This window comes from Sturnira hondurensis, unplaced genomic scaffold (assembly GCF_014824575.4).
Source record: "Sturnira hondurensis isolate 20B ecotype Veracruz unplaced genomic scaffold, ASM1482457v3 Scaffold0006496, whole genome shotgun sequence".
NCBI classification, from domain to species: Eukaryota; Metazoa; Chordata; class Mammalia; order Chiroptera; family Phyllostomidae; genus Sturnira; species Sturnira hondurensis.
Window position 1 is genome coordinate 11,997,067 of NW_028079127.1, and position 60,948 is coordinate 12,058,014.

The 60,948-nt window shown below is 38.1% G+C and overlaps 1 protein-coding gene across 5 annotated transcripts; it reads right to left on the bottom strand.

Moving 5' to 3' along the window:
• Positions 1-21,734: 21,734 nt before the first annotated feature.
• Positions 21,735-57,108, bottom strand: CPSF6 (cleavage and polyadenylation specific factor 6). Of its 5 annotated transcripts, none has more exons than XM_037049474.1 (11): positions 56,965-57,107; positions 47,040-47,249; positions 44,950-45,053; positions 41,942-42,087; positions 40,883-41,056; positions 40,642-40,752; positions 39,631-40,135; positions 36,864-36,979; positions 36,058-36,211; positions 33,198-33,387; positions 21,735-26,554 (listed from the first exon to the last, which is right to left on the bottom strand). In XM_037049474.1, the coding sequence occupies exons 1-10, from the start codon at positions 57,022-57,024 to the stop codon at positions 33,201-33,203; spliced, it is 1,767 nt and encodes a 588-aa protein (XP_036905369.1). In that variant the 5' UTR covers positions 57,025-57,107; the 3' UTR covers positions 21,735-26,554; positions 33,198-33,200. The 5 variants fall into 5 exon arrangements, with proteins under 5 accessions (XP_036905369.1, XP_036905367.1, XP_036905371.1 ...); XM_037049472.1 differs by having other exon boundaries at positions 33,198-33,390; XM_037049473.1 differs by lacking the exon at positions 21,735-26,554 and adding an exon at positions 32,851-33,117 and having other exon boundaries at positions 33,198-33,390; positions 56,965-57,108.
• Between the last annotated feature and the right edge of the window lie 3,840 nt (positions 57,109-60,948).

The following is a 60,948-nucleotide window of genomic DNA, read 5'->3' on the forward strand; positions in this document are numbered from 1 at the left end:
GGGCCACTCTGCCTGGGCTATAAAGCAATTTGAGATGGCTGTTACTTGGGCTGGGCTTGGAGATTCCCAGGCAAAGCCAAGCTGTTAATCTAGGGTGGCCCAGGCCTGGGGCCACTTAGCAAGAGGTTCAGGTGCAGAGGGCTCACTGAAGCCAGCTATTGCTTGTTTTATTTGATTTAGGAAGTTGTGAAGCATGAGCCAAGACCAGCCATTCTATGGAAAAATCACAGTTAACAGTTGAGGTGGACCCATTAAGTTGGGTTGAACAGAGTCTCAGGGGATCTCCAGGGCAGGTCACTGTCATCCAGGTTGATGAAGTCTCAGATACGGCACCCACTCGCCAGCTCTGTGGCTTCTGGGTGGAAGGCTGAGAAAAGGGACAACGGCCTCTGCCTGTCTTTCTGTCTGTCTGGGAGAATGCTCTCCCCTAGCTCCCACCCTGATGTCAGACACTTCAGTTTCCCCATCTGCCACTGGTGCCTTTCGAGCTGCTACCTTGGTGCTGAAGCTGAGAGGGAGTGAGTCTGAGTAAGTTAATGTGTGCATCCTTTAATGGGAACTGGTTGGCACTCCAAAAGTTTCTTCCACCCACTCAACCCCTGCAGGGGTTTTGCAGCCAGAAGTCATGGGGACTTACCTTCCTGGCACTGGAACCCTGAGTTGGGGGGCCTGCTGTGGAGCTGGGACTCCTTGCTCCTCATATACCGCTCCTGAATTTCTTCTGCCACATGTAGATGTGGGACCAGCCCATTCCGTGTCTCTGCCCGTCCTACTATTCTGGATGGATGTGGCTTCTTTAAATCTGTAGTCAGACTTCCATTCAACTTAGTTTCTGACAGTTTGAGTGATGGCTGTTCTATATTTTAGTCGTAATTTTTATGTGGTTGTGTAAAGAGTTAGGCCGTGTTTACCTATGCTTCCATCTTGACCAGATTACATTTAAAATTGCATTTTTCCATTACCATTTAGCCCTCTGTACCCCCACAAACACCCCACTGTTTCCATGTCCATGAGTCCTCTTCCCTTTTTGCTCAATCCCACCATCCCCTAACCTACTCCCCCCACTAGCTGTCATCTGCTCACCATCTCTGAGTCTGTCTGTTTTGCATGTTAGTTCAGTTTGTTCATTTGATTCCACATGTGAGTGAAATTATATGGTATTTGTCTTCCTCTGACTGTCTTGGTTGTAAAAAAGAAAATTTTATGCTTTGAGACAGAATACATGGACCTGGAGAACATTATAAAGTGACTTCTTTAAGAAGGAAACCCCCTTCTTAGAAAAAAGAAAAAAAACAAATATGTTAACAAAGTGGCAATAAACATGTACCTAGCAAGAATCACTTTAAATGTAAGTAGATTAAATGCTTCAATCAAAAGACATAGAGCAGCTGAATGGGTAAGAAACCACAACCCATATATATGCTATCTACAAGAGCCTCACTGTTGGGAGCTGCCCTGCCTGGTTTCAGGAGCTGTAACCCCCCATGGCTAAGGCTGAGTAAGCGACCTTCAGACCATAAGCCACTAAGGAAACAAAGCTTATCTCCCTGGCAGGAGCTTCGCTTCTGCTCCTTTTACTTCATCCATAACTGGTCCCCAATGCTAAATAAGTTAGCCAATGACAGGTAAGATTCCCTAAGGGAGAAACGACCTAAGACAGGCACAATCATGGGCAGGCCCCAGGGAAGGACTTGGGGGGCTACAGGAAAAGGGGGTGATGGACCCTCATCCCTTGGCTTTGACAAAGCCTGAGTCCTTGTTCTGTCTGCAAGAAGTCTCCTTATCTCTTGGCTGCCTTACTTCCCCTGCCTGACTTAAGCCTGAAACAATGATAGAGGACAGTGCAGCCCTGTGCTGGAAAAGGAGAGCTCCCTGGGTGATCAGGTCTAAGAAAGAATACATAAACTCCTGTGAAACCTGCTTTCCTAAGAATGCTCTCAACTAAATGATAAAGGTCTGAGCAGGAAACGAGTTTGTTTCCCAAAATTTTGTAGCCCTTTAGCTAACAGACCCTGACTCAGAATAAGCCCTTGTAGTTCTTTGTATTCTATCTATTGTTTCATCCTTACTGCCTGACAATAATTAATGAACTTTACCTGTATTCCTGTGCTAATTGAACCCAATAAACCCTGTCAAGGCAAGGGTCAATGTACTCTCTCCCCTTGAGAGAGTGGCCAGGCTGCTCCAAGGTGCTCCCCCTTGAGGGAGTAGCCGTGCTGTGCCCTTTTCCTCCACAGGACTCAGTAGTCCACGTGAATTTGTCTCATGTCTCATCCACAACGTCATGGACACTGCAGGCCACTGTCTGCATCACCTCACTTCAGAACAAAATGCACGCACAGACCGAGAACACAGAAGAGGGTATGCCATGGAAGTGGAAACAAACAAGAAGAGCTGGGGTAGCAGCACTTACTTACATCAGACAAAACACACTTCCAAGGAGAGATTATCTTAGGTAAACCTCACCTAACCAGAGGTATCCTCTAAAAGAAGACATAGAGGCTGACTGTGGAAGAAGTCAGAGACTCTGCTGCTGGCCCCACAGCAACAATGTCCAACATGAACCACCTATGCACAGGGCCATGTGTCAGGCAATGGCAGCTGTTCTCTAGCGGCTGAGCCTTAGACCTACAATCACAAACAACTAATCAGCATGAGGATTCATTTAACTTTGAAACTGCCATTATTTTTCATGTCAAAGATCAGAAGTTTCTGACAGCACAATCTACATATGCAATGCATTCTAAATAATATGGTTTGGTGATCTGTATTAGTTATTTATTGCTGCATTACAAATTACAACATACTTAGTAGCTTAACTTAGTACCCATTTATTATCTTACTGTTTCTGCAGGTCAGAAGTCAAAGCACAGCCCAGATGGGTCCTCTGCTCAGGGTCTCACAGGCTGATATCAAGGTATTGAGGGGTGTGAGTTCCTCATTTGGAGGTCAGGGATCTCTTCCATTTCCCATGAATTTGTATAAGATTATCCCAACTCCTTTTTTACCCTCCCCCAAGAACTTTCATTTTTCATTGCTTTTAGAAAGAGAGGAGGGGGTGGGAGGGGAGAGAGGGGAAACATTGATGCAAGAGAAATATCTATGGGTTGCCTCTCATATGTGCCTGGACAAGAGATCTCATGCACGCAAACCTCAACCCAGGCATGCATCCTGACTGGGAACCAAGCCCACAACTCTTTGGTTACTGGGCTACACTGGCCAGGGCTATGCCAACGATTCAACATTTTGTTTTTATTAGGTATTAACTTAAAGAACTACTTTAGATAGAAATGTGAATAGAAAGGTCTTCGTGTGCATATAATAAGATATTGTAATATCTTATTTATTAGTCTACATGAGATAAGTAGCATTCATTATAAGAGATGCCTTAAGATGTATTATTGAATCATATTGGATATTTAATATACTGGAAAAATTCAAACTGAAAATTAAAAGATTAAATTTCCCCAACCATCGTCATGGTTCGATGCCTAACACTACATCACAATGCCCATACCATTCGCCTCACCTCACCTCGCCATGTAGGCATTTCATAATCCCACATCATCACTGGAGGGCGAGTACAGTTTAAGAGTTTGAGAGATAACACATTCCCATAATTCTTATTACAGGATATTGTTATAATTGCTCTGTTTTACTATTATTGTTGTTAACCTCTTACTATGCCTAATTTATAAATCAAACTTTTCCATAGATACATATGTGGTATATATAGGTTTGGCGCTATCTGAGGTTTCAGGCATTCCCTGGGGGTCTTGGGACAAATCCCTCATAAATAAGGAGGGATGACTATAATTGCTTCATTGTCTGTTGGTTTTATAATTCATGTCAGGTGTTTGGCAGGCCCAGTGCCTGGGGCAAGAGTACAGATGTGAGCTCTGACCAGGTCTAAATTTAAAAGTATAAATTAAGCTTTAAAACTATTAAATAGACTTCCGGCCAAGATGGAGGCGTAGGTGAAAACATTGTGCCTCCTCGCACAACTAAGTTTAAAGACAACAAAGTTTTAGTAACAAAAATACAGCCAAAACACAGAAAATTGAACTGTACGGAAGTCCGACAACAATGAACCATTCACCCAGACTGGTAAGAGGGGCAGAGTCAGTGGCGGAGTAGGGTTGGTCAGACCAACCCAGGTGTGCAGGCCGCATTTGGCGGATCCCAGGTGTGGGGTGGCAATGGATGGACCCAGTGAGGGTGCAAGGTGGCTGGTTGACCACGGTCACACATTTGCGCACAGATAAACCAAGTAAAGGAGTGAACAGTGAGACAGACTGCTCAGGCTAGGGCCCCAGCGACGGGAATTAGAGCCTGAAAGCACCAATTGGAAAGACTTTAGGGGTCGAGGTGCCGGGAGAGGCTCCCAGGCTCACAGAGAGTTCGTTGGAGAGAACAACAGGGTCCTGCAGGGTGCACAAGATCACACACCTGGGAACCAGCACCAGAAGGGCCCAATTTGCTTGTGGGAGGCGGCAGAGGGTACAGTAATCTGAGAGCAGAAAAAACACCATTGCCCCTCTCTGACCCCACCCCCGCATACAGCATCACAACCCAGCAACCTGGGTTGCCCTACCCTGGTGAATACCTAAGGCTCCGCCCCTCATACATCACAGGTGCAAACAGACCAAAACATGACTCGAGAACAGCTCGTGACCAAGAGATAGCCAACCTATCAGATGCACAGTTCAAAACACTGGTGATCAGGATGCTCACAGAACTGGTCGGTTTTAGTCACAAATTAGAGGAACAAATGAAGGCTAAACTAATTGAAACGAAGGAAAATGCACAGGAAACCAATAGTGATGGAAAGGAAACTGGGACTCAAATCAAGGGAGTGGACCAGAAAGAAGAAAATAATGACCAAACAGAAAAGTATGAAGAAACAAGAATTCAAAAACATGAGGAGAGGCTTAGGAACCTCCAGGACATCTTTAAATGTCCCAACATCTGAATTATAGGGGTACCAGAAGGGGAAGAGGAACAGCCACGAATGACAAACTTATTTGAACAAATAATAAAGGAGAACTTCCCCAATCTGGCAAAGGAAGTAGACTTCCAGAAAGTTCAGGAAGCTCAGAGAGCTCCAAAGAAGTTGGACCCAAGAAGAAACACACCAAGGCACATCATAATTACATTAGCCAAGATTACAATGAAGGAGAGAATCCTAGAAGCAGCAAGAAATAAGGGGACGGTCACCTACAAAGGAGTTCCCATCAGACTGTCAGCGGTCTCATTTCTCAAAAGAGACCCCACAGGCAAGAAGGGGCTGGAAAGTATTCCAAGTCATGAAATCCAAAGACCCACAACCAAGATTGCTCTATCCAGCAAAGCTTTCATTTAGAATGGAAGGGCAGATAAAGTGCTTCTCAGATAAGGTCAATTGCAAGGAGTTCATCATCACCAAGCCCTTATTATATGAAATGTTAAAGGGACTTATCTAAGAAAAAGAGAAAAAATATGAACAGTGAAAGGACAGCAAACTCAGTTATTAACAAGCACACCTAAAACAAAAGCAAACTAAGAAGACAACTAGATCAGGAGTGAAACTATAGAAATGGAGGGTTAGCAACAGGGGAGTGGGAGGAGGAGAAGGAGGGAGAAGGTACAGAGAATAAGTAGCATAGACAGTAGGTAGAAAAAAGACAGGGGGAGGGCAAGAATAGTATGGGAAATATAGAATCTAAAGAACTTGTGACACATGGACATAAACTAAGGGAGGGCGGTGGGGGAGGGGGGTGCAGAGTGGAGGGGAATGAAGGGGGGCAATAGGACAACTGTAATGGCATAATCAATAAATTAAAAAAATTATTAAATAAAATATATTCTACCCTACCTTGACAAATATGGGAGGGGAAATGCCAAAAAACCCTCAGAATTATCATCTGGAGGGCGGGCCCCATGTAGCACAGGCTTCCCCAACCAGGTAAATGTTCTAGGAACTCATCTGTAACAGTGTGCCAGCTGGTGGTGTTGTGAGAGGTTGCATTCAGCTCCAGTGAATCCCCTTTGAAGACTCAATGTGTTGCCCATTTCATGATGGGTGATTTATGAGCCCACCTGCCCACACTGTGCTGAGTGTTCAGCAGTTTTTGACTAAAAGTGGCATGCTCCCTATACCCTACCTATTCACCTGATCTTGCCCCAAGCAGCTTTTTTGTTTCCCAGATGGAAAAAAAAGTCCTCAAAGGGAAACTTTTTGCTAATGTGAGAGAGATGAAACAAAAAATGGCAGAAGTACCAAAATGGTCAAGTTCCAAAACTGTTTTCAGCAGTGGAAAAAAGTCTCAATAGGTGTATTGAAAGTAATGGGGAGTACTTTGAAGGAGACTGAAGTTTAAACATGTAATAATACATAATTTTTTATAAATAAATTATGAGTTTTGGGGGTCCCCCCTCATATACCTTTAAAACAAAAATGTGTAGTTATATTATTGAAATTCAGTAAATATCAGATAATTATTATTGCATGTCTAGGTGTTCTCTTGATGGGCCAGCAGTTTGCATATAAATTAAGCACATATATTTCACTTTATATTACTTATTCCATGAATTTTACTTTTGGCCTCTATTTCAGCACAACCTCTAATAAGATTGGATTACTATCTTCACATAATTTGTTTTCCACTGACAGTAATTATCTACAGCATTACAAATTTAAACATGATTACATTAAAAGTAATCTTTTTTAAAATGCAGAAATCTTTTGTATTTGTGCTGAAAGAATTCGACAAGTTAATTAGTCTTCTTCTGTTTCCTAAAATTTGACACTGAAATCCTCCCTGCTCTATGAAGCAATGTAAGTAGCAGTGTGATCCACAAGCCTGCTGCAGTGTTTGGCAGTTCTTTTGTTTTGAGGATATTGATCAAAAAATTTGGAGAAACATTTCCCTCAGAGAACTGAATGGGGATATTCATACAGGAGAACTTCAGTTACCACTATTAATTGCATTGTGCTAATACTGAGCATCAGATCCAATGTGACAGAGCAAATTTATTGTTAATGAACTTGTGTGCTTGTGATACGTGGGTCCCTCCAAAGTGTGGGACCCAGAGCAGGGACCCCTTTTGTCTGGGACTAAGATCAATACTGGTATTTGATTATAATTTTTCACCTTCTCTATGAAATATTTTTCTGATTACTCTTTGTCTGATGACAAGCTTTACTGCTCTTGCTCACTTTTTTCCTCTAATGTCTTTGTATCAGTGTAATGCCAAATATTTCACACTATATATCCTTGCTTTTTTTTCCCACCCCTATGCTGGCTGTAAGAGCTGCTACCTATCCTTCTTCCCCCACAGTCCTCTGTACATTTGCAAGTTTTCAATACTATTTACCTATTTCGTCATTTGTGGATTTTGACATCCAGTTTTGCTGGACATAGTTTGCATGGTGTTGAGTTGAACTGTGTTCTCCCTCTCCTCCTCCTTCAAAGGCAGGTGGGAGTCCTAACTTCTAGTAGCTCAGAATATGACCTTGACATTGCAGATGCAAATAGTTAAGAAAGAATGATACCAGAGTAGGGTGAGTCCCAACCCAACATGACTGGTGTCCTTACAAACACAGAGCCACGGAAAGTCAGAGACACACAGGGAGGAGGCCATGGCATGGTGAAGGCAGGTACCTCGGTCGTGCTACTGCAAAACTGCTGACAAGGTACCAGAAGCTGGGAAGATGCAAGGATGACCCTATGGTCTTCACAGAGCAGGACCCTTCCTGCACCTCGGTTTCAAACTTCTTGGCCCCAGAATGGTGAATCAATAGATTTGTTTTTGTGGTACTGTTTATAGCAGCACTAGGAAACCAACACGCAGGGTGTGTGTCCACCGCCGCCCCCGCCACCTTCCCGACATTCTGGTTGGTTTCTAGGAAAAGATGGAAGGAACTTTGCATTTAAGCTGTTGCCAAGTTCACTGGTCACCATTTTCCACTTGTACAAAAGAATTGTCACTAGAACTGCCTACATGACTGCCCCCAAAAGAATAGGTTCTTATTCCATACGCTAATCACAAACGATCCTAAGTAATAACACGGGGTACTTACACATATAGAGGTGACTAAACTTCCCATAGTGTGGGACTGCAAAATGTAAAGCTTTTGAGTGATTGTTTATGTCCTTGCTAAGTGCTTGCTTTGTTACTGACAGAGGCTGTCTGTAGTTACATACCTAGTTCTGGTACAAATCCGTCGTGCCCTCCAAGTCCCATAGAAGAACACGAGTTTACATGAGAAAATGGGAAGCTCCATTGTCAGAGCTGTGGAAGCCTCAGTGAGGTCTCTATTCCAGACCTTTGTGTACTCCTGCTACTCCCTGACCAGTAGTAGTTCATTAGAGGGTAGATTGTAAAAATATGTACTTTTGGGGAGCTTCACCTTTGAACAAGGCAAATGTGAAAGATAGCCTTTAAAATGTGGCTTGGCCATTCTGAATAAATCAGGACACTTGGTTTGCACACTTCAGACTTCTGTTGATTAATAACATCCCCTTCCAGCTACTTTCCCATTTCCTTGCTCTTTGCAATACTCTTTTTAAGACTATCTCCTTTCCTCCCATTCCACCCCGAATTCATTCCAATCATCCCTTTCCCTCACTACGCAGTCACCAATGAATTCTGAATCATCAAATCAAATGGCCAATTCAGTCACCTTACTGAATCCCTGTGACATGTGGCACACACTTGGCTCCCCTTTTGTGAAACTTGGCTTCCGAGACACTCTCATTTTTACCCCTATGTCTCCTCCTCTCTCCCTCCCTTTTCTCTTTCTTGTCTGTTAACAGGCTACCCCATCTCCGTCTTGTGTCATTCTCTTTTCCCTATTTGTAGTCATAGGAGTTACACTACCATTTAGTCTGCTCACCTTTTCTCTTTATCCATCATCACTCTCCCAAGAATCTCACCTGGTCCCACTAGTTTAAATACTATTTAGACACTGATGCCTCCCACAGTGATTTCTCCAGCACTGAAATCGTCCCTGAATTCCAGATGTACCCAAGTGACAACTTAACATCTCCACCTGGGCTAGTTTGGAAGTAGTTTTCTCAAACTCAGCACACGTGACACAAAACTTTTAACTTCTACTCCTACCAAAAAATGTTTTCACCCCACTTGCTAGTTTTTATTCACCTCAGTAAAAGACAACATATTTTGTTTCTTAGGTCAAAGCTTTGTAAATATCCTTGACTTCTCTCATTTCACCTCTTGTCCAACAACAAATGAAGTTGGCTGATTCTTAAAAGTATACTCAAAATCTTACGTTTTCTCCACTGCTACTTAATAATTTAATTCAAGCCACTATGGCTTCTTACCTACACTAATGCAAAATCATCCCCATTGGTCTGCCCACTTCCATAATTGCTCCCTAACAACCTGACCTTCAGATAGCAAGCAATGATAAAATGTAGGATTGTATCACTCCTCTGCTATGCCATTCAACTTTTCCTGTCACACCACAAGTAAAAGCTAAAATCTTTACCAATGCCTATAAAGCCCTATGTACCCATGTCCCCACATTCCTCACTAAATCCATTTCTGACCATTGTCTTCCTTCATCCTACCAGCCTTTGCTGCTACACTTACCTTTTAGGGCATTTGCACTCAACTATTTCCTCTGCTAGAATGGTCTTCTTGATATCAATTCTTTAACTACCCTCAGATCTCCGCCTGCACTGTACATTATAAAGGCCTTCCCTGGTGAGCTTACGTAAAAATACCCTCCTTTATTTCACTTAGTAACTTTAACAGCAACTGGTATATGACTATTGTATTTCCTCACTGTAAGTTTCAAGAGAATGATGTCTGTCATATTCAGTGCTGTTTCTAGTACTTGCATCAGTGGCCAGCATATTTGTTGAATGAATGAATCCTATCTGATGCTAGAGAGGTTGGCTGTACGGTGTCCCTATCTGACCTCACATAAACCTGTTCCCAGACTTCCTGAATACTGCAGCACCACCTCTTTTTCGGCTAACCCTGGAAAGTACACGTGTAAAAGCAGGCAAATAGTGACACTTCTGAGCTACATCCTCAACAAAATTATCATCATAATATCCAACAAGAACTCATTCACAGATCAGGGTGCTTCCAAGCTGATGAAAATATACCCATTGCTTCATGGAAAAATTAACTTCTCATTTCTTCACTAATCACAAGATAAAGGAATTTTCTTTTAGTTTGGTCCTAGAACAGTGCCTGGCACCTAGCAGGTAACTCAGTTCCTGAAAAAACGAATACACAGACCCATGGGCAACGAGGGCCTTTCAAACACTGGAAGACACTACTCACTGCCACCCCAATACTAACTTCTCTCAGTGGCTTGGCCTGCCATCTGATGGTAGTTGCTCCCAACACAGTATTAGGACCCACTCTGCCCTCATCAGACTCTGGTTCTGGTGACCTCCATCTTAGCCAATTTCTTCAGGAAGCAGACTCCAACTGAGGACATCATTCCAAGATTTGGGGCCTGTGGCATAAATAGCTGTTTTCCAAGAGTATTTGAAATAAGGGGCATCACACTACCATGAAAAGGGCATAAATGGTTTGGCACAGGTAGATTACTGTCTTAAGTACAAAGGTGTTGGCATAAAACTCCTGAATGGTCTACCCAGTGAGGGATGGTGTTCAGTCTACATCTAAGCACTTTACTTGTAATGATCACTGCACCCCACCCAATGATGACTGACAAATTTCAGGATGTTTATCCTGTTACGGACCATTGCTGGTAACTGTACTCCTCCCTGTACCCACTCTAGTACCCTAGACCCTGTGCCCAGGGCACTTGGCTTCCTCTGCCCAGGACAGTGTAAAAGTACTTCTTTTTAACTTTTTTTTTTTTTAAATTTTAGATAGAGGTTGTGGAGGGAGAGAAACATCAATGTGAGAGGGAAGCATCAATTGGTTGCTTCTGTACACAACTCAACTGAGAACTGAACCCGAAACACAGGCATGTGCCCTGACTGGGAATCAAACCAGCAACCTTGCATTTTGCAAGCCAATGACCAACTGAGCCACACCAGCCAGGCTGAAACTACTTTGAGAGAAAGTAAGTGTCATGAGATCACTTCAGATCAATATCTTATGGTCTCCTTTAGTGTTAAATTTTTAAAATAAAATGTAACAGTGGTAGTTTTAAGATACACCTTTTAACTTTTAAATTACTTTTAGAGGGGAAGGGAGGGACAAAGGGAGAGAAACTTCAATGTGTGGTTGCCTCTCACATGCCAATTGAGGACCTGGCCCGCAACCCAGGTATGTGCCCTGACTAGGAATTCAACCAGCAGTCCCCAAGCCAGCACTCTATCCAGTCACACCAGCCAAGGCCAACATATGTTTTTTCAAGTTACACCATGTCCTTCTTCCATGTTGAGAATCTGATAAAATGGAAAACTTTACAACATTGCCTACTTACTATCTCCATGCCCTCTCTGGACTGTTACCTCCCACTTCATGTCAACTGTACTTAAAAAAAAAAGCTATACATAGTTAACTGTTTTAAAGCAGCATTTTATACTGTTTTGGGAGAAATAACAAGCATTCCTCTAACTCCCTCCTCCAGAACTATGACTTCTAACACTTTTCTATTATTTCCCTAATATAGGAATCTCTAGAAATGTGCCGTTTCCAGCAAATTCACAATTTTGCCTGTTTGGGAACTTTTCTAGAAATGGAATAAAACTTTATGAATACTTGCTTTTTTAGTTTTTCATTTATGTTGCTGTATGTGGCTAGAATTCTCATTATTTTCAGTCTATGCAGTATTTTATTGTACAAATATTCTATTTATGTACCCTTAAGGTTGGTGGATATCTGAGCCATTCCTTTTTTTATTGGCTTTTTGTTTTTGCTAATAGAAGTGTTGTCATAACGTTCTTGTAAATGCCTTCCAGGGCAGAGATGGGAGCTGCCCATGTGTTGTGTGTGTACAGGTACGTGCACATTTGCTTTACAAAGTAATGCTAAACTGCTTTCCAAAGTGATTTTATCAGTTTCATCCCTTTCAGCAGTATTTTTCATTGGACCATATCCAATATTTAGAATTAAACTACTCTTTTGGTCAACTATGTAGGTGTGAAACGGCAGTTCATATCTCTTGCCCCCTTTTCTAAGGCATCTCTGTCATTCTCTTGCAGATTGGAATCACATATTCTTGATACTAGTGCTTTATCAGTTTTAAGTATCATCCCCCAGTTTGGTTCTACTTTGCTCATTTGTTTAATCAGATTCCACTTGTAGGTGAGATTATGTAGTATTTGTCTTTCACTGCCTAGCTTACTTCACTTATATTCCCCAGATCCATGTCCCACAGGAGTTCATTATTTCTGCTGCATAATATTCCACCGTGTAAATCTACATTTTTTGATCCACTCACCTACTGATGGGCACTTAGGCTGTTTCCAGCACTTGGCTTGAACAAAGGATGTGTAAGTTTTTCTCAGTTGGTGTTTTAATTCTATTAATTTATCTGTAGTCTCTCATACCCTGTCATGTCCTCTGTAAATAACGACCACTGTTAAGTCCCACCATCACATTCTCTAGGCTGGCTGGCTCCTGTGACTTCAAGGTTGGCTATTCCTTTGTTCCTCAATCTAAATGTTCCCTCACCTACAAAATAAGAAACCCCAGTAGGACTGTTTTGGGTTTACACATGGGGAAATGGCAGCATGGTCTCTTAAATTCCTTTCTTTCAGACAGCACATTGTTTTATTTCTTTGCATGTTCAAGGAATTTTACACACTGCACTCATTTTGAGTATTCATTCAGTAGAAATTAGTTTATTTCCGGATGCCCAAAGGGCAGAAAGCATATTCTTTGGCTTGTATATCCTTCCTGAATCCTATACTTAATACAAGGTAGGCACTCAAATGCTTAAAAATATACGCTTTCACCTAGTATTAAAAACAACAAAGCAGTATTACGTAGATAGGTAAAATTAAGACCATTCTTTTATGCCTACGATGAGAATTCTGTTCAGAATGACATCAGAACACTATACACTCTTCTTCAAAGAAATGCTAAATATATTCTCTAATTAAAGTATCTGCATATATAAGTACAAAATGCGTAGGTACAGAATACCTTCTCTTCAACTGACTTTCGGTGTGCAATGAGAAAATTTAGAAACATTTTCAGTATAAGAATGGAAATTTAAAAGGTTTACTGATTTCACCAGAATAATCAAGAGCATTCATTCAATCTGACTGTACTGTTGGTTGACTTAACAGGGACATTGATTTAAAAAAGAATCTCTGGCAGATTAAGACTTCCGCCAAGATGGAGGCATAGGTGGAAACACTGTGCCTTCTCCCACAACCAAGTTTGAATACAACAAAGGTTTGGAGAACAAAGACACAGCCAAAAAAACAGAAAATTGAATTATACGGAAGTCCGACAACCACTAACCGTTCAACCAGGACGGTAAGAGGGGCGGAGACAGCAGTGGAGCAGGGTTGGGCAGGACAGATCCCCCGACCTAGGCGCACAAGTGGCCCGGACCCAGTCAGGGTGTGGGGCAGACTGACCGCGGTTGCACATTCTCACAGTGGGACCACACAGGCCCCAGGGGGCGAGAGCTGACGGCAGTGGCACACTCGCGTGCAGTGGGACGAAACACGCAGGCCCCGATGACGGTGGCAGCTGCCGCACCTGTGGGGGCTGCAGCGGGAGGTGGCAGACGGGACGCCATTGTTCCTCTTTGACCCTGCCACCACATGCAGCGTCACAACCCAGCGACTTAGTTGCCCTGCTCTGGTGAACACCCAGGGCTCCGATCCTGCTACAGAACAGGCACGAACAGCCCAAAAGATGGCGCAAGAAGAACTCAAAGTCCCAGAGCCGATAACTCTAAGCAACCGAGAAATCGCCAGCCTCTCAGAAGCACAATTCAAGACACTGTTTATCATGATGCTCACAGAACTGGTTGATTATAGTCACAAATTAGAGAAACATATGAAGGCTAAACTAATTGAAATGAAGGGAGATGTCCAGGATACCAATAGCGATGGAAAGGAAACTGGGACTCAAATCAATGGAATGGACCAGAAGGAAGAACAAAACATCCAACCAGAAAGGCATGAAGAAATGAGAATTCCAAAAAAATGAGGAGAGGCTTAGGAACCTCCAGGACATCTTTAAACGTTCCAACATCCGGATTATAGGAGTACCAGAAGGGGAAAAGAAACAGCCACGAGTGGAAAACTTATTTGAACAAATAATAAAGGAGAACTTCCCCAATCTGGCAAAGGAAATAGACTTCCAGGAAATCCAGGAAGCTCAGAGTCCCAGAGAAGTTGGACCCGAGAAGGAACACTCCAAGGCACATCATGATTACATTAGCCAAGACCAAAATGAAGGAGAGAATTCTAGAAGCAGCAAGAGATAAGGGGACAGTCACCTACAAAGGAGTTCCCATGACTGTCAGCAGATTTCTCAAAAGAGACCTTACAGGCAAGAAGGGGCTGGAAAGAAGTATTCCAAGTCATGAAATCCAAAGACCTACAGCCAAGATTGCTTTATCCAGCAAAACTTTCATTTAGAATGGAAGGACAGATGAAGTGCTTCTCAGATAAGGTTAAGTTCAAGGAGTTCATCATCACCAAGCCCTTATTATATGAAATGCTAAAGGGACTTATCTAAGAAAAAGATGAAAAATATGAACAGTGAAAGGACAGCAAACTCACAGTTATTAACAACCACACCTAAAACAAAAGCAAACCTAGAGGACAGCTAGATCAGGAGCAGAACCATAGAAATGAAGAACACATGGAGGGTTAGCAACAGGAGAGTGGGAGAAGGTACAGAAAATAGCATAGACAGTAGGTAGAAAATAGATAAGGAGGAGGGCAAGAATAGTGGTGAAAATATAGAATCTAAAGAACTTGAGACACGTGGTTATAAACTAAGGGGGGGAGAATGGTGGGGGAGGGAGTATGTGGGTGGAGGAGAATGAAGGGGGGAACAGAACAACTGTAATGGTATAATCAATAAAATATATCAAAAAAATAAAAATAAAAAATAAAAAAGAATCTCTGATATCCTTCTTGGTAACTGAAGCTTGGCTTGGAACTTTTAGTTCTTATGTTTGCCCTGTACTGGTGATATTCCTTTGGTCCTGAATGCACACAACTAAACTGTTCCCTCAGTTACAAAATGGAGTTCATAAATCATGGCCTACAATTTTCTTACATAAAGCCACCACTAGATGGCAACACGCTAACATTTAAATATATTTAAAAACATGTAAAACGTTTTTACATGTTTTTAAATATTGGGAACACCACAAAATATTTAAATATACCAGTTTTAACCTCCAAAATTGATGGACTTTTGAAAGCATTGTTTTTTAAATCCTCACCCAAGGATATGTCTATTGATTTTTTGAGAAAGAAGAGAGGCAGGGTTGGGGATGGGGCGGAAAAACATGGATTGCTTCCTGTATACCTGGCCAGAGCTACAAAGCATCCATTGTTGAAAAACACGAATGTGAGAAATAGGCATTTTCACATACAGCTGGAATGAAGGTAAATCAGAAGGCAACTTCCTGTGTCAAGAACCTTAAATGTTCATATTCATTGAATCAAGCACTCCGGCAAAATTCAGACAAAGATTTCCTGATGTACTGAATATGGAGTATAAAGGTCAAGAATGATTTCAACGTTTTTGCGCCTAAGGAACTGAGATGATGGTGTCGATGTGAGCTGCTGGGGAAGACTGTGGGCTCACTAGGTGGTGGGGAATGGCTGAGTGAAGAATTGAGATGCCTATTATATTCAAGTAAAAATGTCCAGTAGGTACTTAAGTCTCCGGTTTAGGGGAAAAGGTCTGAATTGGAAATCTAAACTTAGGAAAGAGACACAGCAAAAGAAACTCAGGATAGATGGCACAGTGAAAATTTAAATTAAAACCTTCACTCATGACTTCCTACTTTACATACTTATGCTAACCAATCAATTAACTTCTAAGAGGCTTGCTGTCTTCAACATTCGTGTAAGCAGGGGTCTAATAACTTTAGATTTACTGACAGGTATGCTCAATATGGATGAGAGAAGCCATGCCATTCATCTCTGTCCTCCAATTAGTGTTCATTCAGACTCAGATCATTTAGAAAGCCATAAACCAACTGCTACGTACGTTTACGACGGGAAGTCTCCCAGTTGGCACAAATGCACAATGCATGTTTACAAATTGGTTTGAAATGTGAAATATAGGATAGCTATTATGTAGGTAGAAGCTGCAAGTATCTATGAAACATTCTTCATACAATTAACAAGATACCATACAATTTGTGGAAATATACATTCTAAAGTAATATATTCTGAAATGTTCAACAGTTCAGGTATTGATAAAGCCTTTACAGTTAGCACTTAAGGGGAGTGGAGGCTTAGTTTGGTAAAATTTATCAAGTCACTGAAAAAAGCTGATCTGGAATCAAATCCATTCTAACTTCAACTCACCATTCTGCTATCCAGAAACCCTCAGACATCACTGGCTCGCTTGTAAAAGAACACTATCTATCACTACTAACAAGGTGATTTAAGAGTAAGTACAAGAGCAATTTTTTAAATGCTGATGGCAACCAAACACCCCATCTCCACCACAAATATATGGATGCATGAGTGATTCTATTCTCCAGCTGGGTTGACAACCACTGAATGGAAAAGCAACGGAGAAATTAAGTCTGTCCCATCCTGTAGCTTGACACAACTACCTACACCTTCTCTGTGACTGCTGCCACAAAAATACAGCCTTTCACCTATATTAACCAAATCCTGATCACACTTCCACATTAGCTCATTCTCCCAAACTTAAGCCATGACCCACTGTACAATGCCCGCATTCTTCCATTTTTTAAAAATCCTCACCTAAGGACATGCTTACTAACTTTAGAGAAACATTGATCAGTTCTCTCTAATACATGCACAGAATGGAGACTGAACCCATAGCCTAGGTAGGCGCCCTGACCAGGGACCAAATGCCCAACCTTTTGGTGTATAAGATGGCATGCTAATTCTGAGCCACCCAGACTTGGGGTGCCCTCAATCTTATCTCAGTCACTGACAGGTCTTAAAATTTCTACCACCTACCTTAAGCCCACAAACTTATCTTTACCTACTCATATCTCCCTCTTTAGATGTGTCCTTTCAATCCAAAGCCTCTTGTTTCATACTTAATCTCAATGAGTTTGAGTTTGTTTCCCAAACTAAGAGCCTGAAAAGTTATACAAGACTCCTCACCCCACCCCCACTCTCCACATTCTCCCCATATTTAGTTGGCTTCTTCTCTAACAGATACTAAAGTTACAGCTTTGACCACATCTACTAAACTCCAAAACCGTATGGCTACACTATTTCTTAGATTTCAAAAGCACTTAGTTCATAAGGCCTCCACCCATCTTCTAGCAGTTTCTCATTTCAGTCAATGGCATGCCATTATGTAAGCTCTAAGTCATTCTTCTTACCTTGTCATACCCCAACTTCCACTAAATACTGTCAACTTTGCCTTCCACTAATTTCTCTATTTCTCCCATATGTCCCTATAATTGAAGACTTTTAATAGTTCCATCAGTTTACCTCACTTTCCCTGCTGTAATCTGCAACCAAGACTTCTGAAATGCTATTCTAATTGAGACCCTTAAATGATCCCACATCATATTTGAGACAATATTTAATGTGATTTACAAACCCTGAACCGTCCTACCCCTTGCCTATTTCTTGAGCCCCACACAGAGGTTATGACCCTCACTGCCTATTTCAGCCAAACTGGCATTCTTCAAATTTCTAATATGCTCCCTTCCTGCCAGAAGGCCTTCAGTTCAAACCTCTTTGCTTCTAGAAGATTCTTCCCTTCACTGTTCATCAAGGTCTGTTATTTCTTCTTTAGGTCTCAGTATAACATTAAAGAAATAAAACCTGTTTTCTGAATGTAGCTTTTTGTAAAGAATGTATATAACCTTTACCTGGCACTGACAATGACAGCTGATTGGAACTGACACAAAATCAAAAAACTTGCTAAAATATAAAAGGGAAACCATTTCTAATACTATCTGTTTTATGGCAATTAGTGGCTAGGAAATAAAAGTAAGATACTGAAAAAAACTTGTAACTCCTTTATTTAAAAACCCCGCCCTGGTCAGGTAGCTAGGGTAGTTAGAGCATTGTCCCTATAGACCAAGGTTGCATGTGGGGTTTGTTCCTGGTCAGGGCACATACAGGAGCCAACCAATGGATGCGTGGATGGGTGGAACAAAACTGATGTTTCTCTTCCTCTCTCTAAACCAACAAATAAAAACAAAGAAAAAAACAGTAGAATGAAAACAAAATTAAGCCCCTTTCACTGAACTAGGCCTTAATCTCATATAGTGTGTGCTACCTGCTTTAAAAGAGGTGCCTAATAATCTTTTCTTTCAGTAAAATACTTTTTGCAAGAATCTTAATTCATATACCAGTGTGCATCAATGAATGAAATTTTCTTTAAAATGTAAACATGTAATAAAGTATTAGGTAAACTAACAAAACCTGAACCACAATTTTAATTGGGATATGGAAGAGTTCTCTACAATCTTAACTTCTTACTCATTAGTTATTTCAACTGTTTAGATTGTTACCTTCAATACACTCTGAAGCATACAGATGAGAAATTGGGGACATGATGTAATACCAGACACAAAAAAACTTACTGAGGGCCCTGGCTGGTGTAGCTCAGTGGACTGAGCACGGGTCTGCAAACCAAAGGATCGAAGTTCGATTCCTAGTCAGGGCACATGCCTGAGTTGCAAGCCAGTTCCCAGCAGGGGACACATGAGAAGCAACCATACATTAGTATTTCTCTCCCTTTCTCTTCCCTTCTCTATGTCTTCTAAAGATACATAAAATCTAAAAAATAAATAAATACAATAAGAGAAAACTTACTGAAATCAGAATGTTACTATTTTAACTTATTAATAAACTATTTTAAAATTTTTATTCTTACAATGTAATACAAGGTTTATTTTTAATGCTTTTGAATCTTTACTGTATTTTTTCCATTACCACAATTTAATGTTTTAAAAGTACTGGTAACATTTTTGTTGTGCTCCACCAACACTTTTATTGATTCAAGTCTAATAATAATCCCTCAAAACTAGGCAAATGTTTTCTGAATCTTTAGAATATTACATTTCTAAATCTTTTAATTTTAGCCAGCTACTATCTGCTTTAAGGACCACCAAATGCCAACAGAGGAGTAACTACCATCCAGGAGGCCAACTTAAAATACAGAAAACAGTCTGAATTTTACTATACTTCATATGGTCAATAGATATACGAGGTCTGTCAGGAAAAAGTCCAGCGACTGTTAATGTAATGAGAACGGTTTGCAGGACATCCATGAAACTTGGCAGCCAAGGAGAATGGACTGAAATGTGCATGTAAACAACGACAACTTCACTGTACTAGGCAGTGGGGGCAGTGGATACCTTTCAGTGAGCATTTGTACTGTATGGCTGTCACATTCAATATGAGTGGATGTGAGGACTTCCAGCCAAGATTAAAGTGTAGGTAGATACACTTTGCCTCCACATATAACCAAAAGAACAAATTTTAAAAACAAAAAACCACCAGAAAATAGAACTGCATGAAAGTCCGACAACACAGGAATTAAAGAACATTCAGACTCATAGGAGGGGCTCAGGCAAGCAGCCAGGCAGAGAGAAAGGGTGGCAGGGCAGTAGCTGGTAGAGTAGGCTATCCCACAATCCCATGTGGATAAACCGGGAGGAACAACTGGAGAGTAAGACAGACTGTGCCACCCAGGGTACCAGTGTGGGGAAATAAAGCCTCAAAACCTGACTGAAAAAAACCTGTGGGGTTGCTGGAATAGCAGGAGAAACTCCCAGCCTCACAGGAGTTCACTGGAGAGACCCACAGGATCCCAGAACGTATACAAACCTGCCCACCTGTTAATCGGCACCCGAAGGGCCCAAACTGCTTCTGGGTAGTGGAGAAAGTAACTGAAAGTCAGCCAAGAGCCCAGCAAGCAGCACTGTTCTCTCTCGGATCCCTTTCCCACATATGTGCCATGACACAGCTATGTGGGTTGCCCCACCCTGGCAAATACCTAGGGCTCCGTCCCTTACTACCTAACAGGCCCTCCAAGATATACATAATTGAGGAGAATTTCCCCAATCTGGCAAAAGAAATAGACTTCCAGGAAGTCCAGGAAGCCCAGAGTCCCAAAGAAGTTGGACCCAAGGAAGCACACACCAAGGCACATCACAATTACATTACTCAAGATTAATGAGAATCTTAAAAGGAGCAAGAAAAAGAGATAGTTACCTACAAAGGAATTCCCATAAGACTGCCAGCTGATTTCTCAAAAGAGACCTTACAGGCAAGAAGGGGCTGCAAAGAAGTATTCCAAGTCATGAAATCCAAAGACCTACATCCAAGATTGCTCTATCCAGCAAAGATGTCATTTAGAATGGAAGGGCAGATCAAGTGCTTCTCAGATAAGATCAAGTTAAAGGAGTTCATCATCATCAAGCCCTTATGATACGAAATGTTAAAAGGACTCATCTAAGAAAAAGATCAAAACTATGAACAGTAAAACTGACAACCATCAACAACTGAACCTTAAGAAAACAAACAAACAAAAACATAAATGAACTGGCCCTGGCTGGCGTAGCTCAGAGGATTGAGCGCGGGCTTGCGAACCAGGCGATCGAGGTTCGATTCCCAGTCAGGGCACATGCCTGGGTTGCAGGCCGGTTCCTTGCAGGCTAACTACCAGCAGGGGAAGCACAAAAGGCAACCATACATTGATGTTTCTCTCCCTTTCTACTTCCCCTCTAAAAATAAATAAATAAATAAAATCTAAAAAAAAAAAAAACATAAATGAACTAAGCAAAAAACTAGAACAGGAATAGATTAATAGAAACAGATGCCACATGGGGGGGAGGGGTGGGGGGAGAATGGGGAAAAAGGCACAGGGAATAAGCATAAATGGTAAGTACAAAATAGGCAGGGGGAGGTCAAGAATAGCATGGGAAGTGGAGAAGCCAAAGACCTTATACATATGACCCATGGACGTGAACTAAGGTGGGGAAATGATGGTTGAAGGGGGTACAGGGTGGAGGGGAGAAAAAGATGAGACAACTGTAATAACATAATCAATAAATACACTTAAATAACCGTGAGCAAAACAACAAATCTGCATCAGATTTTGCATTAGTCTTAAACATTCCTCCAAGGAAACTAACTATTCAGATGATTCAAAAGGCCTCAGCTATGGGCGACTGGATTGGCAGCTTCATTGTGAAAATGTGCCTACTCATATACCAGGTCTCATGCAGAGTTTTTTTGTTTTTGTTTTTGTTTTTTTTTTTGCAAAACATCAATCCACCTTGGTCACTCAGTCCCCCTATAGCCCAGGCTTGGTACCCTGTGAACTCCTACCTTTCCCCAAAACTAAAACCCACCTTCGAAAGGGAAGAGGTTTCAGATGGTCAGTGAGATTCAGGAAAATAGATGGCAATCGGGAGAACTGTGTGAGCTCCCAAGGTGCCTACTTTGACGAGGACTGAGGCACCATTGTCCTATGTACAATGGTTCTTGTATCTACTTCAATAAATGCCTCTTTTTCATACTATATAGCTGGATACCTTCTGGACAGACCTCGTACATTATTTAAACCATATACAATGCTGAACGAATTACAAATCAAACAAAAGGACAAACTGCAAAGTATTATCAAAACTGGTTTTATTATCAATACAAGATAAATACCATGCTTGTTACTAGTGCAGTTTAAGGCCAACAATGGCCATATTGCAAACTGCTGAACAATCACCTAAATGCTAAAGAAAAAAAAAAGACAGAAAGTAAACATTAAACACAAAATTGCAATTACAAACATTTTAATAAAATGGAATGAGCTCTCTAAGAAGCAAACATGGAAGTCTAGTTCTCATGGAAACCAAAAATAAGTAATTTTGATCAAATATCACCTTACCTTTTTGCACAGAAATCTTATTGTGTGAAGTCACCAGAGTCAATAGCTAAAATTTCAAGACTTTCTTTGGCCTTCTAGTATTAGACAAATTATTTACAAACCGTGATTCAGTAATTCATGGATACTGGAATATGATACAATTTTTTTTGTTAAGGGCATTCCATTAAAAATTGTAAAACAACTTTGTAAGGCTGCACAAGGCTGTAAACTACTTTGCTAATATACCACTGGATGAAGAGGAAGAAGGAATAATAGACCTTTTTTTAAGGCTAAAGTCATCAATGTTAGAGATGCATTCCTTAGAATACACTATGATTTACCCCAAAGGATCCTTTCCCATTAAATACCACCTGAGTACTTCAATTTTCAATGTAAAAAAATAAACATGAATCCACCACTGTATTTTAAAATAACTTATAAAATGCTGAGAAGTGTTACGTAGTAACAATGCAACAAGAAAAAAATCCATCTTCAAAATGAAATGTACTTTTCCTGAATGCCGGTTCTGTCCAAATATGAAATGACTGTAAAACATTTACACCCATACTCTCATATGGAATGAAAAATTCTCTGTAGTATTTATTATCCACAGACACCATTTCAAGATTTGTGTGACTTCAATTAAATTCTACTTAGTATTTTAAGACTCCCATTATAATGTTAATATAGCAGGAAGTCTTTAAAACATTAAAATCTGCCTGTATGTAACCAAATGTTTATACATCCCATACAAAAACCATAGTAGCTGCATACTCAGTGTGAATGCCAACAACCTGAAATTTTAAAGAAACATTGGTTAAGACAAACCTAAATCAATCTGAGCAGGATACAACTGTCTGAATATTTTTAATATTCAGAAAAATTCCTATTGCTTCTTTCTAATGCCAAGAAAGAAGAGTGTTAAGAACTTCCTCTCAGAAGCCTAGACATTTTAGCACATTTTCTATCTCAACTTACAATGAAACTTTAATTCTGTATCTTCTGATTTCTCTAAATCAAAAATCTCACATTACTAACGCAAAGAATGCTGTATGTAAGGCCACATCTTAATAAATTTATAATTTTTGGTTGAATATTTATTTAAAAATTAGTCTAAGGCTTCTAAGAGTCAAGTTGCTAAAAAAATACACCAGTGTTTAAACTGAAGATTAACAAAACACACACACACACATACTTTAAGAACAGAAAGATAGAATGCTTTGCTACAAAAATCCCACTTAATGTATTTTAGCACAAAAATGTCCAACACGTACAATGGGTAAGCGTGCATTTAAGTACATACAACCGTGGGAAACATTTACAAACAGCTATGGGATGCAAATGGACTTAATGGATTAAAATTTAAAAGGCAGAAATTATCTGTAAAACACCAAGAATTTCAATACTGTATTATAAAGAATCAGAACATACACTTTCTCTTAACAAGCTAAACCTCAAAACACAAAATTGGAGCCATCTTACGAGATACAGAAAATGCAATGATCATTCAGGTAGTAAAAACCAAAATGTAGAGAGCACTCCAACAGGAAGTTTGTAGTAGAATCTTATTGTATAAAACTGTATGTGTTTAGTTATTGGCACATTTAAATACGTAAGGGAAAAGTTACCCTTCCAACAAATTTTCCCTTTCACTATAAAATGTTATACAACGTTCATTAAAACCTCCATGTTTAGGAACTGACCTTAAAAAACTAGTAAACAAAACAATGTCTCCACAGGAGATTTAAATAAAAATAATACTTTAAGCTACAATGCGTAAGTTATTTGTGAACTGGAAACTGTAGTTAACTGCTTAAGAATAATATTCTAGGTAAATCGGACATTAAATGGACTATGACCACTAGCCACTGCAACTTAGGCCAGATCTTGCTTATGAAAACTGACAAAATAAACACTTCCAAATTTACATTGGAATACCATTCCAGTCACATATGTCCTTTACTAAAGGTAGCACACTTCAATTCAAAGTGTTGCAAGAAGCAATACCTTTCAAGTGCTGTATCACTCACATGTAACTTTACTGGCTGAAAGGAATGTTGCTGCACAGCACTAATAAATGCTTATGGTTTAAAATTAACTTCAAGTTTGTTTTCATATCCACTATAATTATTACTAAGAAGAAACTGAAAGGTCTCCAGGAGTCTTTTTTTTGGTGTGTCTGTAAGTAAAGATTTATCTCTTTGGATTGTTTTTATACATTGAAAGAAATGTTTTGTTTTTGTTTTTTCCAAATTACATCAGCCCACAGACAACAGAAGGGATATAAATAAAATAAATCTTGCAATTTTCACCTTTACAGCTATACATTCATGTGCTATCAGGTAGAGAAAGACGGCAAACATTAATTGGCCAAACCAAAAAGTTATTTTCCTTTGACAATACTTAAAAATAATGGACTAGCAGCAAGCAATTCTAGTACACTCACACCGTCTGCAATAATGCCACATAGTGAAATCAGCCATGTAGGGAGAAGAGTGACACAGAATGAACAATTAAAGGGTTCCAGTGATAAAAAGTGAAAAAGTAAATGAAGAATTAGCATAAAATTTCCAGTTTCATCAAATTCAAATGCAGTTAAGAGTTTTATGGTTCCATTTAAAAATTGTTCAGAGAAAATTTTATTATCATGGATATTTACTTACCTTTTAAGTTTACTATTACCTAATTTCCCCTATATTATATATTTATGTCCACACTTTGCATTAGGACATTATAATGAAAATATAAAAAAAACTAAGAAAATGACAAAAAAAAAACCTATACACAAAACAAGAAAATCAACTAATACAACTGTCAGATAATGTTAAAAAGGCAAGTGCATTTTCAACAAGGTAAAAGACTTCAAAAATTTGAGAGCGAACAGTTCTGATAAACACCAATGATCCATGCATAAATACTCTCACAAAATATTTGAAAATAAAACTGGCAATATCATGAATAATTTGAAACAGCTAGTTTTGTGAGAACTTGTGTGACAGCGCACAAGAGGAAAGTGAGGACTGCAGTACAGTTCTCTAGAGGGCTTCTACAGTTGCATGTGACATAATATCTGGGATACCTAAAAATACCTTAAGCACTGTCCTAAAATATGGTGATGCTTTGAAAAAACCAATGTATATTATCAGAAGATCTCTCAAAAATAACCAGATTTCAAAAGCATTAAAATTGTAACCTTCTTAAGGTTTTAAACTCAAATTTCTGTAGTGATTCAGAATAACCTTCCTGTAAAACGTCTAATCAAGAGACACTGCCTATGCTAATTTTGCAATTTAAGAACATATGCTAGTCAAGTGCTTCTACTGTAGGCCTATATGCAAGGCAGGTTTGAAAAAAAAACTTTGATTAAGTAACTCTAGCACGAACCAATAGGCTGCATTGAAAAAATACAGAATTCTTTAAACTGTGGAGATAGGGTATACCTATAAGCTCCCACTACACACACAGGAGAATACAACCTGATGTTAATAAACCTCACATCCTTCAGAAATCTATATAGTAACCAGAAAATAAAGCTAAGGCTTTCTGTACTTCATTCTGTCTGCTGTGTGACTGTATTTACACTGCCCAGGGCTTCAAAAATTAACTACGAGCACTATCATATAAAACCACAAATAACTGCCGCATTAAATCAGAACTGTCAAAATATTTTTTCAATGCCAGCAGTTTACAATTAAGCATTTCCAGTACATCTGTGCTGTAATTAAGCTGCAGTACTGTAGCAAGTAACATGAGTCTTTACTAAAATGTTAAAACCACAAAATCATTTTGACCCCTACACATTGCCTGAATTGCTGTCTGTGAAGTTTCATTTTTACAGGTTTACATACCATTCAGCAAAACTCACAAGCTAACTAGATAAAAACAGCTAGAAAAGCAGAATATAGAAATATTAAATATCCATGTAATCACCTATCCTAATATCAAAATCAAGGGCAACAGACACTTAATTAGTATGTTTAATTCACTGAACGCAAGATTAGATTGATGCATATCCAAAAATGCTATTGCAATGCGTTTTTAAAGGACAGTATAAATGTCATAGTAACATTATCTTTAGATATTGCTGAACACAAGACTTTCCCTGAGGTGTAAACATCAAATAACTTGAACAGCTTTACACATCAGCCCCATTAAACAGTTTATTACAACACTACATCTATTGTAATCAAAGTGGTGCTGTTTACAGACATTATCATATGAACATTTTTAACAAGAACATACTACTATAAAAACAAGCATTTACTTGACATTTTTCCAATTGCTTGCACATTATAATGGCCAAAAAGTATATAACCAGTAATAAAGTTGCAAAAGCTATAACTTTTTAAATCACACAGGTTTTCTTCAAATAAAAACAGTTAAGCAACATAAAAAATAAAAGTAGAGCTACTGGTTACCATTTATGCAGATTTGCTTTATTCAGATCTATTCCTGTTCATTTTATCCATGAATCCTTACAGGTTCAGTTCAATCACAAGAAGCAAACTGCTGGACAAGCGTCATGTTTCCCTCATGAAGACTGTTTTTGTCTTGGAAGGTGTTCCTCTTCCTTCAGCTGTAATGTGTCAAAATTTGTGATGTAGATTTTGCTATTCCCCATAATACACAGAAAAACGCTGGCTTAACTATACATACACAAGTCGTGCATGTACTTCACTGTTACGTATTCTAACACAAAATAAGAATTAACTGAAACAGTAGCTGCCTTTGTGGTGGAAAAAAAGCTCCCAATTTATATGATAATTAATACCAAGACATTCTGATTTTATTCTTCGTGGAAATTACAGCCTTATAATTATAATTTAATGACTGAAACAGAAATGAAAATATAACAGCTACTGTTTCTGTGATAAAAACATTTATAAGTCATTTTCTAAAGTATGCATACTACAAAAATAAATTTAAAATGCTTGAACGATTTAATGTGATTATTTTTCATTCAGCCACATATCAATTCTACAGAACGCATTAACAATTAAATGCGAACTGAATATAAAATGCAATAAATTAGTTTACAAATTAGTTGTATTTATTTGACAGCATACAGGAACTTCTGAAATGTTATCAAAAGGTCCTCCATGTTACAATATTTATAAATAAGATTTATGAATATATAGCTCAGTATGCACATTTAAATAACATCCACATACAAATCTTTAGACATAATACAAATTTAAAACATTTACTTTCACTCTATTCCACCTGTATTTAAATATTCAATGTGTATAAACTAACCAAAAACAAGCTAAATAGCAATCTACAAGGATAAATTTCATTGAAAACTCACATGAAGAAAAAAATAACCAATAATCTGATAACTAAAATTTCAAGAATACATAAGTATGTAAACTTCAAGTAGAGCTTCACAAAAGAGACATTTAATTAACTTGGATATAAATGATTACTGAAGTACCAGGTATTTAAAATATAAATGCAAAGAGAACATTTCAATAAATCTTATTATTGAAATAGTAAGAGGCAAAAGAGCACAATATTTTAGTGGTATTTTGCCATTAAATTAAGAAATATTCTTGCTCTAATAAGAGTAATCAATATTCTGTTGAAACTATTAATTTCACCATTTATGTCCTTTCCACTAGCTGTGAGAATCTTAAGAGCATCAGTACACATATACATATTTATACTGCCTAGTAGTAAAACCTAAACCACAAGGCTGCAAAAGAAAAAAACAGGGCTATAATCCTGGTCTTTCTCTTTTAAGTGGTTTTTATTTGCCCATGTTCTTCAAAAAGATATTTAAGCCATTTGTAATGTCACCTACTACTGTACCCTTATCTTATTGTTGATGAATCTTTTGGTAGAATTATTTCATGGAAAAAATCTAGAAAAACTGCTTCCATGTATTATTTTTATTTGCAATGTACTTTTAAAGCCAGTATCATAGTATTAAAGTGACAACAAATATGAAAAAAATGGATTACTGAAAAAAGTCATAAATCTTACTGTCAAAGAATGCTAGCTGCTCCCTGTTTTGTTTTGGTTATGGTTGGAAGGATGAGTCATTAAAAGGGAAAGTTTATTTAATGTAACAGTGAGCAAAATAAAAATACCCAACCCTTCCAAAAAACATATGGCATACATTGCAACTTTATGTCATTTATCACTCCAATGGAAAATTTTACTGCTTTTAATGTAGAAAATCCTGTTCATAAAATCACAACACATCTTTATCCAGAATGAATGCACTCATCTTTTGCATGATTTATACTTTTGAGTTAGAGCTTTACTATTAATATATTAGTCTCTCGTTTTCACCATACAGACATGAAATCTGGGGAATACTCTGACAACTTATATTTCTATCTCTAAACACATTACATTTATCCATTGTGGAAATACAAAATTTACAAACTCAAACGAAAGCAAATTTGAAGGCAATACAACCCATATCCAATAGTCCAATTCCATATTATAGTCTTAAATTTCTAAGTAGACATCTACATAAACAAAGATACCAAAAAGCTTAAAAGTGACAAATACATCCAGTGCTTGTTTTCCAAATACCATTTGGTCAAATCTTTTCACGTCAAATCCACACAATTACTTGCTTTAGCTATCAGTCATAAAAGGAAGATCTATGGTAACAGGTGTTAAAAACAACTAAGTTGACAAATGGAACCTACACCTCAATGAAGTCTGTCAAGTGAGCACTAAACAAAATTTCAATACAGAGAGGCATCTGCATTTTCAGATTAACGAGAGATCAAGTTAATACTAACAAGTCAAATAATGAATTCTCTGTTAAAAACTATCTAACCAACTTTGTTAGCAACAGTATCTTAAATGCATGGCAAATCCAACCTTCAAGTAAAAGATTCAAATATACATTAATATGCTTTTTTGTAGGTTTTCTTATTAATAATTGAATTTTACTAATTCTAATTATTATTTTTATCTGAAATGTACTCATTTATTTTCTTTTCTTTTAAATTTACTTAGTTTAATTGTTATTCAAGTAACAGTTTTCTGTCTTTTACTCCCATCCCAACCCACCCCCAAATAATTCTAATATTTTAAAGATGTGCTTTTATTGACTCAGTGAAATAAAATTTACTTTTATCTCAAAACTTCTCCTTAATGAGAGGAATGGAGATGGGGTGGGCAAAAGAAACAGAATCTTAATATAAGTTAAATCTTTTTGAAAATCAAAATTCCTTCCTGCATCAACAAGAATATATTACACAAACTTCTGTTTAGTGTAGATGTTTATGGAAAAATTCCCTTCCTACCCAAACATTTCGTATTTCCATCTTTCAACCTTTAGACATGGTACTTACCTCATTTTAACTAAAGCCTTTTATTACACTATAAACCCATTACATGATCGTTGCTAGAGGCAGTTCACTACAAAGTAGAAATAACCTTCACCACAAACAAAACTCAGCTTTGCCCTTAAAATTTCACAAAATGAACATTTCAAAATAAGCTGTGTGATTTAGAATTCGCCATGAGTATAAATATGCTACTGCAGAAAGCAAATTGGTAAATTTGGATAGTGCATACGGCAAACTTGGCCCTTGTTGGTTATCAGGTTTTCATTCAACAATGCTAACTAGTCATTCAAAACATTATTCATTCAAAACAATTTAATTTACAAACTAAAACAACAACAATAAACTTCATACTAAGATGATGGTGAGAGCAGAGTGACTCACACTGGCACCAATTATTTTTTTAAGAGGGAACATTAATTGTTTGTCAACAACCATATTCTTAAACCACAGTGAGCAAAGACACACTATACAGTCATTCAAGGGATCACTTCCTACCCTCCCACACTAAACAATTAAGATAGCTGTGTAGTCAGACAGGTTTTGCAAGTAATACTAAAACCAAGAAAAATTAGAGCAAAAAAAGTGAAAGCCAGCATATCCAAATGAAGCAGTTAAGATATTCGGAAAAACACAGAGAAAACACAGGGCTGGATAATATTAAGGCAGATCTCAGATGACCTAAGAGTTACAGACATAATTTTTCAATCTCATTACCAAAAGCATCCTTCATCAGGTAATTAAGAGAATTTAATTTTCACATAAGCCTCAAAGTAATACTAACGCTTAAGAAAATGAAACATCTTAATACCTAAGAAAAAATTTATGGTTCTTTTGGCTTTTTTTGTTTTTCACCAAATTAATGAAAAGTTATAAACTGAATAAGGAATGCAAAATGCCCTAAATCTTATGTAATACCACGCTCTTAAGATCATAACATTTATGGCTAAGGCAATCATTCAACAAAAAGCAAAATTACTTAATCCATATTTCATACATGATGCTTAAATTTTTTTAGCAAAGAAATGGATAATGATTTGAGAATATATAAAACCTCATTTATCAGGGATGAATAAAAAGTATTTTTAAAAATAATCTGGTTTTAATACTCTTTAGTACACAAAGAGAAACTGAACTGTTAACAGAAATTTACTGAGTAGGGTTGTTCCAAACAAGTAGTAAGTGGAATGCAACCTAAAACAATTCAATTATGAAAGTAAAATTATTTCTGTAAGAAGTGTACAATCTTAAAAACACTGAAATACTTTTGTTTTGCTCAGAGTGGTCTGAGAATAGAGGCAGAAATTACAGAATTTGAAGCACAATGTATTTACATACCAAAAATGTACAATACTGATATTCCCATTAAAATATTATCTATTTAAAATTAGATATTGTAATGCTTTTGGAAAAACTAATACATTTTAAAAATGAGAGAATGCAATTAACATTACCAACAGTTCAAACATAAAAAAATTAAGATGGAACAGACATTAATAGCTTGCCAACATCATTATGTTTCCAGTTAAATTAAGAACTTGCCCTTTTAGCCATTCATCAGCACTTTAATAATAGATTACATTATTGTTTTATTTATATACAGACTTACTGGCATTCACTTTAGCTTCCAAGTTACTCTCATTCCATTTAGTCAACTTAAGATTTACATGAAAGCTCAAAAGGACTCATATTTAAAAACTTCTGTAAAGGTCAACAGACCTTATTATTATGGTTATTAAATGTGCAGAAAGTTCACTGTATTTAATCCCAGTCCCCATCCCTTTATTCATGTCTACACACGCAATAAGTAAGTTTGGTATAGCAAAGGTATAATATTCCAAAATAACAGAATTTTCTGCACTGGAAAAGCTCATGTAAAATTTTGCTTGGATGAAGGCACATAACAATATTACAACTCAATTCTGATTAATGTACAAATAAAACATGGAAATTTTGGTATGGTACACATCAGTGATTAATAAGAAATGTCAACAAATAGTTTGCAAGTTAGGAATTCACAGTTAATGTCTGAATCCTTAACAAAACTCAAGCCATAATCTATTTAGGTGTACCCATTACTAAGAATGTAATGTTAGTTAACTCAAACACTATGCTAGTTTAAATAGAACCAGTTAAAACACCACCAACAACAATAAAAACCCAATCTCATTAATTAACTCTGGGCACAAACTGGTCCAGAAGCCCCTGATGAAGACATATAATCTTAAGAAATGACTGAAAATGTATGCAGGTTTCATTAACATGCTTTCAGTAAATGGAATCTCACTGAAAGCCGACAAAAGTCTAAATAAAAATTTAACTTGTAGGATCTATACCTTGTTAAAGAAACGAAATGGCTGATATAGTTAAGCATTCAGGTAAAGTTGGCCACAATTCACCTTAGGCAACTGATGGACACTGAGAATTTTTTGCTGAGATCAGATCTATTCAACCAAAGGGGAAAAACCCTGTATGTTTAGATTTTAATCTTTGAATTTACATGATACAACATTCAATTCTTATTCATATCCAAAACACAGCATCAATTTCAATAAGCTTGATTTTAAAAGTGAAAGGTGATTTGCATCATATTCAAAATGTTTTGAGTTATTTATATTGAGTTCTAGTAATACAATACATGAAGGACTATTTTAAAATTAAAATTTTGATACTCAAAATGCATATTTGAAATGCAAGGAAAAGTTTTAAACTGGAAATAATTAATGAAATAGCCTGTTGTGTACCATAAAAATAAGATCTATATCCTTACTTTCTAAACAGTATTATTTTTAAAAAATTTTACCATTTGCTAAAATATACCTACTATAGTTAGAGAAACTGCTATTGTATCACAAATTTACACAGTTGATAGTTTTTGATTTTGTCCGTAACAATTTAAATACTAACAATTACCATCACTTAATTTTTCAGTGTTTCCCATGATTAAGAAAAACAATTGTGTGAAGAGTAATTACGTATGAAGGGTTTGTTTTAGCCTAATGAGTACACCACCAACACATAAAGAAAAAATATTTGTTTACAGAATAACCTTTGTGTAATATGCACATGTCTTTGTAGTGCCCTCCTCCCACTTTTCACATGAATAAAAATAAAGTTACACGTGAAAATGAAGCAGAAACATAACTCTTCCCGCTTTATGGAAAATGTACACAAGAAAGTTTTAAAATACAGAAAAAAAGACAATGATTATGGTTTATGAATGAGACATCAAAGAAAATTATTTCAAGGTTATTTTAACCTGGGATGTATAATTTGATATGATTTAAAATTCACAAATATGAAGTACCCTGAACCCATTTAAATGGAGTAGTTTTACATCTTCTTCGCAAATGATACTGTTTCTTTTCTTTTAAAAACAAAAACCAGACACTAGAAAAAATGCAGCAACTAAATAATGTTTTTTTTGAAAGTAGAAATGCTCTTTCAAAGTTGAGTAACCATCCTGTACTTTTAAAAGTTTTAGGGATAAATTAAGTTTGTTCCAGGAGAGAAACTTGAAATATAGATATATATATATGAAGTAACTCCCTGTATTTTAATATTTTAAAATAAATCACATGCTAATTATGTGATTAAGAGAATTCTAATTTTTAGATTTTAGAAGTAGACAATGAGTCCTCTTGATTATTTTCTTAAGACCCTTAAAAATCTGAAAGCTAAAAGTTATAACTCAGCAATACAATATTCAAAGATAAGAGGTCAAGATTTTTTTTACCTGTGTTTACTTACCTGTCATTTGTTTCAGATGCTTCCAGAAGATTAAATTCATAACAAGTAGTTGGACCAGTTAAAATGTAGATATATACTGTATAAACAACAGCCTTGGAGTTATGATGACTGTTAACAATGTATATACTAAATTCAGCAGGAATAAGGAATACTCACCTTCTAACGATGACGATACTCGCGCTCTCGGTCACGCTCTCGGTCTCGATCTCTGTCCCGGTCCCGGTGTCTCTCTCGTTCTCTACTTCTCTCTCTATAATAATCATCGTGACGATCTCTACTGCGGGATTTATGACGCCGACTCTTTTCTCGTGATCTACTGTGGTCCCTCTCTCTTGATCGTTCACGTCTTCTAAAAGAAATTACTGGATTAATGCTCTTCATAACTGCATAGCTTAAAAAGACTTCCAATATTTTGGTGTTTAGCACCAAAAATACCAAAGGCAAAAAATTCTTTGTAAGTCTAGCTTTAAGACTTATGATATCCTGAACTGTCAATAATGATTTATTAACTCACCTAAAAGTATGAAGTAGAAATTCCATTTTTAAAAATATTCACCCCCAAATTGGGAACCTGTCACACCAGGGCAACACACCATATCATCTGTTATATCTATTATAAGTGGTAGTCTAAAACAGAAATGTAGTGTTTACTGAATGAAAAACAGAAAGATGAAGGATAAAATTTCAAAGAACTTGTGTTTCAAGCTAAAGAACAGAGACGGTAGTTTTGTAAATTCATGAAATCACTCAATATACAATGGAATTTAAATGTCTAAACACTACCTATTGACATAGATTATCTAAAACTATATATAAATATTAATTTTACATTTATAACTAACCAAAATATGCTAATGCTCTAAGAACTTTTCTAAAAATATATACATGTTTGCTTCAAGGGCTGAGAAGTGCAATAAATAGCAGAGAAGAAAACCTAGTAATTGTGACCACTAGTAAAGACTGGGATACTATTCACATTGTTACTTAATGAAGAGAAATGTCTCAAGAACCACTTAAAAAAAAACCAGATAATTTAACAAAGTATGTTGCCTAAAGTACTTTTAGAAATTCTATTCCAAATCTGAAATTTACAATAAGGAGATAAGATTGTTTATGAGTTGAAATTTCTACTTTGTGTTTTTGCAACAGACAACTACACATAGCAAGCATTTATTAGATGCTTACTTTGGATTTCAACAGTTTAAAGAAGACTGTATAAGATATGGTTTTTAGCTATGACTAATTTGTTCAGACAAAACTCCTTACTTACACTGGGTCCTTATAAAAGGTAATAATTATAAAGCTGAGGACCATAACAAGGATAAGCTCCTTTTCCTTAATTGTATGAAGCAGACTCTACCACCAGATAAAGTACACAAAAGACAGATCTAAGAGTATTATGTGAAAATTAAACTTTCAAACTTTCAAAGTTTAACTTTCAAAAGCATGCAAAATTTCAAGGCTAGCAGTAATGCTAAAAAATGGAATTTACCTAATCAAAAAACTAAAAATAGATCTTTCATTCATGAACTCCCTTGTTCAAGAAACGTTTATTCAGCACCCACTCTGTACAGTCATTAGAAGTACCGCAGTGACAGCCACTATGGAAAACAAGTATGGAAGTTCTCCCCAAAATTAAGAATAGAACTACCATATGACCCAGGAATCCCTTTTCTGGGTACCTACCAAAAAAATTAGAAAACATTTATTCATAAAGACACAATGTACCCCTAGGTTCAATGCAGCATTACACATGGTAGGCAAGACATGGAAATAACCAAAGTGTCTGTCGATGGATAACTGGATGAAGATGTCCATACACATACACAATGTTCGTACACACAATGAAATACTACTTGGCTGTAAGAAAGGATGAAATACTGCCATTAGCAACAACACGAACAGATCCTGAGAGCATCATGCTAAACACAGATCAGATAGAAAAGGATGAGAACCACGATTTCATTCCTATGTCAGAGATAAAACGGAAAACAACAAACAAATAATAAAACTCATTGACAAACAGTATGGTGATTACCATAGGGTAAGGGAGGTAGGAAGATTTTGAAGAAGGTAAAAGCAGAGGTCAAATATATGAAAGGAGACTAGACTTTTGATGGTGAACAGACACTGTAACATGCAGATGATGTATTATTGAATTGTACACTTGAATATTACATATTACTGTCACCCCGAATAAAATTAATTTAAAAAAAGGAAACATTATAGTGAATAGTATGAGGAAGGCCCAAACTCCATCTTTCAAAATGTACAGTGAAAAAAATGTGGATTAACAATAAGAATGTAGTAACTACTATGAAAGAAGTAACAGAACGTGACAAAATATCCCAGGAGAAGACAGACCCCTGATAGAAGTTAGAGTAGAGGCATGAAAAATAAGAAACCACGTGATGAGCCAAGGAAAAGGGCTCCTAAAAGAATGTCAAGCATAAAAATGGCAAGATGATCAAGTGTTTGAGGTGTCAAGAGAAAGAGAAGGGAGTATAGCACAAGAATAGTAAGCAAGCAGAGAGGTACACAATAAGGATGAAAAGACAGGGACTATTATTACATAGTCTGTTTACAGTCTTATTCTAAGAGTAACTGGAAGTCCTTAAGGGGTTTTAAGCAAATGAACACCTGACATTTGACTCACAGTTAAAAAAAAAAGACACAAAGAATTCTAACTAATGAGTAAACAGAAGTTAAGTATAATCAAAGTCCTATTTTGAAGTCCCAAACAGCCCTGGCTGGCGTAGCTCAGTGGATTGAGCGCGGGCCTGTGAACCAGACAATCTCGGTTTGATTCCCAGTCAGGGCACATGCCTGGGTTGCAGGCCAGTTCCCGGCAGGGGACACACCAAAGGCAACCATACATTGATATTTTTCTCCCTCTCCCCTTCCCTTCCCCTCTAAAGATAAATAAATAAAATCTTTTTAAAAAGTCCCAAAAAAGTTCCTGTTTCTATTTATAAAAGCAGTAGTTTTAAATAAACATGAGACAGGAAAGTTTTACCTTGATCCAGAACCATAAGACTTGGATTCAATCCCATGAAGGCAATCTTGCAAAGAGCTAATAAGAACTTTGCAACGATCATCAGCAGATACTTTGGATTGTTTAATTAAGGAAATCGCAGTTACCAATGTCTCAATAGCACTCCCATAATCACCTGTGAGGGGAAGACAAGCTCAAGTCAAATGAATTTTGTTTTCAAAACAACACCAAACCACCTGGAGTAAGAGTGATAAAGCATTTTACAAAAGAAGTGAACTTTAAAACAATAACAGAAAATGTCTTTTTTCTTTTTTTCAGTGTTTCACCATTTGGAAAAAGAAAGTACAATTTATTATTATAGCTGTGTAAAGCAGGTTATCACTTTGTAAATACGGTAATAAATGAGTTGCCCTAAGGCTCCTGAATTAATGACAGGGATAAGAGTTAAGCCTACACCTAAAAATTTTTAATTAGGTGTTTTTCTATTAAACTGTGACACATGGCTTTCTTCAATACCTTTTAAAATAAAATACAGGTAATGATTTAGAAATATAAAAATAATTATTACATACAAATGGTTATTCTTAATAACACAAATAAGAAGTATTAGCCCTGACTGGTGTTGCTCAGTGGACTGAGTGCCAGCCTGCAAATCAACGGGTTGCTGATTCGATTCCCAGTCAGAGCACATGCCTGGGTTGTGCGCCAGGTCCCCAGTGGGGGGTGTGCAAGACACAACCACACATTAGTATTTCTCTTCCTCTCTTTCTCCCTCCCCTCCCCTCTCTCTAAAAATAAATAAATAAAACAGGAAGAAATATACTAACCAGCACTGGCATCAGACACAGCTCTTGAAATAGCACTGCTTGAGATTGCCCTGTTTCTGTTCATGATTTCTTCAAACTCAGCTTCACTCAGTGGTGTTCTTGCTGTATCCATTTCCCTATGAAATCAGAATAAACCTTAAATCAGACTCTCAACAGATCTTCTAAATTAGTATTAATAGTATAAAACATTTCATACTGGCTGCTTTTGACAAAGGCCTTAAAACTAATGTTTACTTTTCCAGATTGAAGCATGCCATTTCCTCCTACAAAGAAAGCAAATCTAAGCAAAATTCTTATACCACTATCTAACAGCTGAAATGAAGTAGCTTAGAAATCTTGTCTTTCTGAGGTCCAAAAACCATATATTTACATCCCTACAATATTCTTGACACACAAAAATAGGTATAAGAAATTGTTCTGATGAATACATACACAGACATGCACAGCTGACTACAAAAAAACATAGCCTATGCAATCAAGAGCAGGAGTTTGGTTTCATTACATTTGGATCCTCTAGGCAGAGGGCCCAAATCACAATCGAAGAATAGTAAATGTCTGATAGCTCTGACTGGTGTGGCTCAGGGGACTGAGTGCCAACCTGCAAACCGAAAGGTTGCCAGTCTGATTCCCAGTCAGAGCACATGCCTGGGTTGCAGGCCAGGGGCATGTAAGAGGCAACCACACGCTGATGTTTCTCTCCCTTTTTCCCTCCTTTTCCCTCTGTCTAAAAATAAATAAATAAAATCTCAAAAAGAAAAAAAGTCTGATAAAATAAAAAGTACTAAGTGTAAATATTTATTGAAAAATGAGTAAAATACCAAGATTTTCTAAAGCTGCTTGAGAAAGACAACTTTAAAAATTGTACATGTACAGTACAGGATAAGGTAAATTTTTTGGTATCTCAGCTACTAGTTACTTGGTAAGACACTAAAGTTTAGGATACTGAATTGAGGCTATTCACAGGTCATCGAATTTTTGCATGCTTGATAAGGTGTTAATTTTATTTCCAAAACTTTATAAATATCCTGACCAAATTATAAGTTGTTCAAAATCCATGTCTGATCTCAACTAAATGCTGTGACTTCTGCCCATCAAAAATCAGCACACACACCACCTATTAAAAAACTAGTCAATAATACCTCCTCCAATTCTTGAAAACCTGATACTGGATATGATTCAAATTTTAAGCTGTTGAACCAGCCATCCAACCCAGCCCTATACTAAAGGTAAACACTTGATATGTCGTTAGTTGGTCATGGGAATTGAAATGAATAAAATAAAATTATACTAACTTAGCAGTTGTAACATTTTCTTCTATAGAAAATGAAGCATTTTGAGTAATCACAAAGATGCAACCTCCATAAAGAGATAACTATTAACAGACTTTGTTCACAACATCAAATTTACTAGGGGTGGAGCATCTGGGCAATTATATGGTATTAGGCAGACACTGAAATCCATTCTGGAGGATTCTCAGACAAAATGAAACACGAAGTAGTATAACAGTGATAATTAAAGAATACAAGATCAAACAATAATCTCAAAAGAAACTGAAGGGGTAAACATTTCCTGGAAATTTTTAAAGAAGATTTTACTAATTTTTTTAAAGAGGGGAAGGGAAGGAGAAAAAGAGGGAGAGAAACATTAATGTGTGGTTGCCTCTTGCATACCCCTCACTGGGGACCTCGCCCACAACCCAGGCATGTGCCCTGACTGGGAACTGAACTGGCAGCCCATTGGGTTGCTGGCCAGCACTCAATCCACTGAGCCACACCAGCCAGGGCCATTTCTTGGAAATTATAAACACAGCTTCCCAAGTTATGACAGTATAAAAATTATTTTAAATAATTTTTAGCCCTGGCTGGTGTAGCTCAGTGGATTGAGTGCAGGCCTGCAAACCAGACGATCGCGGTTCGATTCCCAGTCAGGGCACATGTCTGGGTTGCAAGCCAGTTCCCGGCAGGGGCCAGTTCCCAGCAGGGGATTCATGAGAAGCAACCATACACTGATGTTTCTCTTCCTCTCTCCTTCCCTTCCCCTCTAAAGATAAATAAATAAAATATTTTTAAAAAATAAAATAATTTTTAAATTACTTTGAAGAGGGGCTAAGACATCACTTAGTTCAACAGGAGTTTCAACCCAGCTTTTCTCCAAAGTTGCCATTATTTTAATTTCCACAAGGCCTGTGTTTTACAACCCTTCGTCTACCCAAATATTATTGTATATTATTTAATGTTCCCACTTTAATTAAAAGTTAGTAATGTGCTCCTCAGGACTCACAGGGAACATGAGATAATCTGTAGTAGTTATCAAATAAACTCATCTAATTTCCTAAAACAATAAAGAAACTTTGGAGTGTTCTGTGTAGTGCCATCAATTAGTAAATGAGATTCAAATTTTAAAAATCTTAAAAAATTAGAATTCTGTATGCTTATTTTTATTTTTTTGCAGACATGATGACCCTTAAACATTATTTTTTAGATAATTTCAGAAATAATAAATTATCTTTTTAAACCTCTTTTAATGTAAAAAATGAAGAAATAAATCTCCAGGACTTAGTGACTTGCCCTAAGTCACATGGCTATATATGTGGCGGAGCTGGATTATTCCCAAACCCTGTTCTGTATGTCATACTGTGCCTTTTCTAAACAAGAAGAGAAAACTATATACCTGGAGAAAAGGCCACAATTTTTTTTAAAAAAACCTCACTGATGGAGCCTAGAATATTTTTTTACCAAACACAATTCAAAAACACATACTATCTTACCTTCCAGGAGGCCCATAGTCACCCCTATCATATGGCGGAGGTCGGCCATAAGGATCTGTTGGGGGTGGACCCCGGCTATCTGATGTAGGCATGCCGCTGTTAGTTGGTGGAGGAAAGAAAGCTGGGTTCACATGTGGAGCTGGTGGTGGAGCACCTGGAGGTGGTCCAGGAAGATGCGGAGGAGGAGCAAGTGTAAGGGGTGGCCCAAGAGGACCAGGTGGGCGAGGTGGAAAAGGGCCTGGAGGTGGAGGTGGTCCCTGTTGTGGAGGTGGTGGACCAGGAGGGGGGCCGTAGCCTGGAACTGGAGGTGGAGGTCCAGGAGGAAGTGGACCCAATGGAGGCTGTCCAAAAGGTTGTCCAGGAAAAAGAACTGGTGGTGGAGGGCGATCTCCTCGATTAGGAGGCCCTGCTAGAGGAGGAGGCAGAACCTGACCAGGAGGTGGAGGACCTGGTGGACCAGGTGGGCCTGGAGGGCCTAGGGGTGGACGTGGTGGAGTCTGTCCAGCTACAGAATAAAGTGGAGAGAGAGAGAGAGAGAGAGAGAGAGAGAGAGGGAGGAAGGGAAAGGGAGAAGAAAAGAGAGGGAAGGGGGAGAGAGAGGAAGAAAAACACTTCAATAAGTTATTTTTAACCTTTATGCCAGGTTATACTTTTAAAGCATAACTCAAAGACCAAGATGCTTTCTCTTTAAATAAAACCCATGTGGTAAATGCTACAATAACAATTACAAAGGTGAAGTCTATCCTTACAAATTTAACTTCTCAATTTATGCTTAAGAAAAATTACTGTAACAAAAACTTGGCAAAAGACAATAATGCTTAGAGATAGTTTCCATCTTTCAGTATACACACATTTCTTATGGTGAAATAACCCACCTTATATTCTACTCTGATGCCAAGCTAGAAAGTGAAACAAGGAAAAATGGTCTTGAAAGATTTTAAGAGGTAAGAAAATAAGACGGATGTAAATATTCTATATATAAGTCAAGCAAGTTTGGAGAAAAATAAAGACCTTTTAGGCCAAAAATGGGTATTTCCTCTATGCTGTGCCCCATATGCCATGGAATCCTAGTTTCCAGGAACAAAGGCCGAGTTCCTTTAACAAGATGCTTGATCAAATTTCCTGGATTCCAAAAATAGCATAACAAGGAGAGTAAGACACATTAATAATGCATTACTTGAAAAGAGAGAAAAGGAAAAGAGGTATATTAGATAGATACATTTTATCCATGGTAATTTAAGAAAAATTTTACCTGGAAAAGGTGGGGGTGGCCCTCCTGGTCCCGCTGGCCCAGGAAATCTGTCCCCACCGGGAACAGCCCCTGGAAAACGGCCCCGTCCTCTACCACCTTGTGGAAATGTTGCACGTGAACTGCCTCCCGGAGGACCAGCTTTACCTTCCCCAGACATTTGTCCTGATTGTGTAGCTGCAAATATCCAAATACTCATAAATAGCATTTATTAAAATAGTTCTCTGAAATGTAACCACTGTTATTAGAAACAAGCATATTTCAAAGTTCATTTATACTATACACTAACTTGCAGATGCCTTGGGTCTATCCAAACTACTTCAGAAGTATTGGTTAGGAAAACATTCACATTTACTTAAGTTCCTTTCAAGTATCAAATATTCAGCATTCATGTATTTCCAAGAAATAAATGAGTTACTTTCAAGATACAGTACTCCGTCTGCAGCAGCCAAGACCAAAACTCTCCAACAGAAATCTGAATTTCATTAAACATAAATCATTTAAATTTTGCAACATATTCTTCCGTTAAGCCTTAAGTGCCACTTGAATTTCTGTTAATTACATGATCATTCATATTAAATTATCTCTGTAAGTGATAACATTCATAAGTGGGTAATGGCAAATCTTTTCTATATTCACTTTACCAAGTGGTGAAAGGTCTTGGTACCAAGCAGAAATCAACGAATATTTTCTGGTTATCAGTGGGTTCTCCACCACCATAACACACATCCACATTAAGTTTGCTTCAATCTAAGGATTAGAATGTAGTTTCTTCCTTTCTCTAGGATGGGAATGACAGGAAAAGCATGGTAGGGCTATAGAACTTGCACACTGTTGAATAATATTGGGTTTGTGACACCTAGAGAAAAATGGGAGGTTTCCAGTACATAGAACCACAGTAATAACCAGTAATTAAATCAAACTGAAAGCATGGACTTTCGAAAATGGGTTCACCAACAAACTAAATATTAAGATGATTTTTCTAGTATCGTATCTAATAAATGCTAGCAACTTTGATTAAAATACATCTCTTCTAATAAAAGCCTCAGAGGAATTGCTTACTTTTCCTGGACTGCATTTCAAATTGACTCAGGAACTGTTTATTGCATGGAGTTACAACTGGATTCTGACCATGAAGTTCTCTTTTAGGCAACAGATCCATTAATTTTTTTGAGGATGCTTCAGATCCAACACCAACAAGGGCAAACCTAAGAAATGTTTAAAGGGGCAGGGTAGAAAGTAAGGCGACATTAATAATGTTACTATTATTAAAAATGAAATAGCCTGAATTTAATTTTATCTAAAATAAAACATTTAATTTAAGCTGTACAAGTTCATACTTTCATCTTTAACTTTTTAAAATAACGTACAATTCACTCACTTAAAGAGTACGGTTCAGTGGTTTTTAGTACATTCAGAGTTTTATAACCATCACCACAATCAGCTTTACAATATTTTATCACCCCTAAATGAAACTTCAAACCCATTAGCCATCCATCACTCCATTTCCTCCCTCCCATTCCCCAACCCTAAGCAGTCACTAATCCACTTTCTAAATATGGATTTGTCCATTTTGGCCATTTCATATAAATGGCATCATACAATAAAATATGCAGTCCTTTGTGACTGGCTTCTTTTGCTTAGCAAAATGTTTTCAAGGTTTAATCATGTTCATGTATCTGTACTTAATTCCTTTTTATGGCAGAATAATATTCAATTATATGGATAGGACACATTTAAAAAATCCATTCATTGATGGATATTCGAGTTGTTTCTACTTTCTGGTTATCACGAATAATGCCACTGTGAAAAGATGCTCAACCACCAGGGAAACGTAAATCAAAACCACAAGGAGATACCATATTACATCCACTAGAATAGCTTTAATCAAAAAGACAATGAACAAGTGTTAGTGAGGATGAGGAGAAATTGGACCCCTCATACATTGCTGATGAGAATGTAACATAGCACAGCCACTTTGATAATCTGGCAATTCCTCAGAAAGTTAAGTATGGAGTTAACACATAATCCAGTAATTCCACTCCTGTGTGTATGCGTGAATCCAACAGAATTGAAAATATATGTTCACATATAGCTGATACATGAATATTCACAGGGGCACTATTTATAATAGCAAATGCTAAAATACCCCAATGTCCATCAAATAATGGGTGAAACTGCTAAAAAAGTATATTCCTATAATGGAATATGTGGCCATTAAAATAATTAAGTACTGATACATGCTACAACATGGATGAACCTTGAAAACATTATGCTAAGTGAAAGAAGGGACCCCTTGTTGTATGAGTCCATTTATATGGAATTTCAGAATAAGCAAATCCATACGGACAGACTGCTTAATAGGTATAAGACTTCTTTTGGGGGTGAGGAAATGTTCTGGAATGAGTTGTAGAAATGGTTGAACAACTTTATAAGTAGACTAGAATACCTTAAAAGGATGAATTTTATCACAATTAAGAAAATACACTTGAAACAAAAAATGATTACCAATTTTGCACAGCTGCAGAACATTTTGCAGCTGTGCAAAATGTTCCTCTGTCTCTCAAATCAACTTCATTATCAGAAGGGCTCTTAGGAGTTTAGAATCCTTTTCTCCCTAATGTTCAAAATGGTCATTAACTAGATTCCTTATTCTGGTCAACAAAAAAATTCCACAGTTTTGAGTCAAGATTAGATTTAGAAAAAAAAATAATGAATTAATTTAACAAATATTTATTGAGCAACACAATACCTCCTACATGCCAGGCAACATTCTAGGGATAGGGATACAGTAGCAAAGAAAACAAAATCCCTACTTTCATGCAGCTTATAATGTAACAGGAGACAGGATAATAAACAAGTAAAAATACACTAGTAACAGGAAAAAGAAAAGAAACAAACACCGTGATGGGAACAGAAGGTGCTATTTTGCACAAGATGGTCAGAGAGGGAACTTCAAAACACAGTCCTGAACAAAGTGAGAGCCATGTGCATAGTTGGGGAGAAAGTAAACTAAAAGAGGAAACCTCTAATGTAAAGGTCCTAAGTAGGAATGTGTTTGAGGAACAACAAAGAGAACTGTGTAAGGAAACAAAGAGTGGTGGGAGATAATGTCAGAGAGGTGGTGGTGAAACAGATCACATAGTGCCCATAGCCACAGTAAAGATTCTGGCTTTTACTGAGTGAGATAGGAAGCCATTAGAAGATTCTGAGTAGATAAATATTTATGTTACTTTCCCCCAACTTCTATATGCACTATAAACTATACATCAGGCTGAAAGCAGGAACACCAAAGGAGCCATTGCAAATGTTCAGGAGATAGTTTTAAATAAAATAATGCCTGCCGTAACACATTTACATAGGTAAAACTGTAACAACCCAAATAAAAATAAAAATGGTAAAATAAATTACAATAGCATACAAAGTATGATGGAAAGAATTAGACATTAGGGAGAATGTTTATTTATTGATAAATACTTGTTTTAGTCCTTGTAGCTAACATATTATAAAATGTGAATTGTAATCCTGGTTTTTTTTTGTAGTAAAAATATCAAGAAGCACTATGAAGAAATCTGAAAGCATACTCACTAAAATGTTCAAAGTGATCATCTATGGATGGTGTGATTATAGCTTTTAAGTTTTTTTACTTTTGGATAGCTAACGTTTTATTATGTTCCTATAATGACCTTACCTCGTTTGTATAGTTTAACAGGTTAGAAAAAGAAAGGAAAACATCCATGTTACATATCTGCCAGTTGTCCACCTTCCCCCACCCTTTAATCACAAGAATAGTAACACTTCTTCAAAGTGTCATCTCAATAATCATGTAACCACAGGCAGAGGAAAACTAAGTAGACATTATCTGTCCACACTTCCAACTCCACTAGCTGTGGGGAGTGGATCACATGGCAAATGAGTTGAGTACAATTCTTTACCCAAGAACCTCCTGCCAATCAATGTGAATAATAAACCATCCTGCATACATTTATAGTTAACAGTAGCTTTAAGGAAGCTTACCCCCCAAATTATAATACTAGTTATTAACTTATATTAGGGGGGAAAAAACTTACCCCTTTGATTGGCCATTTGCCCGATTTTCAAAAAATTTTATCTCCAAAATATCATTTACTCCCAAAGAATGAACTGCTTCAGTTAAATCTTCATCTGTTGTCCACTGCAAGACATTTCCCCTTCATTAAGCATCAAAATATATACATGATTTTTATCGTTTCAATTTAGTTTTTAAGAGTAAACTCAAAATAAACAAGAAAATAAATGCTCAGTGCAATAAGGTGCAGTTACTGTAAGTTACTCTCCAATTTTAAGAGTACATAAGAACCTGAGGACAAAACTTTATTCCTTGATAATTTTCAGAAAGTAGAAACCCTTAGATACAAACCCTTAGAACAGACTTTTTCTTACTCTTAGTGAAAGTTTCTGATCTCTTCCAACTTTAAACTACAAAGATTTTAAATTTTCAATAAAATCAATCTCATTTGTCATTTCCTCCCCTTAAAGGCAATTGGGGGTGGTGGTGAATAAACCCCATAAAAAAAAGACAAAAAGAAAAAACTAATAACATGTATTGAGTACCTATCATGCATTTTATATCAAATATTTTAACTCTTAAAAACAATCTTACAAATCCTATTAATCCCATTTCACATATGCAATACAAAGAATAAAGAGTTTGTCTAACATCACAATCTAATAAGTGAAGGAACCTTATATTCACTACATTTATGAGATTCGAAGCCTCACTTAGCAACCTTTCTATACTGCTACAGTCTCCAATATTATAAAATTGTCAGACTAGGTAGTAGAAGACCAATTAGTTTTTTTAAAATGTAAAAACTTAAAAATAAAATGCTATTAGGAAAGTGGAAGAGGGTCAACTTTTTAATTTTTATTGAAGTTATTGGAGTAACATTGGTTAATGAACCAATGAACCAACTGCCTTTGGTTTCAAGTGTTAATTCTGTAATATATCATGTGTGCACTGCAGCGATTTTCAACCTTTTTCACCTCATGGTACACATAAACTAATTACTAAAATTTTGCGACACACCAAAAAATATTTTTGCTGATCTTACAAAAGAAGGTATAATGTTGATTCATTCACACCAAGAAGGCTACTGTTGTGTTGGCTGTTGCCATTTTTCACTTGGCAATCTAAGGAAAAAGAGGTCAGTGTCCTGACTAAACAGTCATGTATTGCATGTTTTAATTCTTGTGGCATTCCAGCTGAAAATAGTTGGAATATGCCATAGCCAGGTAGTCCAGTTGGTTAGAGCATTATCCAGATACAGCATGGTTGCAGATTCAATTCCCAGCCAGTGCACATATTATGAGAATCAACCAATGAATGCATAAGTAAGTGAAACAACAAAATCAGTGGTTCTTTCTTTCTCTCCCCTTCCTCTGTCTCTCAAATCAACTTTATAAAAATCACTGGTATACTGTTCTGTGTGTTCAGCACCCAAAGTCAAGTCTCCTTCTGAGAAAGGATAAGTTTTGATTACTAGACAATTTTTAAACTTCTCAGTATACATAATATATGTTTCCAAGTAGAGACGTAAAAATTCTATAGTACTGCTTTAGTATTTAAAATTTAATGTTAATGAAGTTAACGAGTTATATTAAACATCCAGTTAATGAAACTGCCAACCACTAATCTTACAGTCTCATAAACTAAAATTAAAATAATGTATACAGCAGTATTTCCATAAATCAGATCTCAAATTTAAGAGCAGAAATTAAACTCAACAAGTCTGTAAGATGAATTGTGTCTCTTTCTCTTCTACAGTTCTGAATCCTGGTTTTGAGACCTTATGTGAACATTTTTTTCTTTGTAAAATTGAGACTGATGAAATCTGGAAGTGGGAGAAAACAAATGACTTGAAGACAAACTAGTTGAACTATATTTAATTGGATTCTCTACCAAAACAAGTTGAATGACTACAAAATTCAAAATTAGAAGATCTGGAATTTATGTTTTAAAGGTACTTTTATTGCTCTCCTCACTGCATAAGCAAACATACAGAACAACCAATCTAGTAACTTCAAATTCTTATTTTACAAAACTCAAGAAAAACATTAACTATTGGAGTAGTTACAAATCAATTGCCAATAATCTAACTCGTATGGTAAGTTTACTTACCCATGTTAGGTTTCCAATGTACAATGCAATCCTCTTTCCAGTATATGTATAGACAACATTTGGTGCTGCTCCTTTACCCACATCATCACCAACAGTTGGTGGGAGAGTATCCATATAATCCCGATCTTCAGGGGCATCTCCATTATTTGCCGATGGAGAGATGACATCGTCATACAAATCTATCTGATCGTGCCCACCATATTCAGCTTCCTGAGATACAGAAATAGTGCTCTAAATTATATAATAGACTACTACACTAAATAGATTTGAATATAAATTCATTCAACAATTAATTTTTAGAAATTCATTCAACTATTTGTTTTAAAAACCTGGAAGAAGATCAAAAAAGACCCAAAGACATCAGTAAAAATCTTCTCATTTTTTATGTCACACATGTGTTCTTGAACAGTGCCCATAAATAGCTATACAATAAATCTAATTTTTCACTATTTATTATAAAAGAGAATAGTGTTGCTCTGGGAAAAGAACATGGAGATAAAACAAACAATGTAAAACTTTTCTTGAACGTCATTCTTAAAGTGAAAGTAACAATACAGTAATTAATACAAACAGATGAGCTTTTAAAAAACTGATACAAAAGTACAAACAAAAATCGGGGCCATTACAAATCCTTAATATTTAACTGCAGGAAAACAACTATTTGCTGTGGTATTCAGGATCTTGTTTCCTAGCACTGTGAAATCCATTAGTTTTAGAAAAAAAGCATAGTGAGCTAAGCCGTAGGGAAGGAATGATGAAATGTGGGTATGTAAATAATTCCAAATGTCCTAACAAATGAACAAGGGAAAGAGAAACAATAAATAAAAACCAAACAAATTGGTGTCTAACAGCAGTTTTATTATTCTCAGTCAACAAAGAATTAATTCCTGACTTTTTAGATATCTAGTTAATTGGCAAAAGAAAAAGGACATTGGCCTGTGAACAAAGGGTCACGGGTTTGATTCCCAGTCAGGGTACATGCCTAGGCTGGACAGACCAGGTCCCTAATGTGGGGTGCTCAAGAGGCAAACACACATTGATGTTTCTCTCCCTCTCTTTTTCCTTCCCTTCCCCTCTCTGGAAGTATATAAATAAAATCTTAAAATAAGAAAAAGAACATGAATTAGGATATAGTAAAGCTTTGTCACTGTCACCAGCAGAATTAAAGCAATGCTAGAGGATGCAACTTGCATGCCAAAATAAGCAGGAAGAGGAAAACAAAAAAGAAACATATAAAGAAAAAAAAATAAAAAGGAGGGTTCAATTTATAAATAAAATGAAACACAGGGATTGGCAGAACACTCAACATCACTTACAACGGCCTTTGGTAACCATTACTGGAATACTGGCTTAACTCCCAGTATCAGAGAAAAATCTATTTTCATCTTTCTCCCTTTCCACCATCAAGTACCTAAAATCAATGTGAACTATTTTATTCCTGTGATGTAGAATACAGGGTGGGGGCAAAAGCAGGTTTACAGTTGCTTGTATGGAAAACAATACAATAAATAAAGAGAAATACAAGAATAACTCACTCAAAACTGTAAACCTATGTTTGCCCCACCCTGTATTTGAGATTATAATAGAGGCAATCAGTTACAAAGCAACAAACTCAAAAAATTCAGACATAACGCATATCCTCCCATTAATATAGTTTATTATTATTAAAAAGGAGCTGTTATACAAATGGCACAGTAAGAGGAGCTAATAGTTTTAGGGACTATTACACAAACGGAGAATGACCCAGAGACAGCATTTGTAATATGGCTGTGAACAGATCAACAAAATATTATCACAGACCCCATAGGAACATAGTGTTACTCAGAATGAAGGCAGAATAAAAATGTTTTTAAAGAGAAAAGAAAAAAAAAACTAGGAGAAATACCATTTATACACATAGCCAAAGGGACCTGAAATTTGTAAAGTCATCTTCAGGTAATCTTCAGCATAAAAGAGCCAACCAATTTACTAATTATACAACAGAATCTTTACATAATAATTTCGTTATGAGATAGATAAGGCAATTAATGAAGGACCCAAAATCTCAAGTTAAGCCATAAATCAAAGCCATCTTTAGCAATGGGCAGAAACTAACACCACAAGTCACTAAATAATGCCATAATTTAATTGTTTATACAGCAGTACCAAAAAAATCTTTCAGAACTGAGTTTTTGTTAAACAAAGTAACACGCTCAAATTGCAGTGACAGTAAAAATTAGTGGTTCCACACATGTGAAACACTAAAAAGCTTCCCACAAGGGGTAGTAGGTCCTTTAAAATATTTTGCAACTGGGGGCCCTGGCTGGTGCAGCTCAGTGGATTGAGCGCGGGCCTGTGAACCACATGATCGAGGTACGATTCCCAGTCAGGGCACATGCCTAGGTTGCAGGCCAGTTCCCGGTTCTTGGCAGGGGATGCACGGGAGGCAACCATACATTGATATTTCTCCCTCCCTCCCTCTCTCCCTCCCTCTCCCTCTCCCTTCCCCTCTAAGATAAATAAATAAAAATCTTAAAAAATATATTTTGCAACTGGGTTCTGAACCTCAGAAAGAATTATTACTATTATTATATAAAGGGAGTTGTATTTCCTCAGCAGAGACCACAATCATAATATATGGTCTGAGGGAGAGTAAAAAAGAATGCAAGGGGCCCTGGCTGGTGTAGCTCAGTGGACTGAGCACAGGCCTGTGAAGCAAAGAGTTGCGGGTTCAATTCCCAGTTGGGGCACATGCCTGGGTTGCAGGCCAGGTCCCCATTAAGGGACACATGGGAGGCAACCACACATTGATGTTTCTTTCCCACTCTTTCTCCTTCCCATCCCCCCTCTTTCTAAAAATAAATAAAATTTTAAAAATGCAAGGGCTATTAATAACAGGACTAAAGTAATATTTAAATTTATACTTTCACTAAACATGTTAACACATTATTTGATTTTCATTGGTTATACATCTAGAAAAATGTTTACCTGAGTAGACAACAACTCACAAGTGTAACCGCAGCAACACTAACCTGGTCAATCACAATCACTATTTTTGTCCACCTATGAATTCCTATGTTGACATCAACCAATTTTCCACAGTGGTATGATTCTACCAATATTAAGGATCAGCCAATTTAGTAGTTAGACTACTAACTGGTTGAAGTATGATGCTAACTGAGATCATGGTCCTGGGGTTTGATCTCCATGTGGACTGGTTAGCTTGGCTCTGTTCCCAGGCCACAGCCTGTACTTCTAGCCCCAACAGTATGCATTTGGATATAGTGAAAAAATATCAATGACTCTAAATACATCTGTTATCATTACTAAAAATTCAACTCAAAGCACATACTCTCGTATTATCAGTAATCTTCCTTTTTTCAGTTTCAGCACATCACAATTACCCTCCACATTATACAGAACATATCCTTTTGTTCCCACTTTAAAAAGAGGGAAAACATGCATATTCTATGCAAAATGTGTATCATAAAGAGATTTCTGAAAGACTACTGAACAAACAAAAATATGGCTTCTACTCTGTCAAAAAGAAATGGCCAACAATGTCAGGTTCTACTATGTAAGGTATTTTCAATCAGTATCTTTAGGAAATTTTAAAAGCATTAAAAAACAAGAAAATATCAACATTACCCTTCTAATTATTAGATAGCAATTGCTGCACAACCTTAACTATCTCCTTTTCATAGTAGCTAATCACCAATAGAGGGGCACATTATATGTAACTTCCAATTATTTACAGCGCTTAGGGTATGTTTTAAAAATTGACTAATTTTTTTCATTCCCTACATTTTAAATCACTACAATCATTCTAAAGGCTAGGCATCCTCTCAACATTTTGCACTTCAAAATATACATGATATACAAGTAGCTGTTGCCAAGTCAGAGAAAACATGTACAGTAATGTACAGTAATCAGAATTCTGTAATCCCTTTTTAAAGCAATCAGAATCCCTAATTCAGAATCCCTTTTTAAAGCAATGTTTCTCAACGGTTTTTTCATTATCACCATGGCCCTCCTCCCAAAGAGTTATTTTTAAACATTTTCCCTAATCACCTCCCATAAAATTTTAATATCACTGATACACTGTATAAACTAAATACCATTGTTGGAATGACCACGGTATAGCTGTACCATATACTTTATTCCCCCCCGACAGGCCCAACACTGCTTTTGATCTGAAAATTGTAATGTCATTCTTGCATTATATGATACTACCAGTAACAGCACAGTAAAGGCCACTTATTTCAAAACCCCACTACTGGAGGGTGGAAAAAAAAAAATCAAAGGAATTTAACAGTCACTTCCATTTAGAGACATATAAGCAGGGGAAAGTTACATTTTGTATTAACAAATGTATTCTAGATCAAGAAAGAAAAATACTAGCACACAAAATCTAATATTAGATAATCCAATCTAATATCTATTTATTTTTTAAAGAATATATTCATTTTTTAGCCCTGGCTGGTGTAGCTCAGTGGATTGAGCATGGGCCTGCGAGCCAGAGGATCGCGGTTCGATTCCCAGTCAGGGCACATGCCTGGGTTGCAGGCCAGTTCCCTGCAGGCCAACTCCCAGCAGGGGATGCACGAAAGGCAACCATATATTGATGTTTCTCTCCCTCTCTCCTTCCCCTCTAAAGATAAATAAAATCTTAAAAAAAAATTTTAAAATAGTTAAAAAAAAAAAGAATATATTCATTTTTTGCCCTGGCCAGGTATCTGAGTTGGTTAGAGCACCATCATGATATGCCAACGCTGCAGGTTTGCTCTCTGGTCAGGGCACAACACAAGAAGCAATCAATGAATGCATAAGTGGAACAAATTGATGTTTCTGTCTTTCTCTCTCAAAAATAAATAGAAACTTTAAAAAAAAATAAATCAGTTTCTGATTTTGTCTAATTATATTGAGTAGATATTAAAATTAGTTTGTAATCCCTGTAAAAAGCTCTATTGACAGTAAAGAAGCCAAATTCTTACTAAAAATATGCCACATAAACCACAAAGTAGACAATTTATAGGCAGCTGAATGGATCACACTTAAAAACAATAGAATTGAGACCCTGATCAGCGTGACTCTGTTGGTTGGGGGTCATCCTACAAAGCAAGAGGTCATTGGTTCAATTCCCAGTTAGGAGACTTGCATGGATTCAGAGTTTGGTTACAAGAGGCAACCAATCAATCAATGTTTCTCTATCACCACAGCTATGTTTCTCTCCCTCCCTTCCCCACTCTCAAAATAAACAACATCTTTAAAAATAATAATAGAGAAGAGTTTTAACTTTCCTAAACATTTCCACCCAAGTTTCTGAATCAGTCTCCACTCACTCAATTCTCAACCTTACATCTGTATCTTAAAAGGGTTTTCTATTAAATGTAAATTTTTCAGAAATAAGGTTTCACTGATATTTGTCTAATAAGCTCATTTCCCAATATTGGCTAGACAACTGGCAACAGTAGATACATAATGATCAAATATAAAGTAGAATGACTCATGAAATAAAGGCAAGCTGTTATGAGGCTGTCTGGGTCCATAACTTCTAAGTGAAATTTTTTCCTGGGTACTACCAACACACCATTTCATTTTAAAGTTGGGTGGTCAGATTACTAAAGCAGCACTGTTATCAGTGAGTGACCTACTGTCAGATCAGTAACTAAATTCTACATTCAGAGCTTATGATCCCCAACAAGCAAAACATGCACTACTTCAATGCACACAGTATCAGCTTCCCTGAAGTTCATAGAACTGTTGACTTTCCCCTTCCCTGCCAACAAAAATTCTACAGGTAAAGATACAAATAAAGGAGTGGATTCTACGATACACAACCTCAACCTATCAAGAATGTAAAAATTATGTAGAAATGGCCAACAATGTCAGGTTGGCCTCTCATCCACACTACAGTGCATTCTATCTAAACTTTGCATCCTTCCTTGTTGGTATACAATAGAAACCCAAGAAATGTTTTGAACTGAGCTAAAAAAAATTTTTATTGAGTTTAGTAAAAATAAAAGTCTATTAGGCTAGTAACACTGTATTTGAGTACGAATCCTAGGACAAATTAAACTGATACACACTAAAAGGCTAAAACAAGACTGCTTTCTTCTCAATTCCAAATTCAAGTAAATTCAGAGATTTGGAAGTGGTTCAAACTCCCCTTCCACTGGAACAACTGTTCTCAATTTGGTTACATCCAAAGACCTTCAATTTACTTTTTTTTTTAAAAAGATTTTATTTATTTATTTTTAGAGAGAGGGAAAGGTGGGGAGAAAGAGAAACATCAATGTGTGGCCGCCTCCCACATGGCCCCCACTGGACATGGCCCACAACCCCAGCATGTGCCCTGACTGGGAATCAAACCAGCGACCCTTTGGCTCACAGGTCAGCGCTGAATCCACGGAGCCACACCAGCCAGGGCCAAAGACCTTCAATTTAAAAACTAAAGTGTTTGCATAAATAATGGCCCAGTCCCTGTACCTTTCTCCCCTTCAACTTTCTTTTCGAAATCAGTTTATACTGTGCTTTTCCAAAACACACACACATGCACAGCTTCATAAAAGTATGACTATTTAAAACAGAAGAGTCTCTGGATGGGTAGCTCAGCTGGTAGGAGCATCATTGCAGATTAGATCCCTGGTCAGGGTAGGTACAAGAGTCAACCAATGAATGCATAATTAAGTGGACAAATAGAGGTTTCTTTCTTTCTCTCTTTCTTCTCCCCTGAAATCAATAAAAATTTATAAATAAATAAATAAAATAGAAGAAATGGAAAATACATAGAAAACAAAAATTTTTTAATTTTATTTTTTAAAGATTTCATTTATTTACTTTCAGACAGAGGGGAAGGGAGGGAGAAAGAAACATCAATGTACGGTTGCCTCTCGTGAGCCCCCTACTGGCCACCTGGCCCGCAACCCGCGCATGGGTGCTAACTGGGTATCAGACCCTTTGGTTCACAGGCCAGCACTCAATCCACTGAGACACACTAGCCAGGGCAGACTGGGCAGTACAATATAAAAGAATTTCAAAGTACACAAATTCAATGAAAACTGCAGCTCACATTAGAGAACAAAGATTTTTAAAAATGTTTACGACAGTTTAGGGGCCCTGGCTGGCGTAGCTCAGTGGATTGAGCGTGGGCCTGCGAACCAGAGGATGGTGGTTTGATTCCCAGTCAGGGCTGGGTTGCAGGCGGGTTCCTTGCAGGCAAACTACCAGCAGGGGATGCACAAAAGGCAACCATACATTGATGTTTCTCTCCCTCTCTCCTTCCCCTCTAAAGATTAATAAATAAATAAAATCTTAAAAAAAAATGTTTACAGCAGTTTAGAAGCTAAAATAAGTCAATAGTAGTTATATTTAATAAAATATTTTACTCAACTACAATAGTCAGTTTACTACAACCAATACAAATGACACCAGCTAATAATACAGTGCAAAGTAAGTCAGTAATAATTTTGTAATTGTCTCTAATTGTGATAAAAATTTTTTAAAAAATCAGTAATATTAACATTTAAAAAAACAGGATGAGCCCTGGCAGGGTAGCTCAGTTAGTTACAAGTGTACTCCTGATACACCAAGGTTGCAGGCTCGCTTCCCCAGTCAAAACACCTACAAGAATCAACCAGTGAATGCATAACTAGAGCAACAAATCAAAGTTTCTCTCCCCTCCCCCTCCTCTCTCTAAAAATCAGTCAATAAATAATTAAAAAACAGGATGAACTATCCTTTTGTGTCTATTTAACCCCATTAAGTAGTCAAAAGAATAAACATTTTACTAGTAAAATTATACAACTATGTGTGAGATAAAATACTGTAGGTACCACCAACAAAAAGTTAGTTTTAAAAGAAGCCGATAAAGCAGTTCCTCCTCAGGACCATAAAATTTTAATTTGTTACCTCCTGCTCAGTCAGCACTAGTAATACCAGAGATAAACAAGTTATCATTCCATCCACCTATACAAAATAAAGAAATGCTCATCCAAATTAAGCCTGGGAAAGCCTAAAATACATTTCACAAAGAGGTCCTGAAAAAAGCTCAATTTGTAAAATTGCACCTCAATTCTTCATTTATTGTGTAGAAAAGCGAAATATACTCTTGTGAGAAAAATTAAGGAAGTCAGTCTTGAACATTTAATTGCTCCTTTAGTTGCAGGTAAGGCCCGCTTTTTAGATGAAATGTTGAATTGGTTTGATAAAAGGGGGAAAAATTCCTGAAGGTCTTTATTGGCTTTAAAAGCATTAGATTTGACTGTGCAGCACTCCACATGATTTTCTACCTTGTCACTGACATAACTAAAGCACCGTATATTCCAAATACAAGCATAATAAAAAGAACAAAGTTCTTAAAACCTAACGTTTGATTACAATGAGTTACATTTAGGCATACTCGGTCTCTAATGGAGTAGGAAACAGTTAAAGGTAACTAAAAAAATTTTTCTTTTCTAATGTTAAAACCAGGGCCACAAAGTCTTTCCTGAAAAAGAAAATGATAAGCCTTTCTAGCTTTCCCAAATAAAACAAACTAACTTAAGCCCCTAGTCACATAAAAGATCCCTAATGGAGGGAGAAAAGAAACACAATTGACCGGTAGCATTTTATTAAGTTTCTCATGCAGACCTGGAAAATATAAAAAAATTAAGCTTTTTGGTGCACTACAGTATTAGGCACAACTTGATTTTTAAAAGGTGTTACTACACAAAAGACAGTAAAGACGTGAAGGGCAGGCTTAGAGATTAAACGGCACTACCCGGGTCACAAACGAGACCTTTACGAGGATGCCCAACATAACGCGGCGGCTGGTTCTAGAACAACTGTGGCCTGTGAAATGACCGGGAAAACCTTGCATTCTCACTTTCTCTAACCTTCCAAAACATAAAGCAGATCCTCTCAAGACACTGAGCATTTTGCTTTTAAAAATCAAGTCATATCTACACTCTTTTATTTGTAAACGGTATCGTAGGAATTTCGGACGAACGTTCTTTACTTTAATCACTCCTCTGATCTCTAGCTGAGCTACCATCTTTTTTGTTCCATCCAACCATCCTGCTTTCAAGTCTTCCTTTTGGCCCAGACCACCTATCTTCCGAGGTATTTTCATCAAAAAGGCCAAGAAAGACTGGGCCTCAAAGGCACCGCAAGCCCTCCACCACCGAGGCAAGGCCACTACACCGACTTTTAACACGAGCTGTGGGTCCAAAAGTCAAAGGACTTGTTGCAAACGCGCCCACATCTAAGCCGCCGCAAGAAAATGTTAAGGAAGGAAGAAAGGACTTGTTGCAAACGCGCCCACATCTAAGCCGCCGCAAGAAAATGTTAAGGAAGGAAGAAGGCGCCACGCCGAAGCCTGTCGCAAACAGCGAGAGCGCCCAGGGAAACCCGGCGCGCGGGTTACAAAGGGCGGTGAATGCGGCCTTCCATGCGGCGACCGTGCGCGGACAGAAAGACAAAATGGAGCGCAGAGAAATCGGAGCCCGAGCGGCCCGGCCGGGGAAGAGGCTGGGGATGGCGCGCGCCTCGCCGGGCTTCCTCGTCAACCCGCGGCGGAGAACGGGGCGCGGTAGCGGCCCGTTCTTCCCGCCGCGCACACGCGGTCCCACAGCCCGGGCCTAGCGCGGCGGGAAGCGCCCGTCAGCCGCCGCCAACAATGGGGAGCGAGGCGGCGGCGAGGGAGGAGCCAGCGGCGGGGCCACTGCGGCCCGCGTCCGCGCTCACGGCCCCGCGGCGGCCGCACCGCCCGCGGCCCACAAAACGACGCGGTAGAACGAGGCGCGGGGGGAGGGGGTCGCCTCGCAGGGGTCGGGCGGCACGGCCCACCGACGGCAAAGGCGCACGGTCTGCAGCCGCGCCGGCTCGCAGCCCTCGGTGGGCCCAAGTGAGCTCGTGGGCCTCAGTACCGCTCGCTTCGGTGGCGTGGGCCCGGGCCCTCGCGTACCTGGTTGAACTCTTCGCCCACATCCGCGTAAATGTCTATGTGGTCCACGCCGTCCGCCATCTTCCCTCGGCCTCGGCCGCCACCGCCGCCGCCGCCTCCTGCAGGTCCGCCCGCAGCGGCAGCAGCAGCCGATCTAGCGGCGGGGGCGGGGCACGCTGCGTCACTTCCGAGGCACCGAGCGGGGAGGGGTGGTGAGGCTGGGGCGCCTCAGCGACGCGAGGTTGTGGGGCGGAGGTCGCCTCAGCAGCGCAGCTTCTGGGCGGCTTGAGAGGAGAAACTAGCTCCCTGAGGGCGCGGGCGGAGGCGGTTCCTTTTGTGTGTCTGAGTTAGGTCTTGGGAGGATGGTGAGGGGCGGGGGCCGTCCCGGTTGTTTTCACAGATTGTGTTTCCTCGCTGACCCTGGCGCACGCAAACGTCTTATATGTTTTCCTTTCACAGTTTTTCTTACATTTCTCACAGCCAGGGCCTCGAGAAAGGCGGGAGTTCCATGTTCCCCATTAAATACGCAGTGTAGCCCAGCATGCTGTGAGAGACTCGAGAGCGACAACGATGCATCCTCGCTCGGACGCATCCTCGCTCTCTTCCCCTGCATCCTCGCTCGGACGCAGACAGCGTTTCATTTGCCCTGTAGACTCTAGGTAGCCGTCGATGGTTATCTTCAGTTCTTTGCATGCTACTTTAGGTTATTTGCATTCTGTGTATATTTACAGCTCCGCCTCCTGCGCCGTCTTTTCCCTCTCCTCCTGCTCGTTCACTGCCCCTCGTTATTTTCCTCCCTAGATCTGCAGTTGGTTTTCTTTGGAATAGTTCAGATGCCTCTAACTCGAATGCAGTCATACTAGAGCCCACCCAAAAAGGTGCAGGCATCTTGAGGCAAGGGGCTTCTCTCATAGAATCATAGAATGCCCCTTCCCGCCGCTGTGGGGGGCGGGGGCGGGGACAACACTGGAAAGGGTGTTCCTAGGTCCAGACATCTGAATTTAAGATGAGGTAAATTCTGAGACCTAAATCCTCTGGATGGAATTTAACCGGAGTCACGTGGTCGATAAAGGAAGAGCTGTTACCACCAATACTCGATTCAAAGGTGTCTCCCAGTTTGAAACCTTTCTTCAAGGTTTCTTATTATTTATTTTCTACCACATTAAAGTGTATTTCCTAGGATCCAGACTGGCCAGAAATCATTCATACATTGATAAGCCCAAGAATATCTGTTCTGGATACGGTGGAAAAACCTTTGCTGGAGTCATGAAGACCAATCTGGTGATGTGGATACAGACTTCTAGTAACACACTTACCAGCTAGATGACATCAGTCAAGTTACCTAATTTCTGTCATGTTCAATCTCAGAAACTTAAAATCAGGGTAACAATACTTACCTCACCAAGGTTGAAGGTTGATGGTAGTTTTAAATGAGGTAGCTTGCAAAAATGCCCTATCCTTTTCTGCTTTTGAAAAATACTGTACTGATTTTCTTTTTTCAATGGGGCTTTATGGAAGAGCCACTCACGGTAAGGGATAGTGATGTGGCAGGCACAATGATGGCCCCTCATAGAAGGCTACATTCCAATCCTCAGAACCTGTGAATATGCCACCTTACAATGCAAGTGGATTTTTCAGATATGATTCCATTAAAAATATTGAGGTAAGGAGATTACCCTTGTTTTCCTGGTGGATCCAAAGTAATCACAAGTGAAAGAAGACAGAAGAGTCAGAAAAGGGGATTTGACAACAGAAGCAGTTTATGTTCTTTCTTACAGTACACTTCAAAGTAATTTCAAGATTCTGACTTCTGTTGTTGCCTTTAAAAAATTAGCTGTCAGTATGGCTGTTTCTTTTTTATTATTATTTGATTTTTTTTAGAGAGACTAAAAAACACCGATTTGCAGCTTCAGCTGCTTGACTCTTGTATGTGCCCCAACAGGGTTGAACCCAAAACCTCCCACGTGACTTCAAACCAACTGAGTTACCCAGCCAGGGCAGCATCCTTGATTCTTTGAAGTTCACTGGGGGGGTTTTCCCTAGCTGCTTTTGAGATTTATTTTTCTCTTAGACTTTGATTTTCTGCTCTCTCACTATGTGTCTTTGGAAGAACCCTCAAGATAAAGACAGCACAAGCCCTCTTTGGAGCACTCCCACATCCTTCCTCTCAGGCATATACCTTTTCTCTCCTAAACTCTGAGGGTTCCCACAAGACTTGCAGCTGGGGGAGCAGTGGGGAGCAGCAGGCAGCAATAGCTGCTCCTGGGCTTACCCCCTGAGCTTGTCTCCAAGGCCCCATTGACTTTTCAGTGAGCTAATAGCAGCCCTGTCATGGCTCACTTTTCCTGTCACATTTCTAGAGAGCCAAAGTAGAGCACCTCCTGGGCTCTCTCCCGTTGTTTTTTCTGTTTTAGACTTTCCGGTGAACCAAAAGCAGCCTCACCTGGACTTACTTCTTTTACTGTAACTTTTACTTCTGAGTGAGTTCATGCAGCTCGGTGTGGCTCACTTTTTTCCCTATAACATAAGCCAAAGCAGAGCACTACTTAGGCTCTCTCCTGTTGCTTCTTCTACCCTAAGCCGTTCCTTTGTTTCACTCTCCTTAGCTTTGATAAATGCACTTTCAAAATCTCTTAGACTCATATTGTGAAATCTTTTTGGCATGAAGTCAAGAACGCATACACTCTCTGCTGGCCTGAGGCAGACCCACTGTGTGACACTGATAATTTCACTATCTGAAGTCCTGTTGAGTCTGTTGTTGGTTTGTTGTTCTAGTTATTTGTCCTGTTTTGTTTGGGCTGGTTCTCACTCACGTTGTCTTGTTACCTGACTGTCTTTGTGTGCTCAACATGATTGAGAAAATCATGTGAGACTCATGATTTTTCTTTAATAAAGGATTTTCATTTTCTTCTGGCAGGATCTTGGAGTCTAGCAAACAGGATCACCCTAATCTAGATGATTGGGAATATTGGGGTGATTGAATTAGTTTGGTCACCCTTACCTCCCAGGGTGCTGTTGCTCTGAGGACCAGCCCAAAACATGGTTTGCCAGAGACACCCCACATGACAGGACCTAGACTCCATATTTTGTTCCCCTATATGCCAAAATTGCAGCTTAACCTCTCAACCATATTGTTTGAACCTGAAAATGCCCTCAAGGGCAAGAGCACTCTGAATTTTGTTTCAAGTATTTTTTTAAAGATTTTTATTTATTTTTAAAGAGAGGGGAAGAGAGGGAGATCGATGTGAGAGGGAAACATCAATCACTTGCTCCCTGCATGTGCCTGACTGAGGACCAAACCTGCAACCCAGGCATGCGCCCCAACTGGAAATCAAACCGTCAGCCCTCCTTTCTGCAAAATGATGTCCAACCAACTGAGTCACACCAGTCAGGGCTTGTCTCAGATATAAAAAAGAAACAACAGATCCCATGTGGAGTCACTTGTAGTAATTCCTACGGAGACTGAATACCTAACCTAATTGTAGTTTCAGCCTCTTGCAGGAGTAGAATTTTAAGCCAGTCAGTCTGGAATTTTCTGGTTAACACTAGTGAGGTAATCTGCTTGGTAAGATCCTCTTCCTTCCACTAAGGAGAAATGACCTTGCCTGAAATAATTCACTTTTAACTCTTTTGACCTATCCTGTTTCTGACTATAAAAGCCATCCATTTTGTACACCTCCTCAGCACCCCTTTCTGCTTACTAGATGGGATGCTGCCCAGTTCATGAATTTTTCAATAAAGGCAATTAGGTATTTAAACTTATGCAGCTGAATTTTGGGTTCTTTAATATGGGGTGCCTCCTTACTTGGCAATGTTTAAAAATGAAATATTATAAACTTAAAAAGTGCACAATCCTAATGACAATAACAACAAAAACTCGACCACTTATTGAATACCTTATATGTACCAGCCTTTTTGTTAGGCATCTTGTAGTTATTAATGTGCATACATGAAAAATTGGACGCTTGTTTTTTTTGTCCTGGCTTTACTACTGACTAGCTTAGT

Coding starts and splice junctions, on each gene's coding strand:
- CPSF6 (XM_037049472.1), bottom strand. CDS start 57,024: ATGGCGGACGGCGTGGACCACATAGACATTTACGCGGATGTGGGCGAA. Junction 42,088..44,949: donor GCAAATGGCCAATCAAAGGG/GTAAGTTTTTTC, acceptor AACATTTCTTAG/GTTTGCCCTTGTTGGTGTTG. Junction 33,391..36,057: donor TCTTATGGTTCTGGATCAAG/GTAAAACTTTCC, acceptor AATTTCTTTTAG/AAGACGTGAACGATCAAGAG.